The 72,089-nt window shown below is 45.8% G+C and overlaps 1 protein-coding gene across 1 annotated transcript; it reads right to left on the reverse strand.

Annotated features, from left to right (window-relative positions):
- Nucleotides 1–6,910: 6,910 nt before the first annotated feature.
- Fam81a (family with sequence similarity 81 member A) lies at nucleotides 6,911–59,492 on the reverse strand. The gene is made up of 9 exons (XM_059266999.1): nucleotides 59,397–59,492; nucleotides 43,104–43,200; nucleotides 41,865–42,138; nucleotides 28,192–28,310; nucleotides 21,954–22,083; nucleotides 20,541–20,647; nucleotides 14,808–14,943; nucleotides 12,635–12,830; nucleotides 6,911–9,237 (listed from the first exon to the last, which is right to left on the reverse strand). The coding sequence occupies exons 2-9, from the start codon at nucleotides 43,112–43,114 to the stop codon at nucleotides 9,113–9,115; spliced, it is 1,098 nt and encodes a 365-aa protein (XP_059122982.1). The 5' UTR covers nucleotides 43,115–43,200; nucleotides 59,397–59,492; the 3' UTR covers nucleotides 6,911–9,112.
- Nucleotides 59,493–72,089: the final 12,597 nt, after the last annotated feature.

Below are 72,089 nucleotides of genomic sequence, written 5' to 3' on the forward strand. Positions count from 1 at the left end.
AACAGAGAAAATAAGCCGGGCGCCGGCATCCGTCCCACTTTCCTCCTGACTGCAGACACTGTGACAAGCAGCCGAACCTCTGCTGCCATGATGGCCTCTACCTTTATGGACTGACTGTGCTTGAGCTGTGAGCCAAGGTGAACCTTCCTATCCTAAATGGCTTTTGTCCAGCATGTTGCCACAGCCATGTATAAAGTAACTAAGACACCGTAATATTTTCAGCTAGCATGCAAAAATAGTAGGTTTCATTATGACATGTCCACGCATCTATGCCATTATAATCATTCTACAACGCGCCTCTCCCTCCCTCCTCACCTCCCTCAACCGATTCTCTTCCTCCCCCCATAGTCCTCACTTCTGCTTTCATGTCCCCTGTGTTCTATTACCCCCCCCACACCCTTTAAAATCTCTTCCTTAGGTCTCAGTCTCTAGTTTTTGTGTCTATTTATTTGTTTCCATTGTGTGTGTACTATAGTGTGTGTGTGTGAAGGTCAGACGACAACTTTGTGGAGTCGATTCTTGCCTTCGACCTTTTACTTGGGTTCTACGGATGAAACTCGGTTGGTTTGGTTTATGCAGCAAGGCCTGCCCCCACCCAGCCCCCAGCCCCCTCACCCCTCAGCCAGCCAGAGCATGGCAAACATGGCTCTGGCAGGTCGTGTCCTTCTCCCCCATTCCCTCTTCCTTGCTAAGAACTGTTAGATCACATTCCTAAAGCTAGCCACCTGATTCACCCACTTCCTCCCCCTAAGGTTGACTGCCACGGTCCCCCTATCAAAGTATTGAAGTCCAGTAATCAAAAGCCCCCTTTTCGCTGCCCTAATTAACCTGTCCAATCAAAATTAAACCCCTCATCCTATCACCGGGTTTCCCTTTTCCCTTTATAAACTGCCATTTGCCTATGGACCACATCTGTCTCCTCTCTATCCAGAGGCAGTCAGTCCTCTGTCCCTCTAGGACAAATATTCCTCCCCCTCTCCCTTGTCCCCTCCCCTTCTCCCTCATCCTCTGTCTCCTGTCTTTGTGTCTTATTCCCTTCCCTTTGTCCCTCTGGGACAAATAAATCTCCCTTGTGCTGAGAACTTGGTATTGGGGTGTCTCCTGCTGATACCGGTCCCATGTCCTGCAGGGCCTGGCACTCACTTGTTTGTTTTCTGTTCCCACCACCTCCTGTGAGACTCACACCTCTGTGAGGAGAACTGTTAATCTGCAGAGCTGGTACTGTCCACACTCTAGCTGCCACCGGCTTCCTGTACTGTCGTGTATAGCTCCTAGAAAATCTTCTCTACCATTAGTTTGTTGTTCCAGAAAGAGCTAAACCCCCTCCCCATCCTCCCAGGCCCCTTCACTGAGGCAGGAATTAAGGAATGCCTTGCTTCTGGTCTCTCCCAATGCAGATTCCTTAGCAGTTTCCATTCTTGCCATGTGGGGGCAGCAAACACCCTTACTTTCTCTCTCTCTCTCTCTCTCTCTCTCTCTGTCTGTCTCTCTGTCTCTCTCTCTCTGTCTCTCTCTGTCTCTGTCTCTTTGTCTCTCTCTGTCTCTGTCTCTCTGTCTCTGTCTCTGTGTCTCTCTGTCTCTGTCTCTCTGTCTCTGTCTCTCTGTCTCTGTATCTGTCTCTATCTCTCTCTCTCCCTCTCTCCTTCCTCTCTCCTCTCTCTCTCTATATATATATCCTTCAAGCTTCACAGTTCATTCAGATCTTTGTGGCTCAACCTAGTCCCAAGAAAAACTGAGTCCACAAAATTTTCAAAGTAAGCAAAGAATGACAGGAATAAAAACAGACCAGAGACCATCCAAAGTGATCAGATACGCCCAAGACAAGCTAATCATATTTGTTGATTGCTGCGTTTAGTCCCAGATTTCCATATAGCCGGGCAGGGCCAGGGTTAAGGTAAGGCGAGAGAAGCCCTGAACTTAATGCAAAATCCAAAGAGAGAGAGTCTGGGGTCTCAGTCATCAAGCTAAATAACACTTGGTTAAAATATGCCTAACATTAAAAATTAACCAAATCCCGCGACAAATAAAGTATCCAGTATTTATAAATTGTTGCATCAGAGTGTGAAGAATGGCCTCAGCTGACACAGACTTTATTTAAATTAAAAAAAAAATTTCTATGTGTATGGGTGTTTTGTCTGCTGGCGTATCTGTGTACTACATGTGTGCCTGGATAGCCATCAGATCTGCAGGAAGTAGAGTTACAGTCAGTTGTGAGCCACCATGGAGATGCTGGGAATTGAAACTGCGTCCTCTGAAAGAGCAGCAAGTCTCTTGATGCCGAACCATCAGCTCTAGGCATTTACTTAAGAAATTTTTGTTCGTGTGTGTGTGTGTGTGTGTGTGTGTGTGTGTGTGTGTGTTGTGCATGTGTGCACATGTGTGTGCAGGTGCACTCGTGTGTGTGCATATGGAGGTCAGAGGTTGATCTCAGGATGGTCTCCACTGTCGGTCTCCACCTTATTTTTCTGTGACAGGGCCTCTCCTAAATAAGGTCTCTCAATTTCAGCCAGACTGGCTAGCCTGTGAGCCCCTGTGATCTGCCCATCTGCCCTCTCAGAGACGGGGTGACAGACACATGCCACCAGGCCTGGCTTTTTCCATGGGGACTGGGGATCCAAACTCAGGTTTTCCTGACTGTGAAGCAAGCCCTTTACCCCCTGAGCCACCTCCCCAGATTCTGTTCAATAATCTAAAATTACTATACATCAGTTGTACAAACCAGTATGTATCACGAGATTTTCACACATACATAGAATGTACTCAGTCATATTCATCACTCATTGCCCACTCACCCCATCGGATAGTCTTTCTTCTACTTTAGTGCCTTTGAAACAAAATTCTGCATTTTATATATAAAGAGAAAATAGGTGATATTTTCCTTTCTGAGTCTGACTTAGAGCGATGAACGTGGTCATCTCTCTGCAAATGGTGTAGCTCCGCTCTCCATCGTGGTTGGAGATTATGCCCCCTTCCTTCCTTCATTTACACGTTGGTGGGCACCTAGGCTGATTCCACGACTCACTGGTGTGCACAGTGCCATCATAAACATGGAAGTACAGGCACTCCTGTTTTGTGTGGACTTTGACTGCTTCCCGAAGTAGGATGGCTGGATCATATGGAAGTTATTAACTTTTATATTGATTTCCAGAGTGGGTGAGCTAGTTTACATTCCTATAACAGTATGTGTTCCTTTAAAAATGACTTATGAACATTTGTTATTTTTGTGTGGATAGATATTTTACAACCCTGTGTAGCAGAGGCCAGAAGAGGGCGTTGGATCCTCTGGGACTGCAGTTACCACCATATGGATGCTGGGAATCAAATCTGGGTCCTCTGTAAGAACAGCCAGTGCTCTGAACTGTGAGCCACCTCTCCACCCACAAGCGTTCCTTTTTACCCTCTTCTCACTTGTGTTTGACTGTGGTGTTTTATCTTTTGAGACAATTTCACTGTGTAGCACAAGCCAGACTTGAACATTCCATTCTTCTGCCTGTGGTGCCATGCCTGGCCTATTGCTTGGCTTCTATTTTTCAAATTTATTTTTATTTTTTTTAAAATCATGTGTGCACACATGAGTGCAGGTGTCCAGAGGGCAGAGGTGTCAGATCCCCTGGAACTGGAGTTACAGATAGTTACGAGATTTTTTTTATAAGGGTGCTGGGAATTGAACTTGGGTCCTCTGGAAGAGCGGGAAAGTACTCTTCACCACTGAGCCATTGTTTTCCACCTTTTGTATGTTTTCCTAAGAACAGCTATTCTGCATGGGGTAATATGGAATCTCAATGTACTTTTGATTTGCATTTCTCTGGTGGCTAATTATGGCTATGAACATTTTTCATGGCTTTAGCAACCATTTATTTGTACTTCTTTTGAAAATTCTATTGAAATTTTTTGATTGAGTGGGTTATTCGTTCTTTGGGCATTTAATTTTTTTTTAGTTCTTTATATTCTAAATATTAATTTCCTATCAGATGAATAGTTGACAGGAATTCTTTCCTTTTCTTCAGGCTCCTCACTCCAGTATAATTGATTCCTTTGTTAGGCAGCTTTTTAACTTGACACAATATTATATGTCAATTATGTCTGTTTGTTTTTTATTATTTTTTAGACAAGGTCTCACCATGTAACTCCGCCTGGGCCTGAAATTTCAAACTCAGAGATCCACCCTCCTCTGCCTCCTGAGTGCTGGGATTAAAAGCATGCACCTGACATTAAATAATTGATCATTATAATGAATATTATATAGATATAATAATAATATAGATATAATTACCATAATTTAAATAATGATTTTATTTGTTGGCGGCCACACATGCAATTGCCCAAGTGTGGAGGTCAGAGGACAACCTACAGGAGTCTGGTTCACCTTTCCAGTACGTGGGTCCCAGGTCATCAGACTTAGTAGCAAACATCTCCGTCCTGGTGGTTAGTTTCTCACAACTTGACACAAACCAGAGTCATATGGGAAGAGAGAATCTCAACTGAAGAACTGCCTTCCTCAGACTGTCCTGTGAGCAAGTCTTTGTAGCATCTTCTTGATTAATGATTGACGTGGGAGGGTCCAGGTCACTGTGAATGGTGCCACCTCTGGCACAGTCCCGGGTTGGTAAGAAAGCAGGGTGAGCCAAATACAGGAAGCAAGCCCATAAGTAGTGCAGGGTGGTCTCTGCTCCAGTTCCTATCTTGACTTCCCTTAGCAATGGCACATGAATGACCTGAGAGCTGTAAGCTGAAGTAAACCCTTTCCTCCTTGCATTATTTATGGTCATGGGGTTTTATCACAGCATTGCTCTTACAGGTTAAGGTTGACTTTGCAGTTCGGGGTCATTTGTACTTCCATGTGGATTTTATAATTATTTTTCTATTTGTGAAGAAGTGAAGAATGACATGGGAATTTTGATGGAAATTGCATTGGATCAATGAGTTATTTTGTAATATGACTTCTTTCACAATTCTAATTCTGCAAATCTATGAACAAGAGAGGTCTTTATACCTTCTAGTACTTTCTTTTTTCGGTGTTCTATAGTTGAAGTGTAGAGGTCTTTAACATCTTCGTTAGGTTTATTCCTAGGTTTTGGGTTGGTTTGCTGTTGCTGTTACTTTGAGATTGTTAAAAATAAGAATGTCTTCCTGACTTGTTTTTTTCAAGACAGAGTTTCTCTGTGTATCCCTGGCAGTCCTGGAACTCACTCTGTAGACCAGGCTGGCCTTGAACTCAGAGATCCTCCTGTGTCTCCCAAGTGCTAGGATTAAAGGCATGTGCCTCCACCACCCAGCTTGACTTCCTTTTTAATGACTTAACTATTGATATACAGAAGTTAGTGAATTTAGGGCCAGTGAGATGCCTCGGCAGGTAAAGGCCTTACAGCAAAACTCCCTGACCTGAGTTTGAGCCCTCAAAACTGTCAGGTCCAAAAGAAACTCTAATTCCAAACTCCAAATGGCAGTCCAAATATCCAGAAATGGGCTCAACCTGGACTATAGGTGGATTTCTGACAGTTAGATAAAAGCCAGCATTCCTCAGAGCTTGCGAAGCCTCTTCGTCTCTACCAAAAGGAGTCATTTCCTCATCTCTGCTGTAAGAGACATATGGCTACTACCCATGGTGCTTAAAAGCATATCAAAGCTCATGCTTGCTTCCAGGCTCCTTCAGTATCATCAGTACCTGTTACACCTTTCAAAGTTCATGCTACATCCTAGCTCTTCTCGCCTCCAGTTAGCCCTGGCCATGTTCAGTCTGCTGGCCACGTTCATTTTCTTTCTCTCTCTGCCCTGGATTCTTCCAGATGCCTCTGGCTGTTCTCTCTCTCGTGTCTACAATGAAACCTTCCCCTTCACCATACCATGGAGTGGTCACGTCATCAGTGTACACAAAACACACATAGTGGAAGGAGAGAACGGACTCCCACAGATTTTCTCTGACCTCTACATGTGTACCATTGCACCCACGCACAGATACACACATGTAGTTGTACATACTCACACAAATAATAAATAAAAATATAATTAAAAAAATAAGGTAAGTCTGGGCATGGTGGCTCGACTTTCTAATCCCAGCGCTTGAGAGGTAGAGGCAGGAGGATCAGAAGTTCCAGGTCATTCTCAGCGACATAGTGAGTTCAACCTGGGCTACGTAAGACTCTGTCTTTAAAAACAAAGGTGAGGAGACAGGATGGTCAGTCAGGCTGTAAGTGGTGGCTTGTCAGATGAGGAGGCCAGGATGTATAATCCAGGTGCCTGCCAGAATCAGGGCTCCCCCTGCTTATGAGCTGTAGGATTTGGGGCACGCTGCTTCATTTTTTTGTGACTCAATTTTCTCTGTAAAATGGGGGACAAATAGCGCGTAACTAGATACCATTACACAGATGAGTGAGTACACACACAAGAATCTCGGCACAGGAGCTGGGGAGACGGCACAGCAGCTAAGATCACCTGTTGCTCTTCCAGAGAACACGAGTTTAGTTCCCAGCACCCATAGCAGGCGGCTCACAACCATCTGTAACTCCAGCTCCAAATGATCCGGTGCCCTCTTCTGACAGCCTAGGGCCGATGCTCATGTACACACATGCACGCACGCACGCACGCATGCGCACACACACATGAGGTTAAAAAATATTTTTTAAAAGTCTCAGCACAGGTCCGTGGCACATAGCCAGGAACTGCTCGATGGTGTGACTCCAGGGGCAGCTGGGACCTGAGACCCTGGTCCCCCGTGGGTGATGCAGTCTGCAATGGCCCTGTAAGGCCTGCTGGGACTCCAGCATCAGATTTCTCAAGAAAGCAAAGTGGCACCTTTCCTGGGGCGGTTGGCCTGCCCAAGTTTTCACCCCACACTACAAAACTCTTCCCATTTAAGATTGCCATACCACACATATTTGGAAATTTTATTCTTTTTATTGCAAATCTCTGGTAAAGGAAAAGACAGGATAGCTGAGTCTCCTTTAAACTTTGGCGAGAAGAGTACTCCATTGTCTTCGCTGGATGGCTAGCCTCCCAGCTGCGCGCGGAAACACTGGGGGTGGGGGTGGAGCTAGGGGTGAGACATGTACTGATGCTGGTGACTGCCTCTCAGATGCTCTGATGTAATCGGTCTGGAGGTCGTTCAGCATCAGTAGCTCCTTAAACTCCCCGAATGACCCCCAGCAGCCAGGGTGGAGAGGCCCTGCCCCAGTTCCTTGGCAGGGACTAGGCAACATCTTGAGCACCTAGGCAATTCCACCAGCAGCTGTATCACCTGCTGACACCACCTGCTAGGCCAGAGTCGGCTGCTGTCCGCTGGTCCCCCTCTTCCCAAGTGTCATCTGTGCTCATCCTTCTCCCTTAGAGCCCCAAGAGGAGAGAGACAGGGAGGGGGCATGGCCCTGTCCCGAGGCTTGTGCTTAATCACTCCAAGAAACATGGCTAGTCTAGCACAAGAGTGGTGGGGGGACCGCTTTCTGAACACCAGTGACTTCTCCTAGGTGGAAAGATCTTCCTATCTAGAGATGAAAAGATTTGCGGGAAAATGAAGAAATTCATGGATACGTATTCATCACATAACCTCTCATGAGTTCAAATGAAAATAAAAGCTGTCAAGCTACCAAGAGTGAATGAAATATTAGGAACGTTAGCAGCATACCTTACAAGGGTCAACAGTAAGAGCCAGTTAGAATCTCATTGTGATTTATTCTATAAAAAGAAAATGAGTTTTATTTTCCTGAGTCCTTGCAAACGAGAGAGAAGAGGAAAAGACAAGGTATTGTTCTGGGAACTTTTAAATGCTCCTGCTCGCTCTCTCTCTCTCTCTCTCTCTCTCTCTCTCTCTCTTAGGGTGCCCTCACACTTTAACACAAGTGTCTTCTGTCAGCTATGACACACTCACAGGCGAGCAAACAGCATGGGCTCAAGTCTTCAACAACTCAAACATGGGGACTGAAAATAAAACATCTACAAGGTGCCGGGACGCGTCTGGTATGATACGGTAGCATCACATCATGGTATGATAAATGGCACATCCGTTTGACTCTATCCATACAAACGTGTGTGTAGTTACTCCATGAATGAGGCCAAATGCAGCCCGTCAAGACAGAGATAAAATTGTTAGGACGATTAAAAAGTACATAGGATCCCAGTCTTACATCACAACCCTGATGTGTTTACCACACTTTCTGTTTTGTTGGTAATTTTTTTTAAAACAAGGGACAGTACAGTGATGTGATAAAAACCAAGGCACAAATATACAGTTACAACAAATGTCTATAAACCCTAGCACTTAGTGTCTATTTGGGGAACATTAAGGTAAATTGTAAAGTCTGAAAAATTCTCACATTCATTGCAACTGATGAACAATTAACTGTGCGAAAAACAGACTGCTTAGCCACCATCTCATTAGTAAATATATGGCTATTGGCTACACCGGCTGTAAATGGTTCCAAAAATAGCTTTAAATATTAAAATCTGGTACCTCTAGGAGGATATAAATATTGTGCCTCGTGGGATCTAGATAAATGTAGTAAGTTTCCACTTAATTTGTAATCTATATGGCAGTTATCAATTTTAAAAAACTATTCTCATTATATAAATGGCAAGGTTTTTTTTCCCCAGTGTTAAATCTCTTCTCTCTACAAAAGACAGGTGGTTTACAAGAAAATAACGTTTAAAAAAAACGCATAGACAACAGTAATACAATCCAGATGTGGACTGAAAGCTGAACTCTGATCTACTAGGACATTCTCTTCAAATAGAGTGAGGAGCAGTACATACCCGGAACAATTCATTCATTTCTTAATTTAAAAAAATCACCATGGCAGCTTCTCTTTTCAAAATAGTCGTCTTGGCTAGAGCATCAAGCATTGAAAATAAATTCTTTTCATTCATAAAAGCCTTTCAAAATCCGAGGGCATAGGGCTCAACTGCACTTAGCTAGGGAAATAAAGTTGTAAAAATTGTATTTAAGATTTTTAAATCAAGGGTGTTTCAATACCAAAGGTAAACGTTTAGACCCATGAGAACACGTCTCTTGGCACATGCACACCCTGGATGGGATCCAGAACGCAGCCATGGTCCAGCTGCAGAGGTGTCTGGCTCTTAGCCCCACAGGCCATCTCCTGTCATGTCCTTGTCCCGGCCCTCTTCACATGGAAGTTTCTGGCTTCTGCATCTGCTGGATCTGCTTCTGTAGCTGGTCCCTGTCCAGCTTCATCTTGGCCTCCAGCACTTGCCTGAGGGATCCTATGCTTTCGTAGATGGCTGTAAACCCTTGAGGAGGAGGCAAATGTCACGGGAGTTAACAGTTTGCAAGCAGTGCCCTGCCAGGTTCTACAGCTACAGTAAACGCTGACACTCCAGGGGTGGGGTCAACCCTGGATGGGGGCCTCCATGAAGACTGCTTCTGAGTTACCAAGGGGACTATTGCAGTCAAGACATGAGACAGATGCTGCTTTAGCCAAGTGATCCCAGCTCACGCCACTATCACCGAGAAATCACATCATGTACCTGTGGATCAGATGGCCAGAGCAGGGCGGTCATCTCTCCTGCGGCATCTCTGGTCCAGGTCATATCATAAGGAAGCCATCAACCCCCAACCGAGGAGCTTTCTGCAAAACACTGCCCTGTAGTCTAAAAAGACTAGGTCCAGGTGCCTCTGTGGGTCAAGAGAGCACCAGGCACTTAGGCCTCCAGCTCCTAAGGGACCAGACAGAACTCTACAGTGAGGTCTTCTGGCCCAGTGGCCCCACAGGTCAGTGCCGGGGCTAAGCTTTGGCTCCAGTGTCCCCGGGGTCTCCTGAGAGACTGGAGGTTTGTTTCCAATCATCTCTGGGGTTATGAGTGAAGGCTTTTCTGAGGCTCCAGTCCTCACTGCAGGACCTGGCATCTACACTGCTGTGCTCCAAGAGGTCACTTTGGGCCTGTCACCCTAAACATGGACCCCAGATAGGAGACAGATTTCGCTGAGAAAAATGCTGGGCTCAGCCAGGCATAGTGGCACATGCCTGCATTTCAGTACTTGGAAGACTAAGGCAAGACTAAGAGTTTGAAGCCAGCCTGTTCTACATAGCTAGACTCCTTTTCTTTCTTTCTTTCTTTCTTTCTTTCTTTCTTTCTTTCTTTCTTTCTTTCTTTCTTTCTTTTTTTCTTTCTTTCTTCCTTCCTTCCTTCCTTCCTTCCTTCCTTTCTCTCTCTCTCTCTCTCTCTCTCTCTCTCTCTCTCTCTCTCTCTCTCTCTCTCTCCCCTTTTTTTTTTGAGACAGGGTTTCTCTATGTAACAGCCTTGGCTGTCCTGGAACTCCCTCTGTAGACAAGGCTGGCCTCAAACTCAGAGATCCACTTGCCTCAGCCTCCTGAATGTTGGGATTAAAGTCATGTGACACCACTTCCCAGCTAGACTTCATCTCAGAAACAAAACAGCATCATAGAGGAACTGATCCAGATACACAAGACTGTGGTGACATATTGTGTACCCTAATAAACTTGCCTGAGGATCAGAGGACAGAGCCAGCCGCTAGATCAGACATAGAGGTCAGACAGTGGTGGCACACACCCTTAATCCTATCACTCGGGTGGCAGAGATCCGTCTGGACCTCTGTGAGTTCAAGGCCACACTAGAAACAGCCAAGCCGTGGTGGCACATGCCTTTAATCCCAGTACTGGGAAGCACACATGCCTTTAATCCCAGTGCCCCAACTGCACACACACTGAGAAGGAAAACCGCCACCTAATAAAGAGATCCTCACTCGGGTTCCCAACCCTCCCTTTTGTGTGTGTGTTTTCAAGACTGTCCTGGCTGTCCTGGAACTCTCTTTGTAGACCAGGCTGCCTCTGTTTCTGCCTGTGCTGGGATAAAGGCGTATACCACCACACTCAGCCTGCCTTTTTTTTTTTTGAGACGGGGTCACTATATAACTGCTGAGCCATCTCTCTAACCCTGGCTACATTCATATGATGATTCAAAAGGAAAAAAATTAAACACATAGACACAGACTAAAATGGCAGATACCAGGGGCATGATGTGGGCAGACAGGGGAGTAAGGAGACTCAGATCAAAGGGTAAAAACAGCAAAATACATAAAATGAACAAGTCTAGAGATCTAATACACATTGTGAGGAAAATTCAATATATTGTCTTTGGGGTTTTTGATCAAAGTGTTGACTCAAGGTACACACGAACACACATACATATGCACACATATACACCATACACATACACACACACCATGCATACATACACACACCATACACATACATATGCACACATACATACACACACACACCATACACATATACATACACACATATACAATACACATTCACAAATATATATACATACACACACATATATAGCACACACAACACACATATATCCACCCATGTGAGATGATGGGTAGCTTAATTTCTGTGAACACAATAGTCTTTTTGTTACATATATCAAAACATAAACTTTAAATATACAAAGTAAACTTTTTTTTTTAATTTAAAGCACGTTTGAGGGCCAAAGAGATGTGTCAGTGGCTAGTTTTGCTGTGCTGGCTAGTTTTGGGCCAACTTGACACAAGCTAGAGTCACCAGAGAGGAGGGGTCCTTGACTGAGGAAACACCTCCCTATCATTTGGCTGTAGGCAAGCATTTCCTTAATTAGTGATTGGTGGGGGAGGGCCCAGCCCACCACAGGTGGTGCCACCCCTGGGCTGGTGGTCCAGGGTTCTACAAGAAAGCAGGCTAAGGAAGCCATGAGGAGCAAGTAAACAGCACTCCTCCTACAGACTCTGCCTCAGTTCCTGTCTCCTGGTTCCTGCCCTGCTTCGGTTCCTGTCCTGACTTCATTCAATGATGACCGGTGCTGTGGAAGAGTAAGTCAAACCAACCCTTTTCTCCTCAGGTTGTGTTGGTCATGGTGTTCCATCACAGCAACAGAAACCCTAGCTAGGACAGCGGTTAAGAGCACTTCACTGCTCTATTGGAGGACTGGAGTTCAGATCCCCACACCCACATCAGGTGGCTCACAAATGCCTGTTGCTCCTCTCCTAGAGAGCTAACACACCCCTTCTGGCCTTCATGGGCATGTACACACACACACACACACACACACACACACACACACACACACACACACACAACAGAGAGAGAGAGAGAGAATAAAATAGATCTTTTAAAAGAAATTTTGATTAGGAAAAAAATGTTTAAAAGGTGGGAGAGAACAGACTCCACACTCGTGTGCCATGTGCATACGGCCAGCAGTGCAGAGGTAGCCCTCAAAAATCCCTCAAAGGCACATTGATCCTGGCCACAAACAGGAAGAAATCAGCGGGTGGCACTAGAGAAAATGTCCACCATCAGCAGGTTAAGCATTTTGTTTGCCTGTGTATCATGGAGATGCTTCAGAGACCTGCAACTGAACTAATACTTTAGGCCTGGGAGTGTAGCTCACTGGCAGAAGGCGTGAGTTCAACTCCCAGCACTATGGTAAGTAAATAAATAAACTAGCTAGCATCTTTGTTCAGTACTGCATAGATACTTAGAAGAGCAACTAAAGACATATTGCTGGGTTTTTTTCCTAGTCATCTCAGTCTCAGTTTCAGGGGAAATCTCAGTGACTAGCTTTTTAGATAACTACGCCGCACGAGCTGTGTGCGCACGAGTTGTATGCGGGGCTGGCGTACCGGCATTAACCTCTGCTTTCATTTCCTTCATATCCTCGTTCATCTGTAACTCCAGTTTGCTGATCCGCCCGTGCACCTTCTCCTCTTCCGGCTTCGTTCTCTGCCCTTCCACGTTCTTCTTCTGACTCTCTTCGATTTTGTCAAGCCTGGCCGACATCTGGCTGAGCTTCTTCTCCATGTCTCTTTCACAGGCTCCCTGAGGTCCATAATAAGAATTACACTTGGTTATCGCCAAAAAGGAGCACACACCGTGTCTCACACTGGCCGCAGCACTTAACCATCTGCAGGGACCAGAACCACGATAGCTCCTTGTTATAGTCTGCAACCATTCTCCAAGGTCACCCAGAGTAAAAATCTACACTTTCTCCTGTCTCTTGAGTTTGCTGTGGCCATATGATCTAGCCAAGGGGGCGTAAGAACAGTGCATGTGACTGCTTCCAGAAAAAGTTAAAGAACACTTGCTGTATCCTTAATTCTTCCCTTTCCCTTCTGTTTCTACCATTCAGTGGATGGCTGGAGCTCTTTCAGCCACCCTGAATGGAGGGGACCAGGACTACTCTCTGAGCCTGGCAGAAAGCTAACCTAAAAGGATTCTGGGTCACTGAAGACTGACAAGCCCTCGCCTCATGTTTCTCCTGAAAAATGCACACCTGGACTTGTTTTACGTGAGAGAAACGTAAGTTGGCATCTTAGTGAATCCACCATTATCCTGGAGTTCATTAGCTTAAGCCAATGTGAAAATCAAGCCGTAAACCACAGACTCCGAACTCCACAAATGTGCCAGGATGCATCAAGGCACAACACTAGTAGGTCTGAGAAAAGTAGGGGGAAGAGTCAAGGGAAAGATTGGAAATCCTGAGTGTTTCCTTGTCTTTGCAGTCCACTATCCCTGTGTTTGGTGAAACTCCGCATCCAAGCCCTCATCATGTGACATGACACCACTCCTGTGATGGCATCGATGCAGAGCCCACAACTCAACGAGGCTCAGCACCTGGAGCAAGCAGTCGGACGAACAAACTGCACCAGCCACTTCTGCTCAGTCTAAACCCCACGGGAGGAAGCTGGGTGAGAAAAGAAAACCCAGCACAATTTGCCTGCCTAGCACCAGTTCCCAAACCTGCTGGTTTTAAATGTGATAAAAGCACGACTTTTGGAAGATATTTTTTGGCAGTTCTACAAGCCTTAGCTCTTTGAGAGAGGGGGGTGGAAGCAGAAGTAGATGGCGAAAAAAATGGATTCTGCTCTGTCGCCCTGGGAGAATGAGGCACACTGTTATTACAGTCCGTTAGCGTGCCCTGGAGGGGCAGAGAGTCACTCAATATGTGAAAGCAAAAAGTAAAAGCAGAAAAACAGGATCAAGTCGGTGACTGATAGCTTTATTTAGAAATGTGTGATAGAGAACTGGGTTCATTAAAGTCGTGACTTAAAAACCGTTAACTGAAATGTTCAGTTTGTCCTTTGTTAATGAACATAAATCAGAGCACTCCCTGTCTTTATGAACAATATGAAGAACAGGGAATGGGGGCACAGCTGGGTGCTAAGGTTCAAGATTAGCAGATCTGATGGCTAGTGTTAGTTGTCAATTTAACAGAATCTAGAGCCAACCAGGAGTCTCTGGGCGTGCCTGTGGGGGGCTATTTTGGTTTGCTGGAGGTGGAAAGACCCAAGCACTGTGGGTGACCCCATTCCATGGCTGGGACCCTGAACCGTGTGAGTGGGAAGAGAGCTGAGCAGTGGCCTGTATTCACCTCTCTCTGCTTCCTGTAGTGGATGCAACATGACCAGCTGTGTGAGGCGCTCCTGCTGCCTTGACCCCCTCACCATCACGGAGTGTACCCTTGACCTGTGAACCGGAGCAAACTGCTTCTCCCTTAAGTTGCTTTTATCAGGTGATTTTCTCATAGCAATGGGAAAAGAAACTAAGATAGCAGGTATGAGAACCAGGGTTTGATCCCCAGAACAAAGGAAGGAAGAGCAAGAACTGGGGAAATGGGAGAGGGAGAAGCAGGGAGAGAGAGGGGGTGAAAGGAAAGGAACACGGAAATGATCCAAAGGCAGGAATGCCTGGACAGCTGTGGGTGGTGCCAAATTAACGAGTGCCAAGTCCTTAGGTCCTGGTGAGACATGGCAGACCGCCACTGAGTACCTATTATTGAAAAATATCAATACCTACACTGTTTTCCTTCACAATCAAGGAAAGGTGGTCGATTTTCTGTAAAAGCTCTTTCTCTATCCGTTCTTGTTCTTGCTGCAGCCAGCTCCGTGCAGATAAAATCTGGTTGCTGAGCTCCTCGACTGTACCTTTAAATCTACAATAACAAAAGAAAGGCAAGAAAAGGCATGCAGACAAGTTGAAGGTAAGGCAGTTTTAAGGAGCATTAAACAATGTCTATTCAATGAGAATGGCATGCTTACCTTCTCTTAGGACCACATGCAACATGAAGCTGGTGGAGGATGGAAACACAACAGGAACTCACCTGATGATGCTCCTACCCATAGGAGGAGCTGGCAGCTCGGGCACAGAGCTGACACAGTAATACAGAGATGCCAGGGGCTAGTAACCTTTGCAGTTCTAAGGGTCCATGGTCCTCCTTGCTCAGAGGACATACCATCCTTCACCTCTTTTTTCAGAATCCTCTCCTTACCTGCACCCTCCCTCCTTGTATCTCCCAGGACTAGAGGCTGGCTTGCTTTCTCTCTCTCGTGTTTTCTATTGCCCTTTCCCCATACAGACATAGCCTAATTTAAACCAGTAGGAAATAATCTAGGCATAATGGAACATACCCGAAATCCCAGCACTTGGAAGGTATAGCCAGGAGGATCAGGAGTTAAAGGTCATAGTGAGTTCAAGGCCAGCTTGGGTAACTTGAGATTTTATCTCAAAAAAAAACAAAAAACAAAAAAAACAAACAAACAAAAAAGAAAATGGAAAGTACCCCTACAACATTCCATCCTTTCCAGAATCTTTAAAATAACTATCAATGGGGCTGGAGAGATGGCTCAGCGGTTAAGAGCACTGGCTGTTCTTCCAGAGGTCCTGAGTTCAATTCCCAGCAACCACATGGTGGCTCCCAACCATCTGTAATGAGATCTGGCGCCCTCTTCTGGCATGTAGTCAGAACACTGTATACATAATAAATAAATCTTTAAAAAAAAAGTTAAAATTAAAAAAAAATAACTATCAATGCATGCTACTTCCCTTAATCAATTTCTTATTTGTATTAACATGTAAAGAAAGCTTAGACTATATAAAGATATATGTAGATGTGTAATAGATGTAGCTATGTGATTTAAATAATAATAAGAACACTCATTAAAGTCACTAATTGTCCTGAAATGTCTACTTTTTGTTTTCTTATATAAGGAGTCTTCACGTCACTGGGATACATGGCTGCCTAGCCAGAGATCACACTTACTAGCTTCCCTTGCAGCTAGGTGAATGTGATGGTTAATCTTCTGTATAATCTTGACTGCTGTGGGATGTATGGCAAATGTGTTGCTAATTAATCAATAAAACACTGATTGGCCATTGGCTAGGCAGGAAGTATAGGCGGGGCAAGGAGGAGAATAAAGCTGGGAAGTGGAAGGCTGAGTCAGAGAGACACTGCCAGCCGCCACGATGACAAACAGCATGGGAAGATACCGGTAAGCCACGAGCCATGTGGCAAGGTATAGATTAATGGAAATGGATTAATTTGAGCTGTAGTTAGCAAGAAGCCTGCCACGGCCATACAGTTTGAAAGCAACATAAGTCTCTGTGTTTACTTGGTCGGGTCTGAGAGGCTGTGGGACTGGCAGGTGAAAGAGATTTGCCCTGACTGTGGGCCAGGCAGGAAAACTCTAGCTACAAATGGCGTCCAACATGGTGGCAAGAGTTTCCACCTAAAAACTGAGAAAAAAGATTCTAAAACGGAGCTAAAAACAGCTTCCTAATTGTCTCTCTCAAATGAGTGGCAGCTGCTGGTTTGAGCTATTGGCGGGTTCCTAGCGCGTGTGCTTGATCTGCAGTAGGGCGGAAATGAGGCCTCTGCAAGTGGCACATTAAGCTGCATGGTGGATTTAGACTTTGACAGTACAAAACAAAAAAAGAGGTTTCTGGACTACATGCTGCTTGGATAAAAGCATAGACCCACGATAGCTCCCAGAGCTGGTGGTAAACGTAGCCATGTTGGGAAGCTGAGGTGGGTGGAGCCAGCAGCCACAGCTGCTGCAGTTTAAGGCAAGAGATTCACAATAAGACAGATTCAGATGTAATAGTTTACAATGTGTGTAAAAGATACGTAGGCTTGAAAGAGACAAAAAAGGTGATATATAGAGTTATAGAAACAAATACATAGTTTAAAAAAATAAAGTCATTAAAGAGACAGTAAAGGTAGTATAAAAAATAAGCCACGTAAAAATGGATATTACACAGAGAATCTGGATTGTGTTGTCTTTGGGATTTTTTACTTCAGAAAAACATTTGATTGTAAAAGCTGTTGAGTTATGCCAAAATGTATATTTTAAAGATGTCTTGACTTCAAAATTTAAATGTAAGGATATGTTACTTTGGAAAAGAGACTCTGCTTTTGTTTCCACAGAAAGCCAGAGGCTATGGATTTGTTCAAGATTAAGATACATCAGGTTTGACCAGCCAAGACCCCCTGAAAGGTCTCCAATGACACCATGGCCCAGATGATCCAACATCCAGAATGGTTTGAAGGCATCTGGCTCAGACGATACAGCCTCATGGACTATTCCATAATTCTAAAATTTTCTTTGTTTCCCCATAAGATACAGCGCCCCCTTCCAGCAGGAAGTAGTAAGAGAAGCTACGCCCAAATTCCCAAATTATATGTAATTTTACTTTGTTAAGGTTAAAACCTTCCTTTTTGAAAAAAAAAAGGGGGAAGTGCTGTGGGATGTATGGCAAATGTGTTGCTAATTAATCAATAAAACACTGATTGGCCGTTGGCTAGGCAGGAAGTATAGGCGGGGCAAGGAGGAGAATAAAGCTGGGAAGTGGAAGGCTGAGTCAGAGAGACAATGCCAGCCGCCACGATGAGAAACAGCTTGTGAAGATGCCGGTAAGCCACGAGCCATGTGGCAAGGTATAGATTAAAGGAAATGGATTAATTTAAGCTATAAGAACAGTTAGCAAGAAGCCTGCCACGGCCATACAGTTTGAAAACAACATAAGTCTCTGTGTTTACTTGGTCGGGTCTGAGAGGCTGTGGGACTGGCAGGTGAAAGAGATTTGCCCTGACTGTGGGCCAGGCAGGAAAACTCTAGCTACACTTGACTGTATTTGAAATCATCTAGGAGACACACCATGTGTGTGAGGGTGTTTCCAGAGGGATTTCATGAAGAGGGAAGATCCACTCTGAGTGTGTTAAACACCATCCTAATGGACTGGGGTCCCATATTGAAAAAAGAAAGAGGGGAAGGAGGAAATATACTAAGCACCAGCATTCATCTTTTTTGCCTCTGACTATGAGGCAATGAGACTAGCCACTTCATGTTCCTGCTACCACATGTTCATCGCCATTGTGGATGGTATCCCCTCAAACTGTGGGCCAAACTGTCATCCTCATTACTTAAGCACTTTTGTCAGGTCTCAGCAATGAAAAAACGTAGCAGTTACAGTGCAGTGTACCAGTACGTCACGTGACACAGGGCATGAAGGAGAGAAGTACATGGTTCTGGTCGCATCCTTCAAAACAGAACTGTTGCCCTGGATTTTCCCTCTGTAGCAGCTGGGGAAGGAAGATCAAGGCCTGGAGCTGTAGAGGCTCCACACTGGGTGGTCAGAGATGCCCTGTCTGTCCTGGAACACTGACCACAGAACACTGACCCATCCTGTAGCTGAACTAATATAGCTATCTGTACAGATGAGACACTGGCCACCACCAGGACTTAGAAGACCCAAGTGTGCAGCCCAGTCACACTCCCCCAGAAGTTAGCATTGCCAGGACCTGCTATTCTTTACCAGTGCCTTCCTCTCAGGACTCTGGTGATGACGTCAGGCCTGCTGGAATGACCCACCCATTTTAAAACCTTCTTTAGGGGGCCAGGGAGTGGGTTCAGTGGGTAAAGCCCTTGTTGTGCAAGCGTAAGGGCCTGATCCCCAGAACCCATGTAAAGCCAAAGGTGGCCTATAATTCCAGCACTCCTATGACAAGATGGCAAACAGAGACAGGAAACCCTAGAAGCTCCCAGGTCATCTAGCCTGGGGTACATATCGATGAACAACCACAGACCTTCTCTCAAACAAAAGAGGTGAGAACTAACACCCAAGGTTATAGTCTGACTTTGACACCTATACCATGGTATGCACATGTGTGTGCACACACGTGCACACACAGTTTTTTTTTTCTTTTTCACAGATTTTTTTTTAAAGGCATTTTTTCCCCTAACCTATGGCCTCACTCATGCTAGGCAAGCACTTTACTCCTGAACTACATTCCAGGTGAAGATACTTAGTCACACCTGTTGCATGATATTTTGTTTGTGTGCTGACACATAAAGCTTGCCTGGAGATCAGAGAAGCAAAGCAGCAGCCACTTAGAGACCTCTTACCTCTATGAAATCTCAGACCAAATAGGTGGTCCCGTCTCTAAGAATCCTCAGACTGAATGGGCCCAAGATCCCGTCTCCACCCACCGTACATTTCTGTCTCCACCTCCCTGGCGCTGAGATTAAAGGTGTGAGCCTCCCAAGTGCTGAGATCAAAAGTGTGAGCCACCAATGCCTGGCCTCTATGGTTAACTAGCGGCTAGCTCCGCCCTCTGATCTCCTGGCAAGCTTTATTTGTCAGAATACAAACAAAATATCATACAATACACACCTGCCAAGTTCCTTTCCCTAAAAGTTAACAAACATATTCACATGGAGAATTTGGGGGGATCATTATTTAACTTAACATAACCACATACCTATTCCCTGAAGCTCCATTAATAATAAATGATGTAGAGCACCCTGCTTAAGTCCTTATCTGAAACCTAGACATCAGCTCCCTAAACTGTAGACTCTACAGGATTAAGAACAAGGTCTGTTTTGTTTTGTTTTTTCTTATGTTAAGCCTCTAGGCAAGTGCTTAACAAATACGTACTAGGGGCAGGGAAGTTGACTCGGTGGGTAAAGTATTTGCTGCACAAACACAAGGACCAGAGTTTGGATGCCCGGAATCCATGTAAAAAGCCAGACGTGATGGCTGGCCCTACAGTCCTAGCACTGGGGAGATGGAAAAAGAGTCTCACTCGCCAGTTAATCTAGAAGAACCCGTGAGAGACCCTGCCTCAAAAAAATAAGGTGGAGCGGGATAGAGGAGGATGCCCAATGTTGACCCTCACCTCCACACACTCATGCACCCATTCCACCTACCCCTGCACACACACACACACACACACACACACACACACACACACACACACACCACATATACACATCAAAATATAACAAATAAACCAAATGCACATTGAATGAAGAGATGGACCATCATTCATTCAACTGCTAGAAACAATAATTATGAAGAAAAAGTGACAATGTGCCACATGGAAACCTTTTCTTTTAGCTTTCATTATTGTTTTCACTCTGTGTGATAAATAAAAACCAGGAGGTGGGCAGAAGAGATGCTCATCGGTTAAGAGCACCTGCTGTTCTTCCAGATGGGAGTTCAGTTCCCAGCACCCATATCTGGCTGCTCACAACCACCTGCAACTCTAGCTCCAAGGGATCCAATGCTCTCTTCTGGCCTCTGTAGGTACTGCACTCATGTGCACATATCCACACAGACATAAATAAAAATAAATCTTTAAAACAAACAAAGTTTAGACATTATGTTTTAAAATAAAAGCAAGAAGGAGAAAATGTGAATTCTGTGAACTCAGAAAAACTCGAGAAAACCCTTTACAACCTGATGACTCACTTAGTGTCCAGGAGCTGAAGCTGGTGGTTGCTGTCTCTGTGGGACATCTTCAGTTTGGTGCTCTGCTCTGAAATGGACAGGTCTACTCTGCTCAAAAGCTGAGAAATCTGGAAAAGAAGATCGGATTATAAAGATCTCACATCATGTCTTCAGGGGCCATTTCAGAAAACATGGCATATGCTCCCTGCTGGCCAGTGGCATTGAGAATCACTTTACTAAGTCCATTTAGGAGTTCGCCTCCTCTTTCCACCTCTGTTTTCATGTGTGTGTGTGTGTGCAGGTGCACATGCACACAGGTATATATGCAAGCTAGAGGTCAACATGAGTGTCTTTCTCAATCATTCTCCACTTTATTTTTTGAGGCAGGGTCCCTCACTGAATATGGAGCTCACCTAATGGCTAGGATAGCTGGCCAGTAAGTTCCAGGGATCACCTGTCTCCACTACACAGTTCTTGATATTACCACAGTGTCCAGCTTTTGAAAAACATTTTTTTTAGGGGCTGGAGAGATGGCTCAGTGGTTAAGAGCATTGGCTGCTCTTCCAGAGGTCCTGAGTTCTATTCCCAGCGACCACATGGTGGCTCACAACCATCTCTAGTAGACTCTGATGCCCTCTTCTGACATAAAGCCGTACATGCAGACAGAGCACTCATACACAAAATAAATAAATAAAGCCTGTGAGTAACAAAAACCAACCAAACAATAAAAATCTGAAGTAGGGGCTGGAGAGATGGCTCAGTAGGGAGTTAAGAGCACATATTCTTCAGAATTCAATCCCCAGGACCCGTTTCTTACATTACAGCCACCTGTAATCTAGCTCCAGGGGGGATTCAAGTCCTCTGGCCTCTGGGAGCACCTGCACTCACACACACACACACACACACACACACACACACACACACACACACTAAACTGGTGAAATGCTGAGTTTCGCTTTGTGAAATAAATGATGAATTTCAAGGTGAAATACCCTTGGCCAGCTTACTTGCTTCCTCTCTAGCTTTGGCCTAACTTCGTCCCACACACAGACCATGTGATGAGTCAGCACATGCAATGTGTCCCAGTCAGTAAAGAGCATATTTCTTGAATCAGACACTGGGATAGACAACTTCCAAAGCTATACTGGGTCACTCACCTGGGCAAGAGGTAGTTTGGGGGGGACATAATTTAGAATTTCTGGGGTATATGAATTATTTTATGGATAAGGGAAAAGAATCTTCAAATTGGCACTGTACCAAAAAACGCTCTGTGATCTGGCTGCCAGATTCACGAAGGCCCACTCCAAGCAAGATGGGGAAGGAAGACAGGAAGAGGTGAGGATTTGCATAAACCCACACTGGGGGCTCCGGCTGGCTGCTCTAGGCTGCAAACAAACTCTTCGCCTCTAAGGTGTCTGTCCTGACCGACCATACCTGTCCTTCTGCATCTTTGATTTTTGTTTCCAGGATCAGCTTGGCCGCTTGCTGTTCCTTGTTCAAGTGCTGGAGCCCCTCGAAGGTCGTCTTATGCTCTGCAGAGAGTCTGGCTATGCTGGCATCGCACCTACCCGAGAAACAACACACAACCATTTAACAGCATGGCAAATAGCTGCCTTGTGATTCCATACTACAAAATGCATCGTGCGGTGCAAGGCCTCCTCAGAAACTGAGCAACTGGCTTGTGGAGAAGGCTCAGACCGTAAAGCAGGAGGAACAGTCTGATCCTCAGAATGTGTGTAAAAACAAACAAACAAACAAACAAAAAAACAGGTGTGGGGCTAGAGAGACGGCTCTGTGGTTAAGAGCATGTACTGCTCTTGCAGAAGACCCGAGTTCAGTCCCCAGCATCCACGTCAGGCAGCTCACCACAGCCTATAACTCCAGTTCCAGGGGATCCATTACCTCAACAGGTACCTGAACTCACATGCATACCTACACATAATTAATCACAGTACAGGGGAGGCAGAGACAGGTAGACCTTGCAGGCTCACTGGCTGCCAGTCCAGCCTGCTTGGTAAGCTCAAGGCCAGCAAGTCATCCTCTTGTTTGAAAGTGTCTCAGTTGGTTGAGATGGCTCAGAGGCTAGAGGTATGTGTGTCCAGGCCCAAGGGCCTGAGTTCAATCCCCGGATCCCGCAAGGTGGAGGAGAGAACCAACTCCCAATAGCTCTCCTCTCACTTCCACACTGGCACCATGGTGCATGCGTGTCTCTGTACTCGAAAATGCACTTGTGCACACACACAAAGTTTGGGGCCAGCAGGATGGCTCAGTGGGTAAAATGCTTACTGTGCAAGTCTGAGGATCTAAGTTCAGTCTTCAGAACCCACACAGTGGAAGGAGAGAACTGACTCCGCAATGGTGTCCTCTCTCTCTCTCTCTCTCTCTCTCTCTCTCTCTCTCTCTCTCTCTCTCTCTCTCTCTCTCTCACACACACACACACACACACACTATGTATAAAAGGCTGTCTCAGGGCTGGAGAAATGGATCAGTGGTCAGAACACTTGGAGTTTGGGTCACAGCACCCACATGGGGCTGTGCACAACCACCTTTAACACCAGCTCCCGGGGACCTGACACCCTTCTCTGGTCTCCATGGGCACTGCACACACATGGTACACGTACATGTATGCAAGCAAAACACTCATACACATAAAGTAAATCTTTTTAAAAAATGTAAACATACAAGGCCTCATAAACAAATATTATCAGCATATTATTATCAGCATATAATAGACAAAAAGTAGAGACAGCATATCCACCGGATTTTTTTTTTTTTTTTTTTGGTTTTTCGAGACAGGGTTTCTCTGTGTAGCTTTGCACCTTTCCTGGAACTCACTTGGTAGCCCAGGCTGGCCTTGAACTCACAGAGATCCACCTGCCTCTGCCTCCCGAGTGCTGGGATTAAAGGTGTGCGCTACCACCGCCCGGCCCACCCGATTTATAAAGAAACAAAATGTAGTGTCTCTTAGCCATTGAGAGCAATGATATACCGACACACTTTACACAGATGAACCCTGAAAACACTGTGCAAACTGGAAGAAGCTGGCCTTAAAGAACCGTGTGTTAGGTACAACTCCACTTACAGGAAACATCCAGAGAGGCGAATCCTAGAGATGGAAAGAGTGGACAGGGGTGGAGGGAGGATAGGGGAGTGACTGCCAATGAATGAACTGTTCTAATAGTCTAGGGTTAATTGTCATGGCTGAATATACCCAAACCCACCCAAGTGTATGCTTTCAAGTTTTATTTTATTTTATTTTATTTTATTTTAGGTTTATTGAGATAGGGTTTCTCTGTGTAGCTTTGCACCTTTCCTGGAACTCACTTGGTAGCCCAGGCTGGCCTCGAACTCACAGAGATCCTCCTGCCTCTGTCTCCCGAGTGCTGGGATTAAAGGCGTGCGCCACCACTGCCCGGCTTAAAGTTTTATTTCTAAACTGTGTGTGTGTGTGTGTGTGTGTGTGTGTGTGTGTGTGTGTGTGTGTGTGCCTATGTGAGTGCAGTTTCTGCAGACTTTGAAGAAGTTGTCAGGTCCCCTGGAGCTGGAGTTTCAGGCAGTTGTGAACCACCTGACATGGATCCAGGGGCACAAACTTGGGGGTCCTTTGGAAGAGCATCATCCACTCTGAAGTGCGAAGCCATCTCTCCAGCCACTCCACCCCACTGTCGCTTGTATGTAAATTATATATAATACAATATCTATAAATAAACTTACCTGAAAATTATATATCAGAAAATTATATATGTCATAATATAAACATAAATAAAAAAATCATAAAATAAGATATCATAAAATAAAGAACAATAGAGAGACAGAGAAAGGGAGGGAAGGAAGAAGAGAGGAAGAGAAGGAGGGAGAGGAGAGAGTGAGTACTCTCAGGTCCACTGTGCCGTTTGTGAAGGTCCCAAAATTATCTCACTAACTCCCAATTCCCGGGTGTTGGGAGCTTACGTTGGCATATGGACATGTCCCCTCTCTCACTCTGCCTCCAGGCACACCCCACACCCTATCAGAGAAGAAAGAGGATGTGGCCACTGAGTTTTGGGGAAATGTAGGAAATGTGCCAAACACAGGAACAAACATCCCAGTAGGAACTGGGAAGCTAAAAGTGAGACTTTCTTCAGCAAGAAATGGAAAAATCTCTGGCCACATCCTATGTGAGGTTCACTATGCTGAGGGGGATAAATGTTCCTTACCTTCAAGGAGAACCTGCCTAAGCTAGCTCTACAAGTGAGGAACGAGGATCTGTTTGCTGTTAACTGTATTCCTAATAGATTCATAAAAAAAAAAAAAAAAACTACACATTCAAATAGGAGATTATATGCCAGCCTAGTAATTTAGTAATATCACTTTAAAAGCTAGACTTCTTCAACACAATTATGTAATCGATGCACGCAAGCCGAAATCTTGCCAAAGAGTTTTTTTTTTTTTAAATCTCACATGAATTCATCTCAACAGTCTCATTAGCTTTCCAAGAGAAAGACAGATATAACCACCAAACAAACCCAAAATATCCGGTGCTTCTAACAAACACTCCGGGCGGGTTTGGAATCAAGGTGTTTGTTAACGGGGAGGAGCAAGTCGGATGGAGAAGGCGAAGAGACACTGAGGCAGAATGGAAGATTCCTGAAGGTATTTCAAGAGACTGCTGTGTCTAGATACAAAGTCATAAAGATGACAGCAGTTTGCACTGTTGGCTGAGGTGGTGCCAGGAACCGCCATTTGTAGCGTCATCCCCCACCACCACCACACACACACACACACACACACACACACACACACACACACACACACACACACGGCGCGTCCTCAATCTCCACCTGCACCCACAGTGGCATGCTGGTTACTTTTGGTTATCATCTTGACTGGAGCCAGCCACTGGGCACACCTGTGAGACGTTTACCCGATCAGGCAGTTAGAAGTGAGAAGACCCCCCCAAACGTGGGCAGCACCTCCCTGAGGCAGCCCCGATAACAGAAGGGCTGAGGGAAAGTGGTGCCTTTCCTCTCCCTGCCTTTGTGTCTCACTGACAAGGTCATCTTCCCTCCTCCTGCTGCTGCTGCCGCTGCCTTCCCCACTGACATCACACTCAGGCTCCTTCAGGTTTCCAACAGGGACCCGAGACCTGGGCTCTCCGGGACCCCTCCAGGCCTTCAGCACCAGGGTGGGAGTGCTGAGGCACACAGCCTCTCAGGCTAAGTGACTACCAGGTGCTCAGTCCCTCCTGCATAGAGACGACCATTATCCAACTGTCAGCCTATACTGTATAAACCAATCTAATCACACACACACACACACACACACACACACACACACACACACACACTGTTCGTTCTGTTCCTCTAGAGAAAGACCTCTAACAAATATAGTGGCCATGAAAATCTTCAGCTGTCTCCTTGAGTCCCTGCTCTACCTTGTGGCTCTCAAGTCCTTCCAAGGCCAGGCTGTTCTCTGAGTTTGGGGGTCTTTTAAAAGCCAAACTCCCCAAACAAGGACTCAGTCTTGTTTTCAAGTTTTCAGTCCTTCATCCAAACATGCATTTGTCGAGCTCCTACTGTTTTCAACAGACTTCAGGCACTTGACTCCAGAAGTGAATGACAGACAGAGCCTGGCTCTAAGACAGTCGGGAAGACAACAGAGTGACTGGAGGGGGTGCTCTGCAGAGTGGGGGTGTCAGGGAAGACCCTCAGAGGACAAGACATTTGCACTACCCATCAAAGGTGGACCAGGAGTTAGAAGAGGAAGTAGAAAGGTACTCTGGGAGAAGGACACAAGCCAAGGCCCGGCGGCAGGAGAATTGACTTCTTTGGAGATGAACAAAGGTGGGGAATGGCTGAAGGTGCAAGACAAGTGTAGGGAGAGGTGAGGAGATCAGGAGGTGTCCACCACCAAGAGTGAGACTGAGGAGACTAGAGTGGGGTTCTTCCTGCTGAGAACAGCAAACGACAGACGGGCCAGGCATGGTGGGACACACCTGTAATCCCAGCACTCAGGAGGCTGAGGCAGGACAACATGATGCAAAGCCTGCTGGGGCTACAGAACAAGACTCCAGTTCAGTTATAAATAAAGAAAACGAAGGGACTGGAGAGGTGGCTCCATGGTTAAGAGCGCTCACTCAACGAGCTGACCTGTGCTCATTGTCACCCCAAGCTGGCTGGAAATGTTTCTTTGCTCCAGATTCCCATTAGCTGCATACTTGCATTTGGCTCTCGGTAGCAGCAGAGGGCAGAAGAGGCCCGGACATGTTCTGACAACTTCGTCCCAGCCAGCTAAACATAATCCAGAGGGAAGGTCTCTTGCAGCAGTTCTTAAACATCGGTGTGCCCAAAATCCAGGGATCTCATTAGAAACAGATTCCAATTCAGTGGTTGTGGTAATAGTGGACATGGCTACCAAGGTCCCAGGTAAGGGCCAGGAAGGTGGTTCAACCCGTAAAAGCATGTGGTGCCAAGCCTGGTGATTTGAGCTCCTCTGGACAGGTGTGGTAGAAGGAGAGAATCAACTTCTGCAATTATATCCTCTGATCGCCACACATGTGCCACAGTATACACACACACACACACACACACACACACACACACGCACACGCACACGCACACGCACACGCACACGCACGCGCGCGTTCATGCGCACCCGTAAATACATAAAGGTAACTGTAAATAAAATACATTTTTAAAAATCCCAAGGCTCTGGGTTCATGGAACACACCCAAGTAAAGAGAAAATCACTTTCCACACTGACAGAAAAAACACCTCTTAAAATTTCCAGCCTAGGGTTGTGGATTTAGCTCAGTGGTAGAGCACTTGCCTAGCAAGTGCAAGGCCCTGGGTTCGATCCTCAGCTCCAAAAAAAAAAAAAAAAAAATTTCCAGCGTAGGAGAAGCCAATACTTTCAAGAAGTAAAACGAAAAATAATTATAACAAAGATGAACGTTTTAGAAGGCATACAAATAGTAAGCTCTGACTGTATTATTTGATTCAAAATGATGATACTATTACCTGACCAAATGACATCAGCCAGCAGAGGGCGCTCTCTGATCATTTCCTCCCATGAAGACCGGGCCAGCTTCAGGAACAGAAGTGTGTGTGTGTGTGTGTGTGTGTGTGTGTGTGTGTGTGTGTGTGTGTGTGTGTGTGTGTGTAAAGACAACTTTGTGGAGTTGGTGTTCTCCTTCCACCCTCCCTGGGATGCTAGTATGTAACTGAGGTCAATAAACTTGTACAGCCAACCCTTTACTCCCTGGCCACCCCAAAGCCAAGTAAAAACTGTTCTTCAGGGGTAAAGTCTCTAACATTCAAACACCTGCTGTGATGGGTGCTCATCACGGACAACTTGACTGAACTCAAAGTCACCTAGGAGACACACCTCTGGGCTTGGCGGTGAGGGCGTTTCCAGAGAAGTGTAATGGAAGAGAGTAGACCTACCCTGAATGTGGGCAGAACCTTCTCAGGGGCTGGAGTCCCAGACTGAACAAAACAACCAGGCTTAGCTGCTGCTGCAGCAGCCAACTCCTTCTGCTTCTCTCTTGACCGTGGACCCCACGAGAACAGTCACCTCATGCTCCTGCCGACGTGTTCCCCAGACTGTAATCCCCAAACTGTAGTCCAAAACAACCCTGCTTCCTGAAGACGCTTCCACGGGGCGCTCTGAGGGCAGTAACTGGTACGCCTACCTTGCAACTCTTCCTCGGAGATCCCCCAAGCCAGAGAGCTGGCGCATCTCCAGCGTCTTTAAGGCAGAATTAGTTCCATAGCTGATGTTGTCCCGGGCACGGATCTGCTCCTGGAGAACCTGGGCAACACAAAGGTCACTTGGGGTCACTGGCAAATTCACAGATGTCCATAACATATTTCATAATTCGGGAAAGTACATGAGTGCTCACTTCATTTTTTCATAAGGGAGGTTTTTGTTTGTTTAAAACTAAGGGTCTCACTATTAATTAGTCCTGGCTGGTCTGGAACTTGCCGTGTAGATCAGGCTGGCCTTGCACTCACAGCTATCCGTCTGCATAAGGTGCTCTTTTTAGCAGTGAACTGATAAACACAGATGATCACAGAGAACTAGGGGACCTTGGTTACCACTCCCAACTAAGGGACCCCCAATTTACTAATAAAACTATGCTCTTTTTCCCCCCTTAGTACAGAAGGAGTTTTATTTTCAGTACAATATCTGCTATGCCTTAAGCTGAGTGTGGACTTATTTATTTGTCTTTTGAGACAGTATCTCACTGTGTGACCAAGGCTGGCTTCCAATTTGTCTGCCTCCTACCTCAGCCTCTGCATTACAGGGATTAGAGGCATATTCCACTATGCCCAGCCCTTATTATTTTATTTTACATGGTTTTAATTTCAGTTTTGAATTTCTCTTTGATTTAAGGATGTCTGAATATCTAAGGATTACTCAGAATTAGAGGGCTGGTGTGGTGGTGCAGGTGAGTAATCCTAACACTCAGGAGGCTGAGGCAGGAGGATTATGAGTTTGAGGCTAGCCACAGCTACACCACAAGATTTTGTTTTAAAAACTAAAACTAAAAATTAATTTAAATTGTGTTTCTTTATTTCAAGCTGTTAAGATTTTGTGTGGGTTTTGTTGTTGCTTGTTTGTGTGGGTTTTTTTACAATTTTTATTACATTTTATTTTGTGACGCATGGGAGGTGTGGATCAGAACACGACTTTCAGGAGCCAATTCTCTCTCCACCATGTGTGCCGGGGATCAAATCCAAGTCTTTAGGAGTGGCGGCAAGTGCCTTTTCCTGCCGATTCGTCTCGCTGGCTCCGTCTTTAATACTTAAGTCTTGCTGTACTGGCTTAAGACAGTCTGTAAGACATTTCATATTTTCAATATGCTAGGTTTTCCTTTGTGACATATGACTGAGGTGTTAAATTTTTACTTATGTATATGTGTGGGAGCCTATGCCTCATGTGTGTGGGTGCCCATGTGTAGTCGGAATTTTCTTTGGGCCACCAACCAGCTCCCAAATAAAGACAAGGAGATTTATTAATTATGAATGCTCGGCCTTGGCTTAGGCTTGTCCCACTAGCTCTTTTAACTTAATTTAAACTGTTTCTATTTGGCTTTTTACCTTTCTCTCATTCTGTATGTCCTACTTTCCTGCTTTCTCCGTGTCTGTCTGTCTGGCCCCTGGTGTCTCCCTGGCATCTTTTTTTTTCTTCTCTGAGCCTAAATTCTTCCTTCTACTTACTCTCCCTGTCCAGAAGCCCACCTATACCTCCTCCCTCACTATTGGCCATTCAGCTTTTTATTAGACCAATCAGGTGCCTTAGGCAGGCAAGGTAAAACAGCAACACATCTTTACATAGTTCAACAAATATTCCGCAACACCCACGAAAGCCATGCTAGGGTGTCTGGTGCTCTGAAACTGGAGTCACAGGTGGCTATGATCAGAAGGAGGTGGGTGCTAGGAACTGAATCAAGCTGGACCACAGGGCCATCTTTCCAGCATCTACAGCCCCACTCTGCTTCTAAAAACCCATTAACCTGGAGCTTGGGGAACTTGTCAGACTTTGTTTTCCTCAACTCACACATAATTTCCCTGTGTAACTAATATTTCCTCTTCTCTCCTCTCATCCCTGTTTTGGCGCTTAGCGGCACCAAAACTTGCCCTTCTGGACAGCTCCACTCTTGAATTTAACTGTCCTCTCTGGGTTTCTTCCGCTTTTTCCGGGGACCCACTAAACCCTTAAGTTCAAGGCAGCAGTTTCACAGTGCACTCAGGGGTCCTAAGTGTGTAAATTGCTCTTTTATTCCTGGCCCACTGGTTCCCTCTGTTGGAAGGCATGGCTTTCGTCCTCTGGTCCTTGGATGAGATGGAGCGTTTCTTTCTCTGCTCGTTAGAGTGCTTGGGTGGGTGTTCCTGACAGTAGTGGCAGCATCAGTGGGCTGGAGGTGCAGCCAGTGAGGGACCTGTGCCAGGTCCTAGCCGAAGACTGAGAGGAAAAGTCGGCCTCCAGAGCTGCCTCCACAGTGTCTCCTCGCCTCCTTCACAGGGTAAGAGACTGGCTCGGTCACAGTCACGTAGAGGGAGGCGGTGAGCCTGGCTCCCCCCTCAAACTCTGAAGGCCTCACTCTGTGACTTTCCCAGACTGGGGTTTGGCTGCCACTGTTGGACCCTCTTGTCTGTGCTGTCCAGATTCTGAACCACTCTGCAGAATGCTAATAACGGGCGTGACTGAGGGGGTGTGCTGCAGGGAGCTGTGGGCACGGAGGTGCTAGATGTGAACGCAGGGGCCGAATGGACGCTTTGTCCAGGTGCCCAAGAAGGGGGTACCAGGACTGGGGCTAGCGAGGAGGCACTGAGTGACCAGTGTCCCTCACCTCCTGCACCAGCAATACAGGGACTTGTTTGCCCGGTTTTGTTCAGTTTGGTGACATTTATATTTCATTAGTACTGAAAATGGAATTTTCAATTGCCAGACCCGTTATTTCCTAAGGTTCTTAATTTTTGAATGAACGAACCTGCTCTATGGAGAAGAATGCAAACTAGCTACAATCACCTATGAATGACAAAATGTTACTCATCTGAACACATTCCTGCAAGGAGACTTCAGGTCTGACTAATTCATCTCTGGCACTCTCCCACTGATGAAAGGCGCTGGTGGAGCGCTCTCTCTCTCTCTCTCTCTCTCTCTCTCTCTCTCTCTCTCTCTCTCTCTCTCTCTCTCTCTCTCGGAAGTGGTATCTATTAGAAGCAGTGAATAAGAAGAAACACTCATGCTTTCTGTATGGGTTTCTTCAGACTTTTGTTGATAATAATAAGACACAAGGCCATGGTGCTCAAATGCCTCTGAGGTACATACATGTCACCCAGAAGGCCCATTGCACATGCAGAGTCCCAGGTCCTGTCCCCAGGAAGACGGAACTAAGGAATGGGCCTGAAGGTGAATGCAAAAGAAAGACACAGGCCTCTCCTAGGGTACCACTGCATTAGATGCTCAGAAACCCAGGCTTTGCTTTGGTTTTCCAATCCCTTGATAAAGAAAATGGAAAGGAATTCACAAAAGAGGTGCTTAAAATAATGAACACAGTCAACGTTTCTAGTAAGCAGAGACACAGAGACCATGCGGTGGGGGCTGGGGATGTAGTTCAGTTGCCAGAGTGCCTGCACAGCAGAGCACCTGCAAAGCCTTGAGCTCTATCTGGGGACCAACAGCAGCGGCAGCGGCCGGCGCGGTGGGTTTCTATCCACAACCTGAGAAACTCTTGTCTTGAAAAACAAAAACAAAGATCATCTTTGTTTATTATGGCTCAGCTCGATCCCCAGCACCCACGTAACAACCAGGCACGGAGACACAAGCTGCAAACCCAGCACCGGGGAGGCAGAGGCAGGAGGATCTCTGTGGGTTCGAGGCCAGCCTGGGCTACAGAGCCAGTTCCAGGACAGCCAGGGCTACACAAAGAAACCTTGTCTCAAAAAGGGGGGGGTGGTGGAATATGTAGTGTTCAATATTGAACAAGAAGAACGGGTACAAAATAAACACACAGGTTGGTTCCTGCTGTGTGCTAAGAACCTTGTAAAGTAGGAGAATGTTAAAATCTTCCTTATTATATCTAGTTTGAGAGAGAGCACATTCCTCTTTCTTGTATTTCCCACATTATGTATATAATCAGAAAAAAAAGTATGTAGCTTTTTCTTTTACAGCTTAGAAATAAGAAAAGCTCATTTAACTTTTCGAGTTCCTATGCAGATGAATGAGGCATTGCATTAGCAATGCTTTGAAGACTACAGAAAAAAAATGTTTGAGCTTTACACGATATTCACATTACTAAAAGGTCACATGAAGACAGAAATCATTAGGGGGTTATTGTTTAAAGAAATTCTAGAGCAAAACTGCAGAAACCCAGTAATGTCAGAAATGTGCCCTGATCTGCCATCTTGGAGCTTTTACTTTAGAACGCTGCTGGCCTTTGGCAAGACATGAATTGTCCTTCATTGTCAGTTTGAGAAACTGTCTTTAGTCTGTGCAGATTACCAGACATGCGCTTAGGAGACACAGCAAAGACTACAGGGTGGTCAAGTATATGGCCAAGTCCTGCAGACAAAGATGCTACCCACTCCAAGAGAGAAGAGGCCAGCCATCTTGAAAAAGACACATGCCTTTTTCTTCCAAGACATGGCTTCTCACTGAAGAAGCTCCCCACCCCAAAGCCAGCATAGAGTATGGACTCTGTGGGAGCCATCAGGTAATGGTGTTCATGCACAGACTGTGACAGTCCAGGCCCTCAGACTTGCCTAGGAACTGCCAGGAGAGTTCTCTATGAGTCTCCATCTCCACCTCTTCTTAGATGGAAAGGGATTTAAAAACGAACATGCAACGGACAGAGGCCCCACCACACAGGGCATCACTTCATCAAGTGGGGCCTCCCTTGCCTGGCTCTTCATCCAAGCAGAGGCTTAAAGCTCTCCCAGTCCAGCTTTGTGTGTGGAATTGATTTTCTGGTATTTCGTTCCACCTGGGATTTAGTGTCGTCATGGACCCCTCAAAACCTGCCAAATCCCAAACAGAAGTCTCGCCCTCCGGCATTCAGAAAGCTCTGTCAACCCTACCTTCAGCACTACTACTACTACTACTCCCCGTGTCTGAGCGGCTCCCCCAGCTGAACTGCCACTGTGAGCGCTCTACTTGTCTCGGAGCTGCTAGCTTGCCTCTGTGCTTCTGGTCTTGTTTGCTTACGCGGTTTGGGGAGGTCAGACCTAGGGATTCCGGGCAAGCTAAGCAAGCACTCTACCTCTGAGCTGCATCCCAAGGCCCTTTGCTTCCCATCTTGGTCCTGAACCTTTTCTTTCACAGTCTGTAAGCTCCACGGAGGGTGAGGGGTGTCTATCTGTTTTACTATCTAATGTGTCCTCAGCACCATGAATATGAATGAACTGTTTTAGCTTTCAAAAATAATGAACACAGATGTGGTGGGACAAAGCTATAATCCTAGCTACTCAGGAGTTGGGGTGGAATTGTGAGTTCCAGACCAGTCTGGACTACATAACAAGATACTCAACTAAAAAAAAAAAAACAAACAAAACAAAAAACAAAACAACAACAACAACAAAACCCGAAGCAACCCAAAACAAAACAAAAAGCTCTACATGATGGCTTTAAAAAAGAATATATAGGGGTTGGGGATTTAGCTCAGTGGTAGAGTGCTTGCCTAGCAAGCGCAAGGTCCTGGGTTCGGTCCTCCGCTCCAAATTAAAAAAAAAAAAAAAAGAATATATATAGTGTATGTATATGGGTGTGCCCGTCATGGTAAACTTAGGGAGGTCAGAGGACAAGGTTCAGGCATGGGCTCTCTCTTTCCACCCTGTGGATTCAGGAGACCAAACTCAGATCATCAGGCCAGACTAGTACCCTTACCCTCCAAGCCATCTCAAAAGCCCTAGATAATGGCTGCTACAGCCAAACCCCAAACCTGCTTTTCAAGGCTTCTGAGTGGCCTCTTTCTTCACCTCATGACCCTCCAGGTTGCTGGCTGGTCCTCACTCTATCCCTTTCTGCCTCTGGCACAGGCCACCTGGGCACCTCCTCCACCCCAGCTTGGCTGTCCTCTGCTGTCTTCAGTTGTCCTTCACCTGTAACCGTCTTTTCTAAACAGCCCTATAACTACTCTATATCCCATTGTCTTACGTTCACTGATATAAGCTAGTGTTACTATGGTTACTTAGCCTTCACCGCCCACGTGCCCGCTGGAGTGCGGCATGGGTCTAAGGGCCGAACCTTCTATCTCTAGGTAAACATGCTAGCTCCTGTCACTGGAACAGTTCCTGCCTCACCCTACATTCATTATCAATGAATGTAGCTCCTCAATCTATGGTTCAGGCCTGATCTTCCAGGTGGAAGGCATGGATTATCATAGTCCCATTGGTGGTCAGGACCCCAAAGATGAACTCAGACAAGCTAAAATGTATTGGAGGCAGGGGTTGGGATGTAGGTCAGTTGGTAGAGTGCTTGCCTAACATGCATACAGTCCTGGGTTCAATCCCTACCACTACAGAAACAAAGTTGGTTGACACCTACCAGTAATCTGAAGACGGCAATAGGAAGACTAGAAGGTCCTGGTTATCCTTGGTTTATTAGGGAGTTCAAGGCTAGCCTGGGCTATATAAAATGCTGTCTCAAGACACATATACACATTATTATTATATATAATTATATATATATATTATTACATATATAGTGGGGGAAGGGAGATAGTTTGGTGAGTAAAAATGCTTGCCACCAAGCCTGATGATCTACGTTCGATTCTCAAAACCTGCATGGTAGAAGGAAAGAACAGACTCCTGAAAGTTGTCTTCTGACCTCCACACATGTGCATATATACATAATAAAAATAAACAAAATAAATGTAATAAAAATTAAAAAAACATATATGACAAAGTAGAAACCATACACTATTTAAAAAATTAATTTGTGCAACACTAAATGGACTCAGCAGGTCATATTTATACATGTATATATATGCACACATATATATGTAGCAATAATAATTGAAGAAAAGGTCACGAAGTTGAGAGTGAGTGAGGTGTGACATAGGAGGAGTTGGAGAAGGGAGAAGGTGGGGTGGCAATAATATGTAAATATGTCTAAAATTCTCTAAAGATTATAAAACATTAAAAATTAATTTGTACTCAAAATGCTGTGTCAACAGGATGAATGGCTAATGGATACTCAATTTTGTTTCTCTCCTCTGAGTGAGTCAAGTCTACTGGGTAGGGTAAAAGCTACATGAATTTGGGGGCTGGAGAGATGGCTCAGTGGTTGAGAACACTGGCTGCTCTTCCAGAGGAGGGTTCTGTTCCCAGAACCCACACGGAGGCTCACAACCATCTGGTAACTCCAGTTACCTGGGATCTGATGCCCTCTTTCGGCCTCTGTGGGCACCATACAGGCAGGTGAAACACCTATACATGTTAAAAAAAAATAGCAACAACATGAATTTGGAGGACTGAGAACACAGCCCAGTGGCAGAGCACTTGCCTAGCATGTGCCAGGACCTAGATTCAGTCCTCAGGGTCCTCCACTTCCCATTTCTTTTTGTGGGGGTGTGATAATCAACCCCCCAGTCCCCCTAACAGGGATTAGACTAGATCAGCTCATGAAGCTGCAGGCTGGAATTCCCTTGTCAGATAAATACATGAAGTCCAGGAGCCAAACCTCTCACCCCACTCGTGGTGATGGGTGCACAGTAAGCCAGGTTCTTACCTGTCACTCAGTTTTACATTATTAAAAAAAAAAAAAAACTACCTACAGTCATGCTTCTTAACAAAACAGAACCCAGTAAAAGTTTAGAGTGAACTGAAAAACAAGTATAAAACACTAATAAAAATATAACAAAAAGCCAAGCAGTTTACAGAAGAAACTCAGTAAGAATCTAGCCCTCTGACACAAATACACAAATATAATACAAATATTGTGTTTGAATACAATCTGAATATACTAATGTCTCTCATTTTATATATGTAACTATCATCTTTTTTACTACTCTCATCTTCTGTACAATAATAACTTTTAAAAATTATTTTTATTTTTATTATTTGTGTTTTATGTGTGTGTGTGTGTGTGTGTGTGTGTGTGTGTGTGTGTGTGTGTGTGTGCATACATGTGTGCAAGTGCCCAGGAGCTGGAATTACAGGCAGTTGTAAGACATTTGATGTGGGTGCTGGGATCCGAACTCCGATCCTCATGCTTGAGTATCAAGTGCTCTTAAATACTGAGTCATCTTCCTAGCCACCCTACTCCCCTAATTTTACACTGCTGATAAGCAAAGAGTTCCTTTTAAGACTTTAAGGTTTGTATTCTCCATCATTGTGTCCTCTTAAAACACGTACGTTGAAATCCTAACCTCCAACGTCAGGAGGAGGTCTTGGGAATGCAGTTAGATTATAGGGATGAGAAGCCTAATGGATAGAATTCCTAGGGACGCCTGGGCTCCATATGGGCCCTGTACTAATACAACGACAACCAGTCAGCTGGGGACGGAGCTCAGTAAAGCGCTGGTCTAGCATACATGAAGCGTTGCTTGTTCCTTTGCACCGCACACACGGGGAACGGTGAGGCACACCTGTTGTCCCAGCACTCGGGAGGAGGATCCAGGAGGATCAGGAGCTCAAGTCATCATCGGCTAGATATCAAGTTTTAGACCAGCATGGACTACATGATTCCTGACTAAAAAAATAAACAATAAACAATAAAAAGAAAAGAGCTTGCTTCTGCCTTTTCCCTTGACACCAGGAAGCGGGGCTTTGGACCTTGAACCTCTAGTACGGCAGGAAATAAATCTCTGCTCTCTGAGCCACATAACCCGTGGTTATTTGTCACAGCAGCCCCAACCGACTAATACTGCCGTGATTTTCCTTTGAGGAAATTTGGCAACAGTGCAGTAATTTGAATGCCTCATCAAGCTTCTTCTTTTTAGATGTGTCTGGGCAGACACGCTTAGGTTAAAAATATATACAGATCCATAGAACTGGCATTCCGCAGTGGAATCTTAAGTTTCTAAAACTTCCTTGCCGGTTACTTTGACATGTTGTATAATTATTACCAGTGACAAGAAAGTAAACATTCAGATACCCAAAGTAAATTTCCTGCCCAAATTAGATTTTATTCAGTTTTCCACCTCTATAACAGAAATCATCTTTTCATTTGCAGAATTTGTATACTCTAAAAATGCATGGAAATGGAAAAAGAGTGCTTTCTGGATGAGGCAAGACATATCATTACATAAAATGTGTTTCAGATAGTGTAGAATAACAAAACTGTGATTTCAAATTCACCACATTATAAATTGTTCAAAAACTATTTTTTTTTGAGACAGGATCTCATGTAGCCAGGGCCAACCTTGAACTTCCTATATAGTCAAGGATGACCTAGAACTCCTGGTTTTCCTGTTTCTACTTCTCAGGTGCTGGGATTGTAGTTTCTGTTGTGTTTGAGATCAAACCCTGGGCTTCCCACGTGCTAGGCTGGCTCTCTACCAACAAAGTTACATCCCCAGCCCTGAAAACCCTGAATTTATAAAGCTAACTCTGAAATGTTACCCTCTGAATTGGGTAGCCAGCACTTGGGAGGTAGAGGCCAGAGGATCAAAAGTTCAAGGACATTCTCTGCTATATAGCTACCTCAAGGCTAACTGGGGCTATAAGAGACTATGTCTTAAATACAAATAAACCAAAAAACAAGTTCAGGGTTCTAGAAGAGCTCCCCAGGGGCAAAATGGAAAAGGGAAAGGAGTGCATCAGGGAGTAGGATTGTTTTTAATCTCAGAATGGGGATCACTGAGAGGAAGGCGGCACGTTGCATTTCCAGCAACTCCACAGCTGCCTTCACTCTACTGAGCATCTATTCATTTCATAAGCTTTGTTCTGGGTTAGATAAGAGTGTCCTCTCCCAAATCCATGCTGACACTCAATCCTCACTGTGGCAGTGTTAGGTCACTGAGTCACAATGACAGCACCTTTAAGAATAGATCCTAGACCTTTCTAAAAGGACCCGTGGAAACTAGGGGACAGCTCAGTCACTGAAGGATTTCTTTGAAACATGAGGACTTGGAGCTGGTCCCCGGAACCTATATAATAAATCTGGGCATGGTAGTGAGCAGCCGTAATCCCGGCGTTGGGGAGATGGCGGGAGGAGTCCCTGGGCTTACCAGCCATCCTGCCACCTTACCTGGGGAGATCTAAGTCAGTAAGAGACCCTGTCTCAAAGAAACAAAGAGGACAGAGCTTAAGGGATGACTGGAATGACATCTGAGGTTGTCTCCGGGCCGCCACATGCACTCACACCCATCTTCACACAAACACATTACCACAAGTGCACACCCATATTAAATGCATTCCTGGTCTTTAGAGAGCAACCACTCTCCAGCATTTTATCCCAGCAGCACAAATGGGCACCAACAGCCTCCCCACTTGCCTTCAAACACTGTGCTCACTCGAACAATAGGAAGATGGATCGGACAAGCTTTTACTCGAGAAGCTCACGGTCTGTTCTAGTCGGTGAATGCCTTACCTCACCTCACCCCCATTTACCAAAGCTAACTCAGAGCAGGTCACAAAATCAAATACGAAAACTAAAAGTTTGGCAGAAAACTCCCTAAAAAAGCCTCTGCAACCTTGGCTTGGTAATCAAACAGTTTTTAGGCCACAGCATGAAAAGCATGAACCATAAAAGAGGGAAAAGGAAAGGCAGACTTCGCTGACATTAACACGTGGGCTAGGCAAGCAGCTCATCAGGGAAGAGTACCAGCCTCGCATGCACAAAGTGCTGTGTGTATCTCTCTGCTACATAATGAGTTTGCAGCCAGCCTGGGAAACATGGGATGTTGTCTGAAGTCCATACGTGAAGGGTGGGAGTAGAGTTCCTATGAATTTGAGGAGGGGACAATGGCAATGTCCTAAAATGAGACAGTGTTAATGGTTGCACAATTTTATAAATTTACTAAAACTCATTTAATTATATACTGGTCAGTGGATTCTTTTTTTGTGATATTTAATTACACTTCAATAAAGCTATTTAAAAAAAACCACATCAATTCAGGGTCTGGAAGATATACTTCAGTTGGTAACATGCTGACTTAGCGTGCATGAAGCCCTGGGCTCAATCTGTGCTACATAAACTGGGTGTGGTAGTAGACACCTGTAACCCCAGTACTCAGTAGGCCGAGGCAGAAGGTCAGTCCTAGGCTACTGGGAACTTCAAGGCCAGCCTAGGCTCCATGAGATCTTGCCTCCAAACAAAGAAACAAAACCACAAATCTGTCTAGGGAAGCATGATTGAAACACAAGCCCCAACAGGAAACAAGTTTCCCTGTCGGCCACCAACCTTTTGTTCATATTGCTGAAAATTCCATGTGAACAATACTGACCTTGTGTGGAGACAGAAGCCCAGGCTGTGCCTGGTGGGTCTTAAGCTTTCTGAACTAAATTGCATGGCCCCTGTGATTGTTCAAAATTAGAAATAAACTTACAAATTCCAAGAATAGACAATATCGGCCTCGTCAGAACAAATAAAGAGGAGTGTGAGAAGCCATTCAAACGCCTAAACAGCCTGAATAATACAACACGCACTGTGTAATCATTTCAGCCCAGAAACATTTCATCTGGAGCAACCAGGGCTGACCCGGTAACTGAGGTAATAACCGTCTTCAAAGGCACGAAGGTTTACAGGAAAACTTTTTGTCTAGTTCTCCATCTCCACTGAGATCCAAACAAAACAAAATGATTTAATAATCAGCAAGGTAAATTTAAAATAAACACAAAGAGCACTGACAGTAATTGCCATCAAATACTGCAGTGACGTGAACATAACTCGGATGTTCCTACAAGCAGTTTCCTTGGTGATCATGAAGAATAGACAAGGCAGGGCTGGAGAGATGGCTCAGCAGGTGAAGGTACTTGCTGCTGAGGTGGATGACGAGTTCAATCCCCAGCACTCACAAGGTGGAAGGACAGAATTGACTCTTGCAAGTGCTCTCTGACCTCTGTACATGCCATGACACATGGACCCACATACGTGAACACACACACACACACACACACACACACACACACACACACACAAATAAATAAACTGTAAATTTTAAAAAAGCAAAAAGAAGAGCTAAGACAAAGCATTTTTTTTAAAAAAGATTTATTTATTTTTATTTTATGTGTCTGAGTGTTTTGCATGAATGTGCACGGTGTATGCCTGATATCTGAGAAGGCCAGAAGAGGGCACCAGATCCTCTGAAAGTAGTGTACTAACTAATGGTTGTGAGCTGCCATGTGGGTGCTGGGAACCAAACCCAAGTCCTCTTCAAGAACATCAAGTGCTCTTAACTGCTGAGCCATCTCTCTAGCTAGCCCTGTGGGGTACATTCTTAATCCCAGAATTTGGAAGCAGGAAGATCAGGATTTCAAGGACAACCTTGGCTACATAGTAAGTTTGAAGTCAGCCTAGGACACATGAGACCTTATCCTAAAGTAAGCCTAGGGCTGGGATGTATCTCAGTTGATGGAATACCTTTATAGTGTACACAAAAGGCTAGTTTGGGTCTCCCAGAATGCCATGAAACCATGCATGGTAATACACACCTGTAATCTAGAAATAGAAGTATAAGGAGTTTTGGTTCCATAAAGTTCAAGGCCAGCCTCGGCTACATAAGATCCTGTTCTAGAAATATCTAATAATAATAGATGGGACAGACAGCTCAGATCTGGTGCCAAGTGCCTGCAGTTCTGGCATTTGGGAGGCAGAGGCAGGAGGACTGCTACACGTTGGAAGTTCTAGGCCAGCCTGGGCTACACCGTGAGCACATGTCACAAAAAGGGGAGAAGGGCTGGAGGGATGATTCAGTTGGTAAAGTGGGTGCTGTGCAAACTGCTGAGCTTATGGGTCCCCAGCACCCACGTTAAGTGCCTAGTATGGTGGTATGTACCTATAACCCCAGAGCTGGGGGACAGAGACAGGCTGATTTCTGAGGCTTGCTGGCCAGCCAATCTAGCCGAAAAGGCCAGTTCTAGGATCAGTAAGAGACACTGTCTCCCAAAAAAAAAAAAAAAGGCAGTGTGATAGTTTAATTGTCTATTTGGCACAACCTGGAATCACACAAGAAGAGTCTCAGGGGGGGAACTGTCTTCACTGGATTGGCCTGTGGGCGTGTCTGCGTGGGGGTGGTGTCTCAAATTAATTGATGTGGGAAGAGCCAGTCCACTGTGGGTTGTGAAATAGTGGAGAAATCCAGCTGACTGGCAAGCAAGCTACATTCATGAACTCCTTTCTCTTCGCTCTCAACTGGATGTGATGTCACTGTCTGCTTGGAGTTCCTACCTTAACTTCCCCACAATGACGGACTGTAACCTGGAATTGTAAACTAAAATAAACCCTTCGGGGGCTGGGGAGATGGCTCAGCAGTTTAGAGCCCTGGCTGCTCTTCCAGAGGACCAGGGTTCAATTCCCAGCACCCACATGACAGCTCCCAACTGTTTGTAACTCCAGTTCCAGATGATACCCTCAATACAGACATACCTGTAGGCAAGACACCAATGCACATAAAATAAAAATAAATAAATGAATAAACCTCCTAAGTTGTTTTTTGTCGGGTATTTTATCATAACCACAGAAATAAAACCAGAACAGGTGGAGAAGGCTAGAGGAAGATACCAAAGTCAACCTCTGTTCATGCATGAGTGGGTGAGTACACACACACACACACACACACACACACACACACACACACACACACGGGCATGCACACATGACGTCTACCTGACAGCTGGGACTCAGACTTGGGCAACCTGACATGGGCCAGGTCTAGGGAGATGAAAATAACCCACTGGCTTGCACACCCTTTACCTCGATATCCCGATTCAATTGCTTCACAATGGCAGTTATATTCCTGATATGCTCTTCCAAGAACAGCCGGGCTAAGCGGTCGCCTCCCCCTTTACTCTGCATCTTCTGCAAGCTGCTGACGATGTCGTCCTTGATTCGGAAGGCGTGCTCCACCAGTGCTGCTGTGGTTTTCTCATGACAGAGGATCCTGTCTTCCAGCTGCTCCACCAGGCTCACAGAAGAGTAGGGTGCCATGGTCAGGGACTGGCTGTGTCGGGGCATGGTCCTCACTCGCCTGCAGAAGGAGCCACATTGTTACAAGTTGCCACATTGTTACAAGTTGCCGGTGAGGAAAAGGTTATCTTTCCAGCCAGAAAGAAATACAAATCGTCTGTCTCCATAAACAAATGGGATTAAAGGAAATATTTCTACTCCAAAGAGTTTTCTTTGGGAGCTAGACAGGATTTTAAGGTGACTATGCCCATGGAATTAAGTGGGCTGCTGGCAGGCTCTGTGACCTCCAAGAAGCAGGAAGCTGGCGGAACAGACACACCATGGCTCCCCACATCAGTTGTGATAGCTGTGATAACCAGATCAAGCTGACCCCAGAGGTCTGTTGACCTACTGCTTCCCCTAAAGCAGTGATCATGAACTCCAATGCCTCTAGGGGCCAGGCCATCTCAGACATGAGGAACAGACATCAAACAGGATGCAATGAGAAGGGCCGGGGACTCTGGAGAGCTCGAATGTCCCCTGAGGTGCCATGGTTTTGTTCCACCCATAAGAAGACCATCTGAAAATGAGGTCCTTTTTAAAATTTATTTATTTGGGGGGCAATCGAAATGATACTACTTCAAGATGAGCCAGGAAAATCAGAGGTGGCTGTGAGATCACCTCGTTCTGTAAATGGCAGATCATTTAGAAAGGACTTACTATCAATGCATTTCTGTGAGCCAGTATTTCCCCCCAGGCATCCAATACGCAACTTCTGATTTCAAAGGGCTAATGGGAACATTTGCCTCAAGCTCCACGGTGATTTTACTGTGGGCAGGAAGTTCAAGTCTATTGCACAGCCACTGTGAAATCTCTGCCTTCTGTGGTCATGGAGTGGCCCACAGGAGCCATGAGAGGGATGCTAAAACGCTTTTCTTGTCCTTAAACAAAATGACCCTTTACAATGTAATGGCCACAGGCTTCCTCAGTCATGACCCTCACACCCTGTAGCAACCCTCGTGAGACTGGTGGAAAGAAAAATTATACCTTAGATGCATATTTTCCAGATAGTATACCCTTCCTGGGTGGCAAGAGAAGGAAATACAGTGTCCTGTTGGGCCATTTTCTTTTTAATAATTCACATCTGTTGGGGAAAAAAAAATAAGGGCTAAATTATCGAACAGTTTATACCTAGGACGTAAAGGACCTCACACTCTGATTGTTTAAGATACCACGAGGCTCCTAAGCTGTGTGGATCCACCAATCAGCTGTAGTCAGAAATGCTTTTGACCTCACACGTGAAATAAACATCAAGTACTTCCCGGGAAGGGGGAACGAGCCTTGAAAACCAGAATGCTTCTGAAACAAGGGCTGCTAATCCCTACCAGACAGAGCAACAAGGACCATCAAAGGGAGGTTCCAGAAGCTTCCTCATTCCCCATCTGCATCTTGAGCTTGAAAACTACTCTTCCAGAAGCAAGACCCTCACCTCACCCCCTGAAATACGGGGGCTAGAACCCAGCCCTTCCCACGTGCTAGATGATTGCTCTGCCACCCAGCGACACCCCCAGTTCCCCCCAAGCAATCTCCTTCACAGATTTATTCAATCTTGTACTTCTCTGTAGAAATTTTCAATAAGCCACCTTAGTAAATCTGATCTTGGTGAGCAATTAAGAACACTTGTCTCTAAATGAATCGAAAATAAAAACAATGCATGTTTAATGGAAGCTGATTTGGAGGAACCTATCTATCCACTAAGAGAATGGTATGGATACTCTTAATTTAAAAATTTTGTTATAAAAGATAATCATTCATACCAAATCTTACCTATGCACACTATTTGGCTGTCACAACTCATCAGAAAACTGGAGTTTTTAAAAGATTTTAGAACTTAGGTTTCTCAAGTCCGTGGGTAACTGACTTAAAACAATGAGTGCGTGGTACCCACAAGCTGATTCTGTAATTAGTCCCATTCTGACGCTGGATTGAGAAAGCATTTCTGATTGACACCATTGTTTTGGCATCAATTCTCTGGTGTTTTATTTTTAGACTTTCAAAATGTGAACATTTCACTTTCCCAGACAAAGAACTTCAAATTTTAAACAAATTACATTTAAGGAGGAGAAAAGTAACTTATGTCAAACAGGCTATGATGTTCAACGAGGTCTTGGGTGTAAAAGAGAAGAATTTCCACCATTTAGACAAAAGAGAATCAAGTCCATGTGGAAACTTGGAATCATAGAACGCTTACACTTTTAAGGTTATATGGCACTTTGTGGGATTTTTCATTAATGAAACAGCCCAATTTAAAACTCATTTAGCATCCATACATGTCCGGCACCCACCCCCATGTCGGAACTGCCATCAATGAAGGAATTATCTTAAATTGTAGAGTTCTTTACTGAGACTGAACATCAGTCTCATTCAGTACAAATCGGTGGCCGAATGTAGACTTTGGCCATGCCCTTCACTGAGGCTGATGCCACCCACCTTCCTGAGCTACAGAAATCCCAACCAGATGAACTTTGTGAACGAGGAGAGGATACACTCTTGACTACTAGACAGGCTCTTTCAGCCTCAACACTTCCATCATCCAGCATTGACTCCATGATATTAAATTCCCTTTAGTGAGAGTTCACAAAACACACCGACAGATCCTTGGAGCTGGTGACCTTTCGTGGCTGCTGCAAGGGTCCTGTTCATCTGTTTAGTCATCTGGTTGGTTGGCACCAGGACTCTTTGCCACAATAGCGGGAGGGGATCTCTGTTGCGGCTGAATTAGAGGCTGATCATCAATCACTAGAATAAATCCCTTCCTGGCTGGCATTTCCAGATCTTCTCAGGGTCAACTCCAATGCACCTGCCTGAAGTTAGCATCTCCCATTAGTTTATGGATCTGATCTCTGACAAGTGGGTCTAAAGTATAATCAGGAAGGTCAGGGTCCATGTGCTATTCTGATTGTATCATAAATCCCTGAGGTTTGCTTTTATGGGGGGCACGGGCAGCGGTGTTTTACTTTGAGTTGGGATTTTACCCAGCTTGGAAACAAATAGCCTTAACCACTGAGCTATCCCATGAACCCTCTTAACTTCAGGTTTTAAAGATTCTGCAAAATTTCCAATCTTGCCACCACCACTGCCCCAATGCCATGCCTGTTTGTCCTTCAGCTCCCGATGGTGAGAAGCGGTCCTAACCTGGCCTAGCACAAATGCCTGGGACAGCAGACCCAAGAGCAAGAGCAAGCTAACCACTGTCCTGCTGCGTGCACAGGCCAACAGTTTCCTGCTCTCCTACCTGACCCCACAGGCCTCTTTCTCCATACATGACTTGAACAGACCTGAGGCTCCTTTGGGTTGTTTTTTTTTTTTTGGTTTGGTTTTTGTTTTATTGTTTTTTGGGGGGGAGGAGGGGACAGCTCCATGTAGCCTAAACCAGCCTTGACTATATAGCCAAGCATGACCTTGAACTTCGGATCTCCTTGCTTCTGCCTCTGAGTGCTGACATTACAGATTTTTACCACCACGCCTGGTTTACACAGAACCCAGGGATCCACCTTAGGGTTTTATGTATTCCAGGCAAGCATTCCACCAACCGAGCTACACCCCAAGTTTGAGACTACTTTTACATGCTACGTCCCTCTTCTCTTACCTTTCACACCCCACACTATTCCCCCTGTGCCCGATTACTGGATTTGCCTCTGTGGTGTGTGAATGGACAGGATCTGGCTACTACCTCTTTTGGTGAGAGAAGAAGGGCAACCCAAGCCAGGATGCCTCATTTCCAAAGCCAACACATCCAGCTTGACCAGACCAAGGAAAGACCACGACCAACAGCCATAGCTGTCCGTGAATCCCCAACAGGCCTCAGACAACAGGCTAGCACAAGAAACCAGGCCTGGCCTTCTTCTTCATAGGTAGCTTACCTGGCCCACCCCAGGATCAGAAGTTTGGAGACCAGGTGAGCCACTCCTGGAAAAAAATATCCTGGCCCAGCATATTCAAGGATGGAGGTGGCATTTTGGTTGTGAGGTGGACCCAGGAAAACTAATGAGCTGTCAGGACTGTATATGGTCAGTGAGGCATGTGTGTCCTCACACCCAAACATGCTGCTCTGTATATACCTGGCCAATGGCAGATGACTTACATTCATTTATCATCCTTGACACTTTCTAGATCCTACATCACCACCAGAAACTCAGAAACCCCCTCCACTCCCCTAGAAAGGGCAGGAAAAAGGCTTGACCACTTCAAGCGTTGTGACAGTAATCTTGTTTACTTCCTTGTTTGCCATAGGATCTCTCTATAGTCCAGGCTGGCCAATAATTTGCTATGTAGCCCAGGGTGGCCTCAAAAATCTCAATCTTCCTGCCTTGACTGAGTGCTGGAATGACCAGTGTGTGCCCTCTTGCCCTGTTCTATAGTAAATTTAAAAAACAGTAGAAAGAAATCTGTAGTGGGTAGCTGTTCCAGCTTTGACCTGGAAGTACTACCCCCATTGAGGCTTCCGGTAACTGTCATGCCTACCTATGGCCTGCCCTTGAGGTGGGGACGAGTCAGGAGCCCTTAAGACCCGGGATCTGGATGTGCCGGCCTCTTGGTTCCTGGTAATCCTGGATGTTGGATGGTAGACTGAGCGGAGTTCTCGGGAGAACACCCCTGGACTGCACTTCACCTCTCCTGGACCCTGTAACCTATCCCTTTACTTGTTGTAAGTTATTCTCCAAAATAAACCTCTCTTTAACTACTTGGAGTTGCCTTAATAAATCCCCCAATAGAAATCTGCCAAAATGTAACCAATAGCATTAAGCATGTTTCTATTCTGTTCTCATTTTCAAACTACTTTAAAAAGCATGTTATTTTCACAATCACAGAAATTTGAGCAAGTACCTCTCAAATAAAACAACGAAACAACAAGCAGTAACCAATGTAGAAACTGCTCACTTTTGGCTGTAAAAACTGAGAAGCAAGCCTCACTCTGAGCTCAAAGGATGCTATCTATGGTTCCATTTGAACACACATGCTGTCTGTCGGCTTTACCTTCTCCTTCCCCTGCAGGCACGTTATGAGACCTGAGCCTGGTGCCTCTGTCACAGTCACAGCTGTCATTGTGGCCTGGATTACCTGCTCATGGGGACCTGGGCATATGGCACAGACATAGCAGTTCTAAGGCACAGCCACCCAGAGCATTTCCAGGGGCTGGGTGATGGGCTTATAGGGTCCCAGGCAGGTATCTCCAGTGAAATGGCTTGGAATCCACTGGCCAAGGCTTGTTTTCTTCCCCTTCACTCTATTACATTCACAACGAGCTAGACCGGTAAAGGGTGATTTCCATTTGATGCATAACATTGCATTTCAGAGGACTAGGGAAGTAGCTCAGTAAGTGGAATGCTTGCTAAGCATGCAGAAGCTCTGGGTGTTCATTTACAATCCCAGAACTCAGGAGGTGGAGGCAAGGGAATCAGGAGTTCAAGGTCATCCTTGACTACACAGCCAGTTCAAAGCCAGCCTAAGCTACCCAAGACCCTAACTCAAATAAAGGAGTGACGGGGAGGCCTGGAGAGAAGGCTCAGCAGTAAAGAGCATTTGTTACTCTTGTAGAAGGCCTGATTTCAGTTCCCAGCAGCCACACAGTAACTCCAAACCATCCATAACTCCGGCTCTAGGGAATCCAACACCTTCTTTTGACCAACTAGGTCGTGAACATAATGCATATCACACACACACACACACACACACACACACACACACACACACACGCAGGCCAAACATCATACACATAAAGTAAATTTTTAAAATCTGAAAGAAATAAATTTTCAGGAGTTTCTTAGAATGCTGAACACATTTCCTGGCCTTCCAGCCAGCACAGTGGGTTGCCGGCCTCTGTTGGGTCATGTGGGTTCACAAACAAACCCCAGAGTGCAAGGCACAGGTTGGTGGTGCTGCCTTAGCCCACTCACCAAGGCTCAGAATGATGCCAGTGTTGTGAGGAGAATCCCTGGGAAAACAGATTGGTTTTGTTCTCGTCTATTAATATCAGCTATTTTGAAATGCTATTTAAGTCTCTGTTGTTTACTTGAACTGTTTGGGATGAGGGCTGTAGAGCAACAGGGACCGTACCCTATAGGAATCATACCTCTTAGGAAGCCGGGCATCATTCCTCTTCACAGATGCTAATAATACAGATTCATCAGCCTTTTTCTTTCTCTAATGGGGAAAAGCCCACCTTTCTTTAATTATTGAGGTGCTTGGGGTGGTTTACATAAGAATGGCCCCCATAGGCTCATTTATTTGCAGGCTTAGTCACCAGGGAGTGTGAATTGGGAGGTATGGCCTTATTGGAGGAAGTGTGTCACTGGGGATGGGCTTTGAGGTTTGTTTGGTTTTTTTAATGACTTTTTAATTTTTGTTTTATGTGCATTAGTGTTTTGTCTGCATGTATATCTGTGTAAGAATGTCAAATCCCGTGGAACTGGAGTTACAGACAGTTGTGAGCTGTCATGCGGGTGCTGGGAATTGACCCGGGGGTCTTCTGGAAGAGCAGCCAGTGTCAACCTCTGAGCCATCTTAAAAGCCCAAGCAGGCCCAGTCTCTTTGTCTGTCTGTCTCTCTCTCTCTCTCTCTCTCTCTCTCTCTCTCTCTCTCTCTCTCTCTAGGCCTACAGACCAGGATGCAGTTCTTAGCTACTTCTCCAGCACCACACCTACCTGCTGCCATACTCTCTGCCATGATGATACTGGATGAAGACCCTGAAACTGTAAACAAACCTCCAGATGAATGCTTTCCTTTATTTAAAGAGTTGCCTTGGTCATGGTGTCTCTTCACAGCAATAGTTCAGTGACTAAGACAGTGCTCTACCCCAGTGACATATCGGTGGCTGACTCAAGAGGCCCCTCCAGCGTGAGTGCGGCAGCAGCTTCGGGTCACCTTGCAGGAGACCCTTGCACTCGTGCAAGTGTGCAGCCACACCCAAAGAAGTGTCTTACTATTACTTTTTCCAACCACTATTTTTGGGGACTTTTCTCTCTAGCATTAGCAAAGACACATTACCAAATGTTAAAACGGGAATCTGCCAAGTGCAACAGCAAGAGCAGAAAAAATATTATTAAAAGCGGGTATAAACTCTCTACCTACACCCGCGCTGCAGCAGGGTTCACCCGCAGGCGGGAAGGCACGACTTCTGGTTCTCCTGCAGGCAGAAGGCTGGGTGTGAGTGTGTGTGTGTGTGTGTGTGTGTGTGTGTGTGTGTGTGTGTGTGTGAGAGAGAGAGAGAGAGACTGTAGGCTTCTACCCTGCCTGACATTCTAACTGAAAAGCTAAGGATGCGGGCTTGGAAGACACTCCCAGCCTGTGCCCTTGTCCCAGGACCCAGGACACCATTGATCTTCTCTGCCAGCCCAGGAATCTCCCTCCCAGAGATCATCCCATCTGGAGTGACATTGTAGGCCAGCACATTAACACTCTAACTATTTAGAGAGTGCAGGGGAGGACTCTCGAGCCCTTCCACAGATAATTAAAAACAGGGAGAAAAGAAATATGAAATAAACAAAACAAAACAAAACAAAAAAGCTCAAGGCTCCAAGGGGTTTCTGAATAACATCTTCCCGGTTAAACAATTTTAAGAATTCCATAATTCAAAAAGCAGCCCCACACTTTCTCTCCCACACAAACACGCTCTTTATTAAGCCACACTCCAGCGGCGGCAGGATCTCTGCCTGTCTTCCCTCCTGCAGCAGCTCCATCCACAAAGGGTGTCATTGCCACAGCCACAAGCCATCAGAGGCTGGGAGCTGGCCACCAGTCAACAGGGAAGAGACATCCAGAGGCAGGATCCTGCAGGACCCAGTCACCTCCTAAGCACACCACCCTAGAAGCTAGGTGTCGCTTCAGGAGACACCCAAGTGTTCATTCAAGCTCTCTGATGCTTCTCAGGCAACACATTCCCAGTTGCTTTCCTGGTGTAACAGAACGAGATAACTATATCCCACTATATCATTTTTTTTTTTTTCAAATCACCAAGAACCACATTTCTAAAAGATCAAAGGGGCTTGAGGTGGAGGTGTGGGGGGGAGATACTCAGTGGTAGACTGCTTCCCTAGCATGCTTGAGGCTTTGTGTTCAATTCCCAGAACCATAAAATAAAGTAAGATAAGATCATATCAGTTAACTGCTGAGCCATGGAAAAGAAACAACAAAGAATCACCCACGGTAAAAAGCAAACAAGTCTCCCCTTCCTCCACAGAATCGTCTAGCCTTATATAGAGAGCCAGGAATATCCCAGGAACTGAGGAAGGGAAGCGAGAGAGCATAGATGAAAGCCAGCCATCAGGCTAGCCTGCGTGGCCATCAGCTTTGGTTGCGGACGCTTGCTTTTGCAGCGGTCAGTGGTGAATGCAGAGACTCATACCTGGTCCAAGGGCTGAGATAAGGTGACGGCCAAATACACAGCCACAAATGGGACATCATCACGACAAGAGCTGGAGAAAAGTGGGCACGATGTGGAGTGCCAACCTCTGGCATGACAAAGTCGGTTGCATTCACAGCAGCTGTGGGTGACTGCACAAGGTCAGGTCCATTAACATCCTGTCATGGAGACCCAGGGTGCCCTGATCCTCTGCCAGGATCTATGGTTGCCAGGAGAAGGAGATTCCTGGTAAGGTACCCATCCATACTCCTGTGATCAAACCTCTATCCACACTCCTGTAAGCAACCCTAGTGAAACCCATAAGGATATACACACACATGCATACATGCACACACATACATATATGCACACTACACACATGCACACACACAAGAAAGAGGGGCATGAACGCAGAAGTGGGTCTCACTAGAAAAAGGAAGGAGATCAGCAGGAAGGGGGAAGGGAAAGATAGCATGATGGGGTAGGTGAATATGATCAAATTACATTATGTACATGTATGAAAATGTCATAATAAAACTTGGCATTATGTATATTATGTATAGTTATTACATGCTATCAAGAAGAAAGTTATGCAAAAGGGCCCCACTTCTCTGCCTCCTGTCCACCCTGACATCACTCACTCTGCCTTAACGGACAGAAACTTCAGGGTACCTCCTGAGCCTCAGGAAACCCCCATGGAGGCTTGGTATCCCCAAACCTTGTGTCCCTGGACCTAGCTAGAATCTAAGTCTGGGATCTGGCAGAGACATCCTGAGTGCATGAGGGCATTGGCACCCTTCTTGGTCGGTGTGGGGGTGGGTGGGTGCAGTATCTGACTGCTCAGAGCTCCAGATCTCTATGAGAAGACAGGCCTGTGGCAGGAACCTCTCAGTGACTGTCTCACCCCAACCACTGTCTGAACACAGACTTGATCAGTTGTCTAGACCAGCCAAGCCAGCGAGTTTGAACATTTCATTAAACTTCGATAACTTCCCCGAAGAAAAAGAAAACCCCATCCAAGAAGACAAAAGCTAAAACCATCCATGTGGAGACAGGAGGAAGTAGAAATGATTGACAGAAAGGAGCTAGCAGACATAGTGAAGGAAGGAGGGAGACGGGATGGATGATGACTGGGAAGAGGAGAGAGGGAGATGACAAAGAGCTGAGAGAGAGAGAGGCCAGACAGACGGTGAAGAGAGCAGGTGTCTCAGTCTCCATGGAGGAAACAGGAGAGAATCCCTTCTCTCACATTCAGCTGCTCATTTGGAGTGTGAAGAACCACATGGCCATTTTGAACATGCTGGTAGGTTTCTCTGCTCATTTTCCCCAACCGTACATGCTCACTGTCTCAACATATACCCCAATTAAGAGGTCATGGGGCAAACATTTATTTCACCCACAGCATGGAGATACCTTCTCACGTTCTGGGGAAGGGGCTCAGTTGAGACAGTGCTTGCCTCCCATGAACAAAGCCCTGGACTCCATGCCCTGAATCACAGAGAACTCTGTGTGGTCCTGCACAACTGTGACCCTAGCACCCAGGCGCTGGAGGGTGGAAAGTTGACGGGCATCCTTGAAGCCAGTCCGGGCTGCATGTGACCCTTTCCAGGAAGAGGGAAAGAGAACAAAATAGGGACTGGAGTGATGACGGTTCAGAAAGTAAAGCTTGAGGACCCGGGTTCAGATCCCAAGCTCTCATGTCAGGTGGGCACAGCAACACACCTGTAATCTCAGTGCTCGGGGAAACAGAGACGGGAGATCCACAGGGCAAGCTGGTTAGCCAGACCAGCCCACCAGTGAGCTCTGGGTTCAGTCCAGAGGCTGCCTGAGCATATAAGGGGATGAACCATCAAGACACCAATGACAAGCTGGCCTCCACGTGCATCAGCCCACAAGCGTGCAAACACATATCCACATCACACACAGAGAGAGGGAAGGAGGGGGAGAGGGAGAGAGGGATGGAGGAAAGGAGAGAGAGGGGGTTGATTCAAGCAATCCATCATTTCACTACAGATCCTATATGAGTCAAACCCCGCCTGACTCTTGGGATGGACACAGGTCTCACATCTACCAGTCACACCGCAGACCACTTGCTCAATGACTGAAGCCAATCCTGTAGTCTGAGACGGGAAAGGGCACAGTGGCCGAAGCCCTTCTCTCCCAAGCTTGAGGACCAAAGTTCAGATTCCCAGAACCCATATAAAAGCCAGCCCACTCTAATTCCACCTCTAAAGGCAGAGACGGGATCCCCAGAGCAACCTGGTTAGCCCTATCAACAAGCTCTGAGTTCGATTGAGAGACCCTTCCCCAATGAATTAGGTGGAAAAGCAACTGAGAATGAGTCTACCTACATCAGACTTGGGCCTACACACACACACACACACACACACACACACACACACACACACACACAGAACAAATACTTTAAGTCCAGTTAACAAATATTCACTGAGCCTCCACAATGCTGAACAGGATGGAGCCCTCCTGCTACAGGACCTTCTGTTCAACAGGAAGTAACACTAGCAAGCCTCCAGCAAGCGTGAAGAGGCTGGGAAACACTACAGTGAGTAGCAGGAACCAGGCTAGGCCCCCAGGCAGATGGCAGGGCAGTGTGAACCAGGCTCTGAGGAGCAGGCAATGGAGCTGGGTGTTCCAGGGTAGTTGAACTGAGGCAACCCTGGGGGAAGATCCAGAGAGGGCCGAGTGGAGGAAACAGTGACTCAGAGCCAAGGGCAAACACAAGGGGTCTTGCCGGAAAGCAGCTGGTGAGAGGAGGGGGTCACTGAGGTCACTGTGCAGAGGCCTTCACGCCACACCGTACCGCACCAAGCAGGAAAGACATGGGATCAGAAGGATCGGACAAAAAACGGGAGGTTCTGAAGGAAACACGTGTAGGCATGACAGACAGCCATCCCTGGGACTGTGACACTGTGCAGAAGTCAGCACAGCCCCAGGGAGTCAAGAGCTGACTCAAGAGAGGAAGATGAGGGCAGGAAACCCCCTGGGTGGACCTGGGGACAGGACACAGTGCCTCCACTCAGCTATAACTACAGGCCCAATCATAGCGCTCCAACACACCCAGACTGGACCCTCCTTAAGTGTCAAGGTCATAAAAGACGAAACACCTGGGGAACTGACCCAGATTAAAGAAACCAAGAGAGAGACATCACTGAGCCAGAGGCGGGACGATCAAAAGTTCCAGGTCAACTAGGCTACTTGGGGGACCCTCTCAGAAGGAAGGGAGGGAGGGAGACAGGGATAGCTAGAGCCACACAATACTAACCCGAGGAGCCTGGCATGGCGGCTCACTCCTGTAATCCCAGCATGTGAGAAGCTACGGCAGGAGGACAGCTGTGAGTTTTGAGACCAGCCTGGGAATAAGATCTTATCTGAAAAAGGGGAGAGGGCAGGTAAAGGCACTTGCTGTGAAGTCTGGTAACGTGAGTTCAATCCCTGGGCCCTACATGGTGGACAGAGAAGCGGCCTGCTCAGCAAGAGGGAGATTGTAAGAGACAGAGCTTCTGGGGGGCCGCCATGAGAGTCTGCCTCCTAGTAACGTCAGAAGCAACACCCATGAAGTCTCGCCAACACGACTGCGTAGACATGAGCTGAATAAGGACAATGACAACAGAGATGCTAAAGTAGATGGGGGAAGCCCATGAGGCCTCAGCCCTACGCAAAGAACTATGGGCAACTAAGGAATGCCAAGGGTGGGAGAAATAGTCTTCCCCAGGGAAGAGCACGCCAATTGGTTGTCCAATACCAAATGGTCAGCCCTGAAAATATACATACAAGTAACAGTATATAGACTGAGCAGGTTGTATTTAAGAATATGAATGTATGAATATATGCGTATACACACACACACACACACACACACACACACACACACACACACACACACACTACAAAAATGGATTGTTTTAAACCCTAGATTGGATCCTGACCCCTAAACCAAATTCTTTTAAAAGGATCTTCCTCTTCTTCTGTATAAAGATGGTATTAGGATGCCTGACCAATATCTGTCAATTAGAGAATAACACTGATTCAAACTTAATTTCTTGATTTTGACAACTGCTGTATAAGAAAATGTCCTTTGAAAAGAAGAAGGAAATATGTGCTTGAATATTTGGGACAGTACAGGTACATTTTCTCCTTGTTGCTCTGACACAGTGCAGGAGAAATTACAAGCTAAGTGTGTGTCTCTACACACACATCCACAAATAGATGCAAAGAGAGAGTGGGAGAAAGTGCCAGAAAGATAAAACAAGTGTGGTTGAAAGTTAATATTTATAGAATGCAGCTAAAAGAGAGATCAGAACTTTTCAGTTTATTGTTGAAGCATTTCCATAAATCTGAATCAGTTTAAGATTTAAAAAAATTTAAAGGGGAAGGAAATTGTTAAGGAAGCCAGGGTGATAAAACAGCCGTGTCAGGGACCTGAGCCAAGCAGAGGTGGGAGGGCTGGCTGGGTCTGATGTCCAGAGCCCCTGTCTCAGCTCTGCCCCTAAGAACTGCCTTGAGTTATCCTGTGTCCCCTCTACTTCCATCTCTTCATCCACAAAACAAGGATAAGAAGTGTTGGCCTCAGAGAGAGAGCATCCGCTCCCACTGGGGCACGGGAAGGTGGAATCTGAGTTGGCACTGAGGCTGGGAAGGAGAAAAGAGAAGGCCAGGAAGGGAAGAGGAAAAAACCAAAACAACAACCCAAGTTCAGACAGAGTCCCCACAGCTAGGGGCCAGCAAGAAAAGTCACCAAATGAGGGATGAGTGGAACCTGCAGAGTCAGGGCATGAAGACAGAAAGAGAGGCACAGGAGGAGGGCAGCAGGGCACCAATCAAGGAGAAGGGCAGAGGGAAGGCTCAGTTCTGCAGCCAAGACTCCTCTAGGGAGCCCTGTGAGGAGGCAGTTTCCACAGAAAGATAAAGGAAGTGCCCGGTCAAAGGGGAAAAGCTCACTGAGCGCAACAGAGCAGCTGATCCAGCTTCAGCACCGGCTCTGCCCTCCCCACACAACAGCCAACAGCTCCCTGTGGCTATTTCAATTGAGTTTAAGTTCATTTAAAATCCACATACATCGAAAACTCCGTTCAAGCCAGGAGTGGTAGAACATGCCTCAATCTCAGCCCTTAGGAGGCTGAGGCAGGAGGATTGCGAGTTCAAACACAGCCCTGGCTGAACAGCAAGACCCTGTCTCAAAAATAAGTAAATAAAAGAATAAAAATCCAGGTCCTTGGTTGAACTAGTCATATTCTGTGAGCTCTGTAACCACATATGTCTGGTAACTGCCATCACTTTCTTCACTAGAGAAGGTTCTAGTGGACAGAATGGAGACTCTAACAGTGCTTCTTAAAGGAAGGATGGGTTGACTGATGGAAAGAGATCTGGGCAGGGAAAGGAGGGAGCATGAACAGGCAAAATGAGAGTGAGAAATGGAACAAGATCCCAATGGGGGCAGGCAAAGCCAGTGTGAGGGAGCGGGAGTGTGGAATGGGTTTAGGCTGGACTTAGGACAGACACAGAGCTGTTCCTGAATTTCAGACCAAAGACATAAGGACATGGAGAGACAGAGAAGGAAATACTTGGAGGTGCAAAGGAGGGTCCAGCGGGATTTACATTGGGGGAGGGCAGTAACGGAGAATGTGGACGCTCTCCATCTTATCTGTCAAAGGCCACTTTCTGAAAGGGAACCTGGAACTTATGGGATAGAGAGCCGTGGCACAGAGCCAAGTGGATGCTGTCTGAGTTCATGAAGAATAGAATTCTTGTGTCTCATAGAAAAGCAAGCCTTCGTGAAATTAAAGCCCCTATCAATTTAAAATGGAACTAGTCCAAAGGTCTTTGGGATTTTCTCTCCTGGATAACTTGGCAAGCTGGGAGAAGAAAATACAGACACTGAGGCTGGTTTGGGGATTGGAGACTGGAACCCAAGGAGTCCAAGGCTGATAGCGTGGTGCATGCCTTTAATCCCAGCACTCTGGAGGCAGAGGCTGGCAGATCTCCGAATTTGAGGGTAGCCTGGTCTACATAGTGAGCTCCAGGCTAGGCAGGCTACATAGTGAGACCCTGACTCAGAAAAAGTCCAAGTCAACATGTCAAGATCAAACACGTGGAGCCCTGAAGATGGACTGAAGCATTACAGTGCCGGGGAGGAAGGGCTGGAGTCCTCGGTGATGGGGTGATGGTTAAAGCCGGCACAGGAGGTGGACAGAATCCGTGAAGAGGGAAGAAGCGCAAGTCCCGCCTGGCGCTTTCCTAAAAGAGGGAAAGGGCAGACTCAGCACACCTGCCGTACCAGTGGCGAACATAGGAAAATGCAGGCGGAGCCATGGGGGTCAAGGCTGAGCCACAGGGGTCAAGACTGCCGCACTGCAAGGTCATTGAGTGGGGCCACAGGGGTCTGGCTGAGGTCACTAAGTGGGGCAAGTCTTGAGGTAGACCCAAAGTCACCAGCAAGGCCCGCAGAGCAGAGAATGAGTCTAGGTGCTCACGGGTCTGTGTTTATGACTTCTTCCTAACCTCAGGTGAAGTGGTTTCCTGCCTGAGCGAGCATCAAGCCGGCTGTTTGCCCTCCCCCCTTCGTTTTTCTCTTTTTAGGCAAAACAAACAAACAAACAAACAAAAGCTTTTTTATTTTTAATTGTGTGCGTCTCAGCACATATGTGTAAGTCAGAAGACGATTTAGGATTGTCAATCTTTTCTTGTACCATGTAGATTCTGAGGCTCAAGGTCAGGTTGTCAGTCCTGGTGACAGACAGGTGCCTTTACCTGCTGGGCCATCTTGCGGACCTAAGCTTTGTTTTTTATAGAAAGGGTTCTGTTTGGTTGATTGGTTCGGGTTTTTAAGGTCTTGAACCATCCTAATGACTCCCTTTTGACATTTGAGAGAGTCTAAATGAGCTTGTCTTTTTCAAAATGTGCCCAGCAATTCTGAAGAACCACCAGGTTTGGGAAGGGCTAAGCCAGAAACACAAGGAGAGTCTTGAGGCCAAAAAGACAGTACCACATTCTTAGAGTTAGTGGTTTGGAGGTGACATCAAGGAGCCAGGACAAGGTCATCCTAGCTCTATGAGTGGACCCCAGAAAGGGGTGTTCTGGGGGAAGTTGTGTGCTCAGACTCTGGTAGAAGGGAGAAAGAGGAGATGAGCTCAGAGACAGAAAAATGAAAATACAGGAGTGTGGCTGCAGGACACAAAAAAGGAGAGACACTGAGTGGCAGGAGAGCCACATGGGTTAGCAGCCACAGAGACAGGAGGATGAGTCCTTTGCTGATGGAGGCTCTAAGGTCGAGGACTTGTGGTTCACTAAAGGGCTGTAGGCTCATTGACAGAATTCCTGGGCAACAAGGATTTTGTATTTGTATGATAGATTTCTAATAGGTAATGCATTAAGCTTTCTAAGCCCTCAGGAAGGCATGCTGGCAGAAGTTTACTCATTAACTGAAAACTTGGCCTCCCAGCCTACCTTTTTACACAGAGGAAGTCAGATTCCCATGAATATCAAAAGTGTCCTTGAAACACAAAGTCAGAAACATCTCAACTGTCCAGTGACAGGAATCCTGGGCACCCCTTGCACCCCCTTAGAGGACAGAGAAGTTTATGGATGGAAAATATGGAAAACAGCCTCCTTGTCAGTTTTAGTACCAGCCAGTTCTAAAATTAGAAGAAATACCACAGCCTATAAGTCACCTCTACACACACACACACACACACACACACACACACACACACACACACGAAGGCAGATACAATGTACATTACAATTTTCATTACACTTATTTGTTTAGCTTGTGTGCCTTGTGTGGGTGTGGAGGTCAGAGAACAACTTTGTGGGGGTAGGATGGTTCTCTCCTTTCACAGTGTGGGTTCTGGAGCTCAAACTCAGGTCACCAAGCTTGGTGGCAAGGACATTACCCCACTGAGCCATCTTGTCAGCCCCACCAGCCCCACCACCAACCTTTAAAGAGCAAATGTAAATGTTTGCCCCTGCTTCTAAGAGATTCCCTCTGCAGAACCAAACCAGTCCGGCATTATTTCTGTGAAATAATCTCTAACGCCAGCACACACCGACTTTAAGCTGAGTGCACGCATGCGCGTGACACACACACACACACACACACACACACACACACACACAGCTTCTGCACATTGAAGAAATGACTCACTTAATTTGCCACTGCCTGCCACTACTGGGTTTTGATTTTACCTGTTCAGACACAAAGTTTCCTATCATATCAACTACAGGAAAGAAGTATTCAGTAGCTTGAGCCTGAAATGGGTTTAGGACTTTAGGGCACCGATGGAATTTTAATCTGTGCCTTTTAACGAGCCTCTCTGGACCACAGTGTGTTCCCTCCACAATCTTCCATAAAATGGTAACATCTCTTGCCACTTTGGGAGCCAGCTCATTGGAAACCCCTTGCAGAATAAACATGGTTAAGTCTTGCATACCCAGAGGGGCCTTTCTTTCCTCAGCTCACAGTACCAGCAAAACAGCCTTGTGCTGCAACTGAGGAGAACCAGGGAACCCGCGGGGGAGCAATGTGGCTAACCCACCCAAGGTCACTCAGCTCGGACCGGGGATGATAGACTTGTCCTAGTCCTGGCAAACTCTGCACACCCTTGGCTCGCCTCAAACAGTCCCTCGGGGGGCTCTGCTGTCTGCTAGCTTGCAGCCCCCGCGAAGATGCAATGCCACTTGCGCTCTGTGCCCAACTTCAGCCCTGCGCGTCAGCATACAGTTAACCCTCTCGCGTCCAGAGTGTCACACGGGGCACGCGCAGCTTCCCCCCCTCACCCTCCTCTCCCTAGCACTATCCCATGTCTATCCATGGAGTGGTTGCTCCAAGGTCATATCGACGGTCCCTGCGGGAGCAACCGCTGCTTAGATCCAGAAGATGCCCGGCCGCGTGGGGAGGAGAGGCACCCCTGGGGACTCACCCGCGCACGGATCGGGCACGCCGCGGCTGCCCATGTTGTCGCTGGCGCTCTGGGTGCGGTGGCCGCGAGCGCGGGGCTGTGCGGGGCGAACCCGGCTACGGGCCCGCGCTCCAGTCAGCGCGCGCGCGGCCCGGCCCGGGGTTCGCGGCTCCCCCACCCGGGAAGGGCGCGAGCCGCTGCGCGCCGCCCAAAGCCGCTTCCGGGCGCGTTGCCTGGACGCGGTTGCCGTGGCAGCCCGAGCTGGAGGCTTTCCCCGCGCGCCCGCGCCCAGCCCGCCGGTGCCCCTCCTCCCGCCGCGTTCCCACACCCAAAATAGCCTTTCCGCGGCGCCGCGGGTCCCCACCCAGTCCGCAGCAGGGAGCCGGCGGGCGGGGACTTGCTTACAGGAACCTCAATCTTGTCGTAGGGCGCGTCGACTTGGAGGCAGAGATAGGTGTAGAGGATGCTTGAGTGAGAGCCCAGCCTTCCAGGTCGCAAAGCCATCCGTCATCCTCCCCGGGATCCTAGCATGCCTTATGGGCCAAGCCTGATTCCCACCAAAATAGTTATCCGCGCTCTCCACCTCAAACTGAGGAGAAGTTGGGGGTGAGACCACAGTCTGGTAAACAGCTCCCTCCGTCGCCCCACCTGCACAGGTGATGGAACCCTCCAGGCGACCAGTGTCTATGAGGGAATCACCGTGCCTCCCGCACATCGGCCCAAGAGACAGGACCCCGGGAAGAATGCTAGTTACACTGCTTCTCATCCCAGCCCTCCTACCTTCTGTCGAGCTCCCAGAGAGTCCTATCTCTGCCCTCCTTCCCATCGGTGTTGGATTCTCAGCAGGATCCACTCACAATTATGCTTCCTCTCCGTGGGTGGGATTTAAGCGGAGTGGGGGATCCTACCTTTGCTCGCCTCACTGCGTCTGGTTCATAGCTCTTACGTAGAGGCACGAGCTTACCCGGGGCAGGTGCTCCCGTCTAGCGGCCCCCTAGCCCTCTCAGCCCCCCAATTCAGGGGAAGCCGGGAAGAACTCGGGCTATGCAGCCACTTGGACAGGTCTGGTCGTGGAATCCTCGATCCTGTAGTCATTTGTGTGTGGTCTTGGGTGTTCTGCAATTTCCTCGCCTGTAGAGTAATAAGTCCCCCAACACGGACACGGACACAGACACACACACACACACACACACACAGACACACACACACACACACACACACACACACACACACACACACACGGACACACACACACACACACACACACGGACACACAGCTAATGAATATAGCATTCATTCAGCCAACAGTATTTCTTGAATGTCTGCCAAGTGCTAGAAACTATGCTTTATCGCTAAGGCGAAATGGAGAAGATGAAGATGGAGGAGGAGAAGGGGAGGACTCTGCTCTTCTGGTCATTACAGCCTAAAACACATTAATTAGACACATGTTAAAAAAAAAAAACAAACTGGTGGCCAAGAGGGTCATGGCTTTGAGAACTGTCTCAGGGAGAGCTGACCTAACATTGCTCCTGTAGTGTGATGATTTTTCTTTCCACAGAACCTGATACACAGTCGGTAAATGCGTATTGGATTCAATCCTATGGCAGAAGGATCTCTGGGAATTTCCACCATTTAAGATACATTTGAGGAGGATAAGGAGATAACTCAGTCGATAAAGTACTTGCCTTACAGGCATGAGGACTTGCGTTCTATCCTCAGAACCCACATTTAAAAAAAAAAAAAAAGTCAACACTCATGTAGTGCACATATCCTCATGCAGGCCCCCACACATGCACAAAATAAATAAATATGGTAAAGCCAGACATGAGAATTTGGTGTGCACTTGTAACTCAAGAGCTGGGGAAGCACAGATAGGCAGGTAGGTCAGGACTCATTGGTCATTCAGCCTAGCTTTCTGGGCAAGTTTGAAGCCAATGAGAGAGCCCATCTCAAAAAGGTGGACAGTGCCACAGTGTCTGGAAAAACACAGCTCTTACCATGAAGTGCCGGCACCCATCACAGTGAGGCCACAGATGGCTCAAATACCTGTTCCCACAGGCTGCCTTCCAGTGTAGGGAGTGCCTTTCAGACACACACAGGACAGTCTGGCCCTGTCCGTCTTTGGTTCCTTCTCCCTCCTTCCCACTCCACTCCCTCCCTATCTTGCTTCATCCCACCACACCTCCATTAGTCAAGGATTCAAGGTCCTAGGAAGGTGAGGGAATGAAGCACTGTAGAATAGAGGGGAGTTGTTCCTTCTGACAGCCTTCAAAGTATAACTTGATTTACCATGAAACCTCCACACACTCCGGGAGAAGGAATACCCGGGAGGTGAGAGGGTTTTGTCCGAAGCACACACAAACCCTTACTTAACTTCTTTTAAAAAAAAAATCATACAGATTAACATAAGACACCAAATTTTTAAGGATTCACTTGTGAGGCATGGCGGCCCATGCTTGTAAATCCAGCAGTCACGAGACTGAGGGAGGCGGGCTGCCACAGACAGGTTACTCTGGGGTGCAGAGTGAGCCTGTCTGTCTCTAAGAAAACAACAAATAAAAAAGATTCACTTAATTAAGCAAAACAAAATGAAAACCTTGATGCTGCAATACCAGTCCTAGGATTTCAAAGCGGTCCCAAATCAGCCTGTGACTTCTCACTTCTCCCCACCCCAACCCCTTTTTTTCCTCTCAGGAAATCTCTTTTTAATCCTCAAGGGTCAAAACTGAGCGCACAACAATTTAAGCTTTCTCTAGTTTCTTCTCGCCCTTTTACACACCTGTAAGGTAAATTTCAATCAAGTACTCAATTTTTCCATAATTGGAAAATTTGGAAATTTTGTAACTTGTTATAAGGAAATGGATTCTTTTGTAACTCATTATAGGAAATGGATTTTTTTTCTTGTGTTACTTTAATTACCAAACCATGAGTGATCACAAATTATTATATGCTGGCAGAGATTATTACTAAGAATGATTTTATTAAGGAAAGAAAACCCGACTTGACTTCCCTTCATGATGGACTACAACGGTAAAATGGTTTTATCACCAAAAGCTCAGCAGGTAAAGGCTTTTGCAGCCAAGCCTGAGACACAAGCTGGATCCCTAGGACCCACATGATGGAGGACAGAACTGACTTCTGTAATCTGCTCTCTGAACTTGACACTTGCATCCTGGCACACACACACACACACACACACACACACACACACACACACGCACACACACACATCCAACACACAAACAGATAAATAAATGGATTTTTAAAGATTAATAAAAAGGAAAATAGTCTTACAAGCTTGGTATTATAATATTAGTTGCCAGCCAGTCACAGAATAGAAATAATTTGTCCATCCTTCAAGGCCAAACATTTCAGGGAGTTTGCTTTTAAAGTAACCTTGTACCGAGTTAACGTCCTGGCCTGACACTGATGTAGAAGATGTAATAAACAGGATATCAAACTGGCCAGCAAGCAGATACAGCTAGCAAAGATGGAGAAAAGGCTGGGCAGATGGCCCAGTGTATAAAGTGCTTGCCATGCAAGTATGAGGACCAGAATTCAGGCTCCTAGAACCTTCTTACAAAGCTGAGTGGTCATGGTGGTTGCCTGTAATTCCAGCATTCAGGAGGTAAGAGATGGAGGATCCCAGAAGCAAGCCCACCAGCTAGACTAGCCAGGACGGCAAGCTCTGGGATCAGTGAGAGACCCTGCCTCAAAAAATAAGGTGGAGAATGATCAAAGAAGACATCCAATGTCAATCTTTGAAACCCATATGTCCATACATATGGAACTACACATATACGCATACACACCACACACACATGAATAAAACGAAATTTTAAAAATCGTTCATGGCCCAGGTTGGTCAAAAGTGAAGCAGGAGAGATGGCTCAGTAGTTAAGAACACAGGCTGATCTTCCAAAGGATCCAAGTTCAATTCCCAGCATCCACATAGCAGCTCACAACCATCTGTAACTCCAGTCCCAGGGACTCTGATGCCCTCTTCTGGCCTCTGTGGGCATGTATGCATACATACGTGTAGGTTATAACACCCATACACATAAAAATAATAAATAAAAAAAGTTCAAAAATATTTTTAGCTCGGCAGTCGTGGTGCATGCCTTTAATCCCAGCACTCGGGAGGCAGAGGTAAGCGGATCTCTGTGAGTTCGAGGCCAGCCTACACAGAGAAACCCTGTCTCAAAAAAAAAAAAAAAAAAACCAAAAATAAATAAATAAATAAATAAATAAATAAATAAATAAATAAACCAAAAAACAAAAATATTTAAAAATGGTATTTGTAAGAATGTAAAGCAGAGCCAGGTGGTGGTAGCACATGCCTTTCTTCCCAGCACTTGGGAGGCAGAGGCAGCTTGGTCTACAGAGTGAGTTCCAGGACAGTCAGGGCTTCACACAGAGGAAACCCTGTCTTGGAGTAAAAAAAAAAAAAAAAAAAAAAAAAAGGCTGTAAAGCAGATGAGCCAAAAACAACAGGATGAGTTCAAAGATGGATATATAGGATTGCTGCTTGTCTTATCCTAGGCTTTCTCAACAGTGTAACTCCTCAGGCATCCAGAGCTCTAGGTCATGTCACAAGCTGCTTATCCCTAGTAACAAGGGGGCCAAACTATCGCTCTGTTAGGAATGGTCACACATGGGAACAAGGAAGAAAAGTTTTCCACAGGGAACAGTAAGGAAAAGCCAATGATGTGGGGGTTGGCACCATGTCAGAGAGGGCATGGAGAAAAAGGTTCACAGGTGATCTTCATGAGTCCTTGTCAGATGCCTGGGAGTTAAGGAAAGGCAAGGAAGGCATTGGTCACTCTTCCCGTGTTTTTTGAGACAGTGTCTCGCTATGTAAACCAGGTGTGCTGGTTGGATTTTTTTGCCAGCTTGACAAAAGCTAGAGTCATCTCGGAGGAGGGAATGCCAATCCAGGGTTTGTCTAAAAGACTGGCTTGTAGGCAAATCTGTGGGGCATTTCCCTGATTGACGATTGATGGAGGAGGGTCCAGCCCACTGTGGGTGGTGTCACCCCTAAGCAAACAGTACTGAGTTGTATAAGATAAGTAGCTGAGCAAGCCCTGGGGGAAAAGCCAGTAAGCAGCACTCCTCCATGGCCTCTGCTTCAGTTCCTGCCTCCAGTTTCCTGCCTTGAGTTCCTGCCTTGACTTCTCTTCATGATGGATTACCACTGTAAGCTGAAATACATCGTTTCTTCTTCAAGCTGCTTTTGGTCATGCTGTTTATCACAGCAGCCCAAAACAAATTAAGACATCAGGCTTGCCCAAAATTCATCCCTTAACCTTTTGATTCCTGAGATTACATATGTATGCCACCACGCCTGGCCAACGCTGACTATTTTTTGTCTCTTGAGTCTTTTATTTATTCTTCGACAATTTCATAAGTATATACAATGCCTCTTATTCTCTCCACTCACAACCCCCCTTCCAGACTCCCCTTCAATCCCAACATGTGCACTTCCAACCTTCATAGCCTCTTCTGTTTTGTTTTTAATGGTTTTATATGTATGGGTGTATTGCCTGCATCTATATGTGTGCAGCACATTCATGCCAGGCACCCTTAAAAGGCCAGAAAAAGGAGTCAGGTCACCTGGAACTGGAGTTACAGATGGTTGTGAACCACCATGTGGGTGTGCTGGGACTCAAACCTGGGTCTCCAGAAGAGTGGCCACACTGCTCTTAACTATTGAGCCATCTCTCCAGCCCCATGTTTTCATTAATGCCATCTATTGCATTAATTGGACCCACGGATCTTGTGCAGGTAACCTTAGCTACTGTGGGTTTATGGGTGCTCCATCCATGCCATGCAGAAGACGCATTTCACAGTACCCCTCCCCACTCTACAGCTCTTACATCCCATCTACCTCTCTTCTGCAATGTTCCCTGAACCTGCTGGTCACTTTTTAGGTAATTTCCACAGTGTAAGGAAGGGGAAAACAACCCTAGTAGGTTGATGTCCTCTGACCTCCACATACTTTCAAATGCACACATACAAACAAAAAAATGTAAAAAAATTAAATAAAATAAAAAGTGAAATCCTCCAGCAGTTACAAGACATCCCACTCCCCACCTCAGCAAAGTGGGAATTCAAACTTTGGGACATTATTCTCTTAAAACTTCGGCTTGACAACTAATTAACCCAACACATGTTATTCTTTATGCTATGGTTTTTCTATTTTTTCCTTTTTTGATAATTACAACTCAAAGGACGGTCATTTTTCCTCTTTTACATGTAAACAGAATGGATATTTATGTATTTGAATATACTGTAATTGACTAGTTGTTTTGCTAATAATTACCCTTCATGTGTAAGCTAATTCTCTCAAATTATGTTTTATGCATGCATTTATTACTATCTAGCCATTTCACAAGTATTTTTTAAGCAACAACTAAGCACAACACAGCCAAAAAAAGCACAAACTATCGGGAAGATCCTTCTTTGGGGTATTTATGTCTTAACTTACATAATTGCTGGTGTAAAGAGGGCAAATTCAGCCTCGGGTGTGTTTAAATAACTCACAACTGAGACTCAAGATAGCATAATATGACTTGCTACAGAGATAAAGATGTTTTTCCACAAGCGTTTGTGGCCAGAAATTCTAAAATAAGTTCATAACAAAATGCATTCATCCTAAATTCAGTTTCCCACAAGGGAACATGATAGAACTTTCCATTGCATATTGATTTTGGAAACCTTTTCTTCCTCTTTCCAACAGCTTTCAGAGGACAACATCTGAGGGACAGCCCCCTACTTCTAACAGTTTGTGCTGTGCTCACATAGTCCAGCCCAGTCTTGAGGTATTCTTGGATGAGCCTTGGCACCACAGTCTAGACGACAAGGTCTCACACCATCTGTCACTCCTACTGGACATCGATCTTCATAGGTAGAAGAACTCAGAGATAATTTGCTCAAGAATAAAATGGAATGATGAGCTGAGGGTGTAGCTCAGTTGGTAGAGCACTCCCTAACAAGCATGAAGCCCAGGGAGCCATCTCTAGCATGGCAGGAGTGGAGATTAGTGGCTCATGCCTGTCATTCCAGCCCCTGGGAAAGAGAGGCACCAGGATCAGGAGTTTAAAGTCATCCTCAGCTATCTAGGGAGTTCAAGGTCAGCCTGGGCTGCAGGGGAAATTTTCTCAAGAAATAAAAATGAAAAATGTACATTCTGCCCAGCAAAAGGCATATGGAACTTCATTAAAATCTTAACAGGACTAGCTTGGTGTGGAACTCAATAGTAGAACACTTGCCTAATGTGTGAAAGCCATCGGTACAATCTCCAACAATAAATAAACTTATAGATGATAGATGGATAGATAGATAGATAGATAGATAGATAGATAGATAGATAATAGATAGAGACAGACAGACAGAGATGATAGGTTGACATATGAGACAGATACATAGAAGATTAGATAGATGAAGACAGACCCATAGATATAGATAAATGATAGACAGATGAGACAGATTAGAAAGATAAAGATAGATAGATAATAGATGAGACAGATAGAAGATTAGAATTATAAAGACAGATAGATAGATAGACAGACAGACAGACAGACAGATAGATAGATAGATGATCAATAGATGATAGATGGTACAAAGATACAAAGTGTACTGGCTAGTTTTATGTCAACTTGACACAAGCTAGAGTCATCTGAGAGGAAGGAACATCAATTAAGAAAATGCCTCCATAAGATTGGGTTGTAGGCAAGATCATCGTCTTAATTAGTGATTGATGTGGGAGGACCTAACCCATTGTGTGTGGGGCCATCCCTGAGCTGGTGGTCCTAGGTTCTATAGGAAAGCAAAGTGAACGAGCCAGTAAGTAGCACTCCTCCCTAGCTCCTGCATCAGCTCCTGCCTCCAGGTTCTTACCTTGCTTGAGTTCTTACCCTGACTTCCCTCAATAAAGAACTATGACGTGAAAGTGTAAGACAAATAAAGCATTTCCTCCCCAAGCTGTTTTTGGTTATGGTATTTCATCACAGCAATAGAAACCCTAAGACACACAGATAAATAGATAGATTATATAGGCAGGTTAATAGATAGATAGATAGATAGATAGATAGATAGATAGATAGATAGATAGATAGACAGATAACCATAATAGACAATACAAGTTAGTCATGGTGGTACAAGCCTGCTAACCTAGCACTTAGGAGGTAGAGGCAGGCAGATAACGAGTTCAAGGTCAACTTCAAATACATAGTGAGTTCAAGACCAGCCTGGCTCTCATGAGACTCTTTCTCTCCAAAGAAAAAAGACAATGCAGATCTCTCACTAAAAAGAAAACAAAATCAATAGTATACAGGTTACTCTTAAAAACATAACTTTTAGTTATAATTGCTTTGTCCAATATTTGAATTCACTGAACTTGTCTTCAGGAGTCCATATAGGTGTCCCAAACAAGTAATGCGCAGTAGGATTCCCCAGGAGGCACTGAACCCCACATAGTCATACAATAAGCTATGGTCACTGTAGACTCAGGAATAGCTTTTTTCTTCTCCTTGGAAACATAAATACTGAGATGACATTTTCTTCTTTGCCCTGAGGGAAGTCATACTGTGAAGGTGTCACAAGCTATCTGTCTGTGCTGCAGCAAGTTGATTAGCCCCTCTTTGACTCCAAGTCCTCATCTTCAAACAGAGGATAACATGGCGCCTGCCTCATAGGGCCCTACTGGAGATCAGAGGCAGTGAGTCACGAAAAGAAACACTTCCATTATTATTTATAGTATTACTTGTCATGTCCAATGTAAGAATTTTATGATGATCATTTTCTCCCCAACCCTTGTCTGCATAGTGACTATGTAACAAATACTATGACACTCAACAATTCCATCCATCATATGAAGATAGAGTTTGGCCATGAGTCTGCCTGACTCACTCTTCTTATCATTGCTTGCCTACCTGCCTGCCGTCAGCCACACCCTAGAGTCAACTCTGCCTTGTGAGTGGATGACTGTCAATGTCCGAGACAGGCATAGGTGCCGCTCTCTGTATGTACGCCCGGTCACTTTTGGCTCTCTTCCAAAGCTTCTCTTCTCAAGAACAATTACTGCCTTAAAAAAAAAAATCTCAGTCCTTCCTGCCCCACTTACATGATTTATTGAGTACCTAACAAGGCCCTTAAAAAAGGAGAGGGAAGCTAGACACAGTGGCACATGCCTGTAACCCCGGCAGAGAGGTTAGGAGGGAATCTTGCTACTTGGTTGCAAGTATAAGGCTAGCCTGGGCTACACAGCAAGACCATACCCCCAAAAGGGGTGCAGAGGATGTTAGGGTTGGAGCTCAGTTGGTAGATTGTTTACAGAACACATGCAAAGCCCTGGGTTTATCCTCAGCACTGCATAAACTGTGATGATTCATTCCTGTAGTCCCAGCACTTAGAAGGTCTGAAGCTCACAGACACTTCAAGGTCACCTAGGATATAGGAGCCTATGAGCTTATGACTCAAAAGGTGGGGGTGGATGGACATATATTAGGCATGCAGAATGGCCCAGAGTTCAATCCCCAGCACTGCAAAGGAAGGGGCTTGGTGCTACTGTGCATTTGGTGCTGAGAAGGTGATGGTTTACCATCTCTGTCCCGTCATCCCTGCTCTCACTGCCAGCTAGCATTATTCTTCCCCACAGTGGGTATCTCTGAGGATGCATGTGGCCAGCAAGGGCTCTAGAGTCAGTAGCTCTTGCCAATTATTATCAGTTGCCTTTCTCTACTTTTGGGTATGTGGCTTGTTCTCATAATCACCGGGACAAAAATCACAGCTCCCCAGTGCCCACACATGGCACAGACTCTGCCCTTTGAGGTCTTGCCTACCTACTTCTCAGCATCAGAAGAAGGCCTGGTCCTGATCAAGCTGCCACCCTAATCTCCTATACTAGAATGGGCACGTAGCTTTCCCTGACTACAAATTCAATCAGAAGAGTGAAAGCCTAATTAAGCCTGAGTCAACGGCTTTAGTTTATCCAGAAGACAAAATATGATGATTCTCATCCTTAAAAATCAAGCCATTCTTGTATGAAGGTCTCAGTGACATGTACAAAATTATTGGTAATTCACTGTAAGTTTAGAATCCAAGCCTCTGCTTAAACTAGTTTGCAGTTTCTTACCTTAAACAAAATCAAAATCCTTTTTTTAAAAAATAAAAACTTTTTTTTGGGGGGGGGGTTTCAAGACAAGGTTTCTCTGTGTAGCTTTGCGCCTAGCCCAGGCTGGCCTCGAACTCACAGAGATCCGCCTGCCTCTGCCTCCCAAGTGCTGGGATTAAAGGCGTGCGCCACCACCGCCCGGCCAAAATAAAAACTTTTTGAGATAGGATCTCGCTATGAAACTCAGGCACCCCTTTGTGGGAGCCCACAGTGAATCTAGCTTGTGGCTTGATTCCATCTTGACTTAAGGTCAGAGAGTTCAAGCTTGTCTTTGCTCGTTAAGGCTGAATAACAGGAAGTTCGGCCAAAGGCGTGGTTACTAAATGTTTTGAGAATTAAGGAGGTGTTTTACACTTGTTTGTTTCTTGAACCATGGTAAGGAAGTCTTTTGCCCCCCCCCTTACTTTGGGTATAAAAAGGCCATGAGAAATAAATTCGGGGCTGCTGCAGTATTCACTGAGAGCCCTCCCGATTCTATTGTCTCTTGTCTCTTTCTTAATGCTCACTCCCCTATTGAGGTACTGTTCGACAGGTCGGCTGGTCCTGACAGCCCTCCAATTTTCAGTAGCCTTCTACCATAGCCATCCGAGTACTGGGATTACAGGTATTCACCACCATAACCAACTTCTAAAATTCTCTACTATAGAATCTAACATTCTCTGATCTTTTATTCTACCTAGTAAGCCAGGCATGGTGGGGCACTCCTGTAATCTCAGCACTTAGGAGTTAGAGGCAGGAGGATCATCCTTGGCTACATAATGAATTTGAAGCCAGCCTGAGTTATATAAAACAAATAAATGAATAAATTTATCTAGTGCCTCTTGTGTCACTCTTTCTGAACTCTGAACTCTTGCCACACAAACTCCTCCCTACTCAAAATTCACCAAGTCCTTTTTTTTTGTTTTTTGTTTTTTTTGGTTTTTTTTTTACCCTGACCATCCATCCATTCTGCCTTAAATTCCATTCATTTTGGGTCTAGACCATCACATAGTTCACTTTACAACATCTGGATTGTCAGTTGGGTACCAGACACCCTTTGGGACAAGTCTGCCCCAAGTGGCCTTTCTAAAGTCTCACCATAATCCACACTGATTACACCACACAGCTCGATCACTGCCTTACACTGCTTTGCATGCTTCCTGTGGCGCCCCACTTAAGATGTGACCTCAAGCCAAGCCTGATGGTTTATACCTGTAGTCCAGCATGCAGGAGGTGCAGATAGGAGAATCAGGAGTTCAAGATCATCCCTGGTTACATCGTGAGCTTGAGGCCCTGGGCTACAAAAGAACCTGTCTCAAAACAAACAACAGCAACAAAAACGGGTGGGTGAAGGGAATGGTTGACAAGATGGCTCACAGAGTAGAGACTCTTACCACCAAGTCTAGTGATCTGAGTTCAAGTCCCAGACCCACCCACCTTCTCTCTCTCTCTCTCTCTCTCTCTCTCTCTCTCTCTCTCTCTCTCTCTCTCTCACACACACACACACACACACACACACACACATACACACACACACACACACACACACACAAATAATCAACCAATCAGTCAAATAATACAATTAAAAACATTATGGTCAGGGCTGGAGAATTGGTTCAGTAGTTAAGGGCCTTACTGTTCTTGCAGAGGACCAGAGTTTGGTTAGCAATACCCACATGGGGAGGCTCACAACCACCTGTAACACTGAACCCTGGGGAAAGGATGCCTTCTTCTGGCCTCTTCAGGCAACTGCACCCATGTACACATAGCTCTTCTGCCTGCCAGACACACATACACACCTGTAATTTTGAAACATCATAGTAATAAACCTTTTTTTAAAAAAATCCTGTGGTCTGATCTTGCCTGTACCCTACCCTTCACACGCACACCCCAAATGCAATCTCCACAAGAAGGCTACAGAGTGACTACTGTATCCCTCATATCTAAGGAGGAAACTGAGTCCCAAACAGACTGGAAGATCTGCTTAAGATCACCGAATCAGTGAGAGTTTAAAGGTTTGAACCTCAGTCTTCAACTTGGAGTTCTGGAATCTACATTATAAGTCATGCAATGCACTTCAGTGGATAATTATTTTAATTATCTAAAATTATGAAAAAAGAAAAGATGTCTTTGACATTCACAGTGATTGTAAATAGCTAACTAGAGTGAAATCATTTGTCTTTCTCCCTGCTATAAAATTCATGTGATTGTTCCATAGACAGAGAAAAAATAAGACTTTAAGTGAACGCTCTTTGTATTGGGAAAATTATTTTTATATTAATAAAATAGGTTTTACCTAGGCTCTTCTATCTTTAATCAGCTAAAGCTGACATTAAAACCATATCTTCATTCTTACTGTCAGGAAGTTGTTAAAAACATATTTGGAATGATTTGCTTTGTAGTTGATGAGTTTATGTACTTTTGAACCGAATTAGCTTTTAAATTAGTGTCTTAATTCTTCTTTTAAAAAAAAATGTTTCCTAGTGCCGTTGTCCAGTAGAAGTGTGGTAGATGCACATTTGGAGTCAGCAGGAGACAGAGATGCAGAAACTGTGTCCAAA

The sequence above is a fragment of the Peromyscus eremicus genome, chromosome 7, assembly GCF_949786415.1.
Source record: "Peromyscus eremicus chromosome 7, PerEre_H2_v1, whole genome shotgun sequence".
NCBI classification, from domain to species: Eukaryota; Metazoa; Chordata; class Mammalia; order Rodentia; family Cricetidae; genus Peromyscus; species Peromyscus eremicus.

Coding starts and splice junctions, on each gene's coding strand:
- Fam81a (XM_059266999.1), bottom strand. Junction 12,831..14,807: donor TGATTGTGAAGGAAAACAGT/GTAGGTATTGAT, acceptor TATGGACCTCAG/GGAGCCTGTGAAAGAGACAT. Junction 9,238..12,634: donor GAAAGCAGAGGTTAATGCCG/GTACGCCAGCCC, acceptor CTCCTCCTCAAG/GGTTTACAGCCATCTACGAA.